The sequence below is a fragment of the Cibotium barometz genome, chromosome 2 (assembly GCF_041138505.1).
Source record: "Cibotium barometz isolate CiBa-2024 chromosome 2, ASM4113850v1, whole genome shotgun sequence".
Lineage (NCBI taxonomy): Eukaryota > Viridiplantae > Streptophyta > Polypodiopsida > Cyatheales > Cibotiaceae > Cibotium > Cibotium barometz.
The window spans coordinates 32,103,499-32,170,236 of NC_141047.1; the positions used below are offsets into that span (position 1 = coordinate 32,103,499).

The 66,738-nt window shown below is 44.3% G+C and overlaps 1 long non-coding RNA gene across 1 annotated transcript; it reads right to left on the reverse strand.

Annotated features, from left to right (window-relative positions):
• Nucleotides 1-36,548: 36,548 nt before the first annotated feature.
• On the reverse strand, nucleotides 36,549-60,056 carry LOC147640946 (uncharacterized). The gene is made up of 3 exons (XR_015268629.1): nucleotides 59,919-60,056; nucleotides 56,361-56,646; nucleotides 36,549-36,677 (listed from the first exon to the last, which is right to left on the reverse strand). It is a non-coding gene; the product is annotated as an uncharacterized LOC147640946 (long non-coding RNA).
• Between the last annotated feature and the right edge of the window lie 6,682 nt (nucleotides 60,057-66,738).

Below are 66,738 nucleotides of genomic sequence, written 5' to 3' on the forward strand. Positions count from 1 at the left end.
CATCCTCAAAGCCTCCCTCATCCCCTAGCGGCATTCTTTGACTCCCTCTTGGCATCCATCCTCTCGATCTTAACCACTCAACCCTCCCTCACGGACGCCCTTCCCCCTCGGCCATCCATCACCCATGACAGTCCTCAACCCCTCGCTCCGCTCATCATCGTCCGCCGCAATATTGTGCTTAGCGACAAGGTGGCTATTTCTTTTGTATGTGGCAAGCCTCATGCATGTGTACATTGCCACGTCGCCAACATCCGCCCTCCATCGATTGTCCGCCCCACATCTCCCTAACGGTCATCCACTCAATCCCCCCTCTCGGCCACCTACTCACCCCACCCCCCTCGGCTATATGCTAGCACCCCCTTTTTGAATACCCTCGTCCCCCTTGCCTCTCTCACCATCACCCCTCCAGCGCACGGCAGCCCCCCCCTTCCTTCGCTAGCCCTCGCCCCCCCTTTTCGAATACCCTGTCCACCCCTTACATCTCTCGCCATCATCACCCCTACGCGGCAGTCCGCCCCGCTTGCCTCTTTCACCCTCCACCCCTCTTCCGCGGACCACCCCCCCTTTTTAGTGGTCCTCTCTCACCCCCCTCCCTCCCCCCTTTTTAGCGGTCTCTCTCACCCCGCCTCCTATGCTGCAGTCTCTCCCCCCCTATGCGGCAGTACACCCCGCCCCCGCCCCACCCTTTCCCTCTCTACCCTTGGCCCCCTCCTGCACACCTCTTCCGTTGTATATACCACCTTTTACAATGTTATTGTTGTCTGCACCCTTTTCATCATTGTACTGAGCATACTGTAAGCAGTGCTCTGCACTCTTTCATCATTGTAATACGCATAATCTAATCAGTGCATACCTGCATCTTTGCATCATGTAATAACCACCTCATGCATGCATTCCATATGTAACACTCAAGGCAACTTACTTTTATCTTCCTCACCGAGGACGGTGAGCACTCTAGTGGTGGGCGACCTGTAGCCACCAAGGGTGCCCACATAGTGGACTGTCCACCACAGCAACAGACCATCCACCCCAACATGACTGTGTGGCAGTGAGTCAACGCAGGCACCAAGCATTGGGATCATCAAGTGGAGACACACCACCACAACAGACACACAAGGAGGTGCATTGAAGGCTCCAACGGCACTAACGGCACCGACTAACACTCCACCCTATCTCCACCAACTGACGCTCCACCGCATCTCCAGAGATAGGAGATTCCACCAAAGGCTACGCTGCCACCCAAGGCATCCACCAAGGGTAGGAGATGCCACCGACTCGACCTCAGGCATATATGGCCCTCATCCCACCTTGGAGGACATCGTGATCCTACAGCCTCATCTCACTTGGAGGACATCCTTATCCTGCAGCCTTCATACCACTGTGTACCCCTTGTTCTATCATCAGCTTGTGTTGTGTCGTCCATGGATGTGGATGACACCACACACATGAGCTCTCCTTATCCTGCAGCCTTCATACCACTGTGTACCCCTTGTTCTATCATCAGCTTGTGTTGTGTCGTCCATGTACTGATATAGGGATGTATTTATATGAGTCGTTTTAGTTTCCTTTTGCCTTTTCCATGGCTCAATATCACGTGGAACTCTTGCACTACTTTTGGTCTCATAGACCCTTTCGGTCTTTTAAAGGCGATAATATAAACCCTAAAACTGTTGCAGGTAGTAGACCTTGAGGCCATGTACTTGGTCCATGAGGAGGATGACACATTTTGAGTAGAAACATGAGGTTCTTTGGCTGCCTACTATATTGTACACCCACAGCCTACGTAGTACGTTTGGCTTTGTATTCTCCCTTGGCAGCTACTTTTTTCATGTTGTCTTGACATCTCATGGTCTCAGACCCTTTGGGTCTTTTGTAGATGCTAATAATATCTTTTGTAGAAACAAATTGAGGAAGTCAACCCATGGATTGAAGTAGTAAAAAAACGGAAGGATACACCAGTCAATAAAGTAGAGGTGATGAATGCTACATTGGAAGAGGAAGCCAAGAGACCGGGCACGTGCCTTACATGTACGTGTAGTTGGGTGGGAAGATAAGGGAATCCCCAAGAGGATGCAAAAGCTCTTGCAACAAAAATTGGATCCACTGATGTACCCATTACCGGAGCATGGCGAGTAGGCAGAGATGAAACCAGGGCGAAGATATTGATCATCAGGTTCGGTGACTTGGAGAAGAAGAAGGCCTTCCTCTACAAAAGGATGGCCCTTAAGGGGGAAAAGATTTATTTGGATGAGGACCTTACACCGGCACAGATAGCACACCGGAAGGAACACATGTCGCGTGTGCTTGAGGCAAGGAAAGAGGGGAAATGGGCGGTATACAGAGATGGCCGAGTCATCATTACGGAGAGGAGGCCCGCTTGACGGTGCGCGGCCTATGAGACCTTGTGATTCACGGTGTGGAATTGTAACGGAGCCCTTAGAATAGATGCAGGATACTTTGAGGATACTTTCATACACAGTGATATTGCTATGTATACGGAGACCCATTAGTGCACAAACAAGAGGCTTCCTGACATTCAGGGTTATAGATGGGAATCAGTTTTCCACCCTCAGCCACGCACAGTGGGAGGTACCAGAGGATCTGGAGGAGTGGCAATACTTTACAGGGAGGAGCTTCGTGACAAAATACATGTGGTACATAGAGGTGTAGATGCAAGGTACATGTGGGTCCGAATATGCAGAGAGGGGCTCCGCGAGCTATATGTGGCGGTATGCTACTTTCCCCCAGCCCACTCCAGGTTTGCACCATCAGGAGAGTCGCCCTATATACCACTATATGATGATATCATGAGGTTTGCCAGCATGGGAGACATATTACTTTTGGGAGACTTTAATGCGCGTACAGGCACAGAGCAGATAGAGTTGTATGATACTCAAGAGGCTATGTACAGGGAGATCACGGCAGAGGATGTAGGGTCGCAGAGATCAGCACAGGATGAGGGGAAGATTACAGATTATGGCAGGCATTTTCTCACACTCGGGAGTGCACATGAGTTGGTCATATACAATGGCTTATCGAGATGGCAAGGATCAGATGCTCTCACACACTGGAACTCTAAAGGGGTAGCGAGCACAGTGGACTACTTGATGGGATCTCCTTCATTGATACCTGATGTGCGGGGTTTCACGATTTCTAGTAGGCCCATTGGCATAGCAGCCGATCATGCATACTTGAGTTTCACACTAGTAGGTAGATCCCCGAGAGATGGGCCAGCCACTCATCTGCCTAGGTACCCCACATATCAGTTTACACGTGAGACGATTGGGGTTTATCGAGATGCAATATCTGATGGCTTGTTCCATTTAGACCCGCATAGCTGTCTGGACGAGATCACGAGAGGATTGGCAGGTGTACTACATGCATCCGCCTCATATGCGTTTCCCTACACTATTATCCCTTCGACCCACTCCCGGAGCACTGCCCCACAGAACAGTTGGTATGATGATGAGTGTCGTGAGACACGAGCACAGCTACAGCGTGAGATTGCCATTGGGCCTCACACGCATAGATAGGCTAGGATGATCTTTTGGCGCCTTGTGCGGAGGAAGAAACGAGCTTATCTGGCTAAGCTAGAGGAGGAGATCTACAAACTCTTCTTGGGGAAGGACAGCAAGAGGGCATGGAAGATGTTATAGGAGAGACAGCCTGGTACTTCGATTACTGCACCTGAGGCATCGCATACTTATGCTAGAGAGCTATATGATGCACCAGGACAGCCCCCCACCCCCCCTCCACTGGGAGCTAGACCGGCTAGCAGCACCTTTTTTACTATGCGGATGGTGCTAGATGCGATAGACAGGTTACAGAATGGAAAGGCACAGGATCATGATGGGCTAGTTGGAGAGCACTTCTCATATGCACGAGACACTTTGGCTCCGCTCATCGTACATGTGTTTAATCGTGCCATTTATGAGGGTTTCCTGATTAGCTGGACAGAGCATATCATTGTACCACTCTTCAAGAGTGGGGACCCCATGGTACCAGGTAACTACAGGACCATCATGATTGGTTATTACTTGGCCAAATTATATGGCTCTATATTGGAGTCGGAGCTGAGCCGATGGGCACAGAGGCATGGTCATTGAGCACATGGACAGGCTGGCTTTAGGAGAGGATTTACTACCTTGGATCACATACTGACATTTCAAGCACTTATTGAAGAGGGCAAGGCACAGAAGAGAAGGATATACTGCGGCTTTGTGGACTTCCGCAAAGCCTTCGATACCGTACGTCGTGCCAGGCTTATGCACAGATTGCATGACATTGAGGTACCCGAGGATATGCAAAGGGGGATATATGCTTTGTATATGAGTCTGTGACAAGCAGAGTCCGAGCTCCAGGCGGACTATTTGATGGGGTGACTAGCACGATAGGGGTGAAGCAGGGATGCCCGCTATCGCCCACCCTCTTTGGAGTGTACATTGATGCAGTCTCTGATTATGTAGACAGACTGGGAGGTCCAGGGGCATGCCTAGCAGGGGTGTTGATACCCATCTTGTTATATGCTGATGATATTGTTCTAATCTCAGACTCTCCGGAGGGATTACAGAGACACCTGGATGCATTACAGGCTTTCTGTGCGGATAGAGATCTGATAGTGAACATTGGGAAAACCACGGTTATGGTGTTTAACACCACACAGGCATGGGTGACGAGATCAGAGCCTCAATTCACTTTCCGAGGGGAGCCGGTAGAGTACGTCAGGTCATATGTCTACTTGGGAGTTACTTTCACAGGACCGCGTTTCTCTCTGAAGGAGGCAGCAGCACATATACAGCCTTGGGGGCACTTGAGAGGCAGTGTGCACACATACAGTTTCAGGAGCCACACACCAAATTGTGGCTGTTTGATACGCTTGTCACACCGACCCTCCTGTACGGAGCTCCAATTTGGGGACCCATTATACATCACAGATCTCAGAGAGGGACAGATGAGGGATGGAGGCAAATGGAGAGACCACTGATTATGATGATTGCCCGCATGATTCGGAGTAAATCATCAGTACCACATGAGATTGTTCGGGCTGAGCTGGGTGCCCCACCAGTAGTAACCGAGGCCCTATTCTAGGCAGTTACCTTTTTACAGCAGCCATGGGAGCTCCCTCAGCAAAGGTACTACCGATTGGCATTGACCTCATCCATACAGTTGGCAAAGGATGGAGATACTCATTGTTGGTACGCTCAGATGAGATCATGGTTTGACCTACATGGTTTGCGAATAGAGGCACTACCACCCTTTCAGTACAGTCTGGATTGTCCATTTTTGGATCTCACCCACTTAGAGCAAAACCGCGTGATCAAGATGGATATCATCAGAGTGGACACAGAGAGGAGATGGACTAGCCCCCTTGAGCCCTTGGGCACAAAAATGGCTCATTACAAGAGCCATTTTCTACACCTCTCACTAGATGATTTTATCACCCGCCCGGCGTACATGGATGTACACCTATCACATGGAATACGTTGTGCCATTGGATAGATCCGGACCTCATCACACCAGCTGTGGATTGAGACAGGGCGATATGTGCATCAGATCTTGGATGACCGCATTTGTCAGCTATGCTACCAGGAGGTAGAGACAGAGGAACACTACATTTGCCGATGTACAGTCTATTATGAGATCCGAGGGAGATATCACTGCCTCTTCCGAGAGGGTTTTGGGCCGTTACCCAAGGTCATGGAGTTTGAGGATCAGAGATGCCTGGGATTGTTTCTACTTGAGCTTAGGAGACACAGAGAGACCCTCTTGGCAGACAGGAGGCCGAGCCATGATGTACCTAGACAGAGGACCCTGACAGATTTCTTCGGCACCAGCACCAGCAACCCAGCCCACACACCTCCTGATACCTCCTCCATTGGGCCATGAGGGCACCGACCACGCTCTCAGGGAGTCACCACTGATAGAGCAGTTATCGTATGTCGTGCTCGTCGGCCACGCCCACCAGGATCCCGACCACGGCATCCTCACCATTGCCAGATCAGAGCCATTATTGCTCGGCATCGGAGGCGCCTACCTCGCTTCTACGACCTCTCCATTCTAGACAGCCCCATGGCGGAGATACTTGATCTAAGGAGAGGGCAACACTTCAACTGATCAGCATACATGGATCTACCTGATATACATTTTTTAGTATTTTCCAGTATTTTCTACTCAGTATCATCACGGAGTCTTACAGTTCTGTTCTTATAACTGTAGGACAATCAGTTCATTGTACTTTTTAGTCTCATTTAGTTGTTCTTTTTGATGAGACACCAACTTCAGATGTACTCTCAGTTTTGGTCTCATAGGCCACTATGATGGCCTCTTAGAGACGTTAATATATCATCCCATTTTATTCAGAGAGCCACATTCCCTACGCCAGATCTTTGAGGCAGCAGACCAGCGCATACTGGGGAGATACATTCTAGACATACAGCGCCACAGAGAGACATTATTACAGGCTCAGACAGCTCCAGAGGGGGGGCGACAGACACAGATTACTACATTTTTTCAGAGATCCATACCCCTCCCAGCCCCTACACGGCAGGGAATTACTCTCCAGAGAGCAGAGACACTTAGAGCCCGCAGGAGACAGAGGACACCTGGCTTTCGGACACCACGCCTATACCAGAGAGAGATGACAGAGATCAGAGCTCAGTTTCACAGAGAGGGTGCGGAGCGACTGGCTCGCTTCAGAGCACACCCAGGCATGTTCTTCAGGGAGCTGTGGACACCCCCTTCACTGATGTATACCATTTTATACCCCCAGTATGGTACAGGATGGAGCTAGCTAGGTTGCATATCATGATTGTATACTCCATGCATATAGCTTTGCATTCTCCTAGTAATAGAGCTCCATCCCCTGCACACCCAGATTCAGCTTTTTTATTCAGTACTTTTTCATTTTGTTGGGATGACAGAGGATACCCCATACATGTACTCCGATTTGTCTCATAGGCCGAGTTCGGTCTTTTGGAAGACGTTAATAAAATCTTTCTTTCTTTCTTTCTTTCTCTCTCTCTCTCTCTCTCTCTCATGCACTCAAAGATTAGCTTTATGCAGTCTTCTGGAAAGTTATAATTTGCTTCAAATGTGAACGATAAATCTTTCCATAATTGCTAAGAAACTGGCATCACAAAAAGGCCAGACAAATAGTAGTGATGCAAATGTTTGTAGGAAGCAAACCTACCCATTAGCTTTTTCCAAATTTGATTGGTCGTCCACATCGTAAACAGTATCAGCCAATCCCCCTGTCTTCCTTACAATGGGGATCTGCATGTGAGATGTAGCAACATTGAAGGCAGCCAAGGCTAAATGTAGAAACTTTCTATGTACTTTACTGTATAGAGCTGTCAACTTCTACTTAAAATTGTTGAATTACTCATTGTAATACCGCTCCATAACGCATGCCAATCATTTGTGTAAGCCCACATGGCTCAAACATGGAAGGCACCAACACAAAATCTGCTGCTGCATAAAGCATGTGGGCCAGCTCTTCACTGCTTCAAGCACCGTGGACTAAGAGTTACAAATGTGATTTCACAGTAATGGTGTATAAACCATTCATAAAGAGCAATCATGAAAAGGAAAGAGATTATGCCTGTATGTAAGTAGAAGCCGAATTTTCTTGCTCTCCTTGTACTGAAATAATAAACAACAATTTTGAATATAGGCCTATCATCCTACTTGAAAAGCAACATACACACCAAAAGGCATGTCGCCCAGCAGTGAGGGCTTGGAACTTGCCCGCGGGGGGAAAGGGAAGGGGGGGGGGGGAGGGGTTTCTCAACGAGTTCAAACCCTTGCAGGCCCCTGTTGGTGTTGTGGCCGCAAAGTGGACACAAGTTGTAACACCTTCAGGCGGGAAGACCACACCGCCTCCAGGTGGGCACCAAAAGACCTTGCAACTACAAAAGGATATACTCATGGAAAACACACACACACACACACACAAAAAACATGCATATTATGAAAGGTTTGATAATGGAACAAAAGACTGCCAAGTAAACTGATCTTTCATCTGCTCCACAAACAAAACATCCCCATCTCAAATGAATGTGTTCTTCACCTGATGTACAAGATTTTCAAACTCCCCTTGAACCCGCCAATCGGGAGATGCACCTAGCAAAACAAACTGCCCACCCTGGAGATAAATATTCTATACGTCAGATCAATAATCATTGCACAAGTTATAATGTCAACATGATGGACATATTGCTATTATACAAGACCAAGCTCACCAGCTCATCTATCCTGCTGATGGCATAGCGTATGAGATGAATGCCCTTTTGAGCAACCAATCTTGTAATGCATACAACCATAGGTGAAGATTTGCTTTTGGATGTTGCTTGCCGTGGAAGAATTTCCAAGCCAAGACCTTTCTGGGCATACTCTTTGCAAATTCGCTTTCCTTCAACCTTGAATGCTAGATAAGAAAGTCCCATCCATTCTCCATCAAATCATCACGCTTAGTTATTTAATTATTATAAGGAAGGATCCTATTGATCATGCATATTATCTTACCTCCGTACGTGGCTGGTAAGTATGGGTCTCTCAAAGGATCCCATAAAACAGTGTCTATACCATTCAATATTCCAGAAAACCTAAGAATGGGACATTTATCAGTATCCCTGATGCTCAAATCTCAAAGACACTTGCAATTACACAATCAGTCCTATGGAGACAAAAAATTACGAACTTACTTATCTTTGTGTATCAACAATGTGCTTGCCAGCCAGCCTGAACATAGGGTCTCGTTTGCATAGGTTGGTGAGACCGTCCTGTGCATGGTACCAAAGCGCACAGAGTTTCATAGACCCAACTACAATTGAAGCATTAGTGTAAGATCCTAGGACGACAAGTAATTCCAATCTCTATGTCACCTAAAGAATGAAGCTTGTGTCACCATTGGTTGTATATGACCTACATCTCTACCCTTAAGGAGGCACTTTGAAACTACTCATAGTATTGTTCCAAGAAAAGGGTTAATAAAATTTTTAAAACAAAGTATCATTCAGAAACAAAGTCTTTCTTTTGGGGGATTTAAAACAAAGTATCATTCAGAAATTCCAAAAAACTTGTTTGAAATATTCCAATTTGAAAGTTATGTTAGTAAAGCTCAAAAGCCATAATTCTTTTAAGTCTGCACATCGGCAACATAGAAATATTATTACAAGCATTAGTATGAGCACACCCTCCATCAAGCCATCGTGAAAATTGTAAGAAAATACAACTATGTGGTGTGAGACCAGCTGCATTCAGATATAATCAGAGTACAAGATCACTCCACGAATAAATTACGCATAAGTTCACACAACTGAAGAGATGGAGAATAAACCAATGGTTACAATTGAATATCCCAACTCATACAACAAATGGCTTGCAAGTTCCACGCTGTGTGCTTCATGATGGAAGCTTAAATGGCTACTTAACAGCTCTGAAAGAGGTTATACTGAAGAATAAAGGGGTTTTTAGATGTGCCACAATGCATGATGGAGGTAAGAGATGATCTGTGAAATAGGGAGGTGGAGGTGTGCTTTATCGGTCATTGAAGAACACTAATTGTCTGGCTTAATGTCAATCCTTATTATCACAAGCGATGGCCTCAAAACAGCATACTTTAGACCTTTTTTGTTGGCACATACCGTATGCAACATCTCCGAATTCATTAAGCATTTAACTAGCTGCCCTTCGCTGCAGACAAGCTCTCGTAATGCTTCCAAAACTGTACTTACTCCATGGCTTCTCCAACCCATGATCAAATACACCCACAATCGCGCCAGTTGAACAAAGCCTTTGCCACAAGTTGATAAAAGAATTCATTAGGTGTCCAAATCAAGATGTTGCCCAATGGTCACGCTGCTCAAAACATGGCTTGTCCTCATAAATGAGGCCTTACAAACATGAGCTGACCAATCTCAAGCCCAGCATGGTTTATTGCAGAATGTTCCTCACTCTGATTATACACCCCCTAGACAGAGGATTGACACCAGTTGGGAGATTATTGCCAGTATTACAACATGGCAGATCTGGAGAGCTAGATGCACGGAGGCTATTGAGGGTGTCCAGATTTTTGGGTCTCAGTGCATTAGTACTATATGGGGTGATATCATCCACACTCTTATGGCTACTTGGGCTCGCATTCAGGGGCCCTCTCGTTCTGCGCAAGCGAAGCGTGTGATATCTATGAGGGAATGGGACCATGGCATCTTCTTTTCCTCTAGTACCACAGGTCTTACATGACATCATGATGTTCCTCAGTGGTTGAAATCACCTTACATATTGGGGTGATTCTATTCTCTTCCGGCTTATAGCTGTGATTGTTGTATGTTTTTCTCATACTTAATAGAAGTCTCTTTTTGAAAAAAAAAAAAAAGACTTTATAACTATCAACTCCATTATACATAGTATGGACTAAATACTACAACATCCCCACCAACGTCATCACTGCCCAATAGTGGATGTAGAACTTTGTATCAAGATATGCTTTCACACACGCACTCCACACACACACACACACACACACACATAAGAGCATATATTCACACAAAGCCCTTCGTACTGAGTTTTTGTCAAACCTCCACCAAAGATGCAATTTGAGGAGAGAGGGTTTATATCATCTAGGCCCATAATACCAAAAATCTTATTTTATTATGGCTTCTTTATTACAATGTATGATATATATTTGTGGTCTCTATGTGGGACCCAACATTTGGTATGACAATGATGCTCTCCGCCAAGAAGGGGCTTGTACTTGAAGACAATGATTTATGAATACTTTCTCATGAGGTGGATGGCAACTTGGGAAGCTTGTAAGAGACGTTGGCGGCTTAGCGGGGGCTTGCAGCTCATCTGCAACGGATTTATGATTATTTGGCTCCAAATATCTTGTTTCATATGAAGGATTCCAAGGTTTTCTATGTAATATTATGTATTGGGAATGAGTGGAGTGTTACATTGTAATACCATATGTCTAGATGATAAATACACTCATATAGGAAATAGTGCTAATGCTTAATGGAATTAGTGATGAGTCATAAAATAGGGTTGGGCCTTATGTCTACATACCTTGGTAATTAAAATAAGATGGCAAACACATGCCAAGCTTGTGGAGAGCATGTGGAGGAGTGTGTCAAGAAGTCCTATGTGGACTAAGGAGACATTCGACATGTGTACAAGAAGGGCCTTTGTGTGGGCTCAATGTGGGGTTAGATCTTATCTCCCAAGTCAAGGACTTCCTGATTAAATAAATCAAAGAGACACATGTCAAAAATAGCAAAGAAGGACAAGTGATGATGATATCCAGGCTTATGCAGTCTTAGGTTGAATGCTTCTACTATTGTCCATTGTAACCTATGACAGCATGGTGAGAAAGCTTCTATAAAAGGAGCCCTCTTGCTCTCTCTTGTACACCATTCACCATTCATGATGAACATTTAATCATAGCTTTGCTTAGATAGAGCATAGCTTAAATAGCTTAGTGTTCTCATACTACCTAGCATATCTTTTCTCATGCTTATTGATTTGAACTGATTGTTAGTAATGGAATCCTAGTCCAATCATGGTATTGATAGTGATATATTTCTTCAGAAATCTTCATTAGATCTCTTGTTATGACTAATACTTGTGATGTGATAGTACTCTCTTAGTGTCTCTCTACGACCACTTCTAGTTTGTGTCTAGTTGCACATTTACCCTCTTCTCTCTTGCACTTCAATACTTGTGTATCTAACAAGGTCACAAATGAGGAGCCCAAACATATAGATTTGTGAGATCGTGCATCTTTTGGTTCCATTGCTAAGACCTCATCAAATTCAAGAGAAAAGGAGAGGAGCTTTACCTCAAAGTCATCGATTTTGGGTTCTTTGCCGCCACCGATTGAGGCAGACTTCTTTCAAATTGGTGTGGGGGATTTAAAGGCACTACAAAGGCTAAATCATAGCAACCAAGATCGTTCTTAATGGGGGTATGATGTGAGTAATCTTCTTCACATGTGGAGGAGAAAAGGTGCTATTTAACTTGTTTTTCTTTGTACTCAATTTCATGGTTTGATCATATGCCACACATTGAAGTGGACTCCTTTCAAATTGGTGAGGGGGATTTAAAGACACTACAAAGACTAAATCATAGCAACCAAGATCGTTCTTAATGGGGGTGTGATGTGATCTTCTTCACATGTGGAAGAGAAAATTCGCTATTTAACTTGTTTTTCACTTAGAAGCAAGGATTTAGGCTCACCTCCCAGCCATAGAGTCCGTCCAAACTCACCCCCAAGCTAGAGGTAATAGCTACACCCTAGGCAGACCTTCCCCATGGTAAGACTTGGCGTCCCATACCACCAAGGCGCACCTTGCACGTGTAGAGCGGCAAACCAGAGAAGAAGAGCATCTTCCTTTTTTTTGTTTCTTGATTCTCGCTCCCCTTTGTGAAGCCGAGTTTGTACATAGCCATTATGGCTATTTTGCTTGGTAACTATTAGAAGGATCTCTTTCCAAGGGGGGAGTGAAAGAACGGTAGGCATGGCCACCTTCAAAGGGGGGTGGCGGGATAGAGAAGTCGGGGAGAAGGTGTGCCAAGTCCAGAGACTCATCAAGTAGTCCAGGGTGCTGGTACAACCCGAGTAAGGGAAGAAAGTGAGGCCATTGGAGGAGGGCCATCGAGACATCCCATATTAGATAACAAGACCATGTGCAACTCCTAGCTCTAAGAAATGTCTCCCATACATCGTGACCTCCTCACACTCCTATGATGATCTCTATAACCCCGTGTCCGTGATGTCCAGCTCTTGTAGTCTGATAGGGTTGTCCAAATTGAGTACTGGGACATGCTGACTCCCCATCCTCGCGTTAAAGTTCATGGGCAGGAGGACTTTCCCCAACTGTGAGAACTCAATAATATCCCCATATAATGGTAAGTACGGTGACTGGCCATGCTGTGCGGCGTAAGTGGAATGGCTTGGTGCAAAATAACACACAACAATGTGGATGAATCTGTCATTGCTAAGCTGTAGCCGCAGCCAAATATACCATGCATCATTGTCCTTCTGGACGATGTTGAGAATCTGTCGGAGATGGGGTCTAAAAAGGAAAGGTACAGCTCTTGAGCCACGTACTCCTCTTGATGTGGGAGTCTCGCCTTAGAAAACTAACTCCCACTCATACCCGGCTATGTAAGGTAAACCCCTCTCGGGAATCTAATGAGTCTCTATATAGAAAATGACATCCTTGACTATGAGAATCTTGCTCAAACCTCTTGGATTCAACCACAAGGTGCCATTGCAGTTCCATACTAATAACCTCAGGTGTTTGGTCTCATAGATCCCGTGTCCCTATTTGGGATGGCGCTAAGTGATAATGAACTTGTCATCTCTGTAGACAGCCCACTTGCCTGCTCTACGGGCCTCATGAATTGTCACCATCGCCTCACGCCGGTGTGCTAGCTGTGCTGCAGCTTCGAAGCCAACAAATGATAAGTTGTAGGAAGAACTGTAGACCACTAAGAAAGATTGGGTGGAGGTGGTGTTGAAGCACAAACCCCCACAATGCATCATACATGAGACTCCGAAGAGGAGAAATGCAGGAAGGATAGGGCCCTCCATGTACGAGTTTAGGGGCTACAAGTAGGGGCTTCCCCCAAGGGAAGTGTCACGACACTTTGCCATATGATAGAAGTGGATGGGACCGCCGCCCCTTGTGTAGATACATGGAGGGAAGGGAAGGATATTACACGAGAGTGTCCCCTCATCATCGTATTCTTGATGCCACCAGCAAACAGGCTTTCTAGAGACAAACGGGCTGCCCACAAGGGCACATAGAGAAAAGCATGAAGCCTTTACTTTGCATGCCATTACCCATGAGAAGAACGAGGGGAAGTCGGGGGCATGGAAGTGGACTTGCAAGTATTGTGGCAAGGCCTACACTAGTAGTGCCACTAGGCTTCTTCCACATCTCTCCAAGATGGGGGGTTGTGCCCTTACCCCTCATATGGCATTGCCCCTACCCCCTCATATTCACAAGTTTTGGGAGAGACCATGGGCAAATTGCACCTTGCAAGATGATCCCTCAAGACATTTCCGATGGCATTGTGAAGAAGTATTCCTTGCTTGGCAAAGCAAGTGATAGTGGAAGAGTATCCCCCACCGTTGCCGCCGCTCAAGACGAAGTCATCCCGTCGGCAAGGGATACATCCTCTTCATCCTTCTCCGAAGCTTGAAAGTTTAGTCTCTCTTTTGGTGGGAGTCATTTGCTTACCAACAACCTCACCTACAAAGAGTGGCTTTGAGGATTCTAGCACAGGTAACCACTTGGCACCAAGTTACTAAATTATGTGTAGATACTAGAATCCTGAACATTGTTTATTTTTATTGTGGATTAGGATTGCTCTTCGGATGCATGTGAGAGGAACTGGAGTTCCTACTCACTAATACACACGACGTTACGCAATCGATTGAGCACGAGATAGAGCGGCTAGTCTATTGCCGCAATAACTTGCGCATGGTGCGTGCAATGTACAATATGAGTCAAGCTAAACAAGTATATTGTTAAGTAACATGACTTACATAACTTTCAATGTTTTATTATTTAGCCCCTAATCAATTATAAAACTTGTATTTTAGATAAACGTCAACGAGTTCAAGTTGACGGTGGACACTCTTAAAAGTGTCCACAAGGAGTGTAATGCAAAGGGGGAGGCCATATATGCACAGCTCTACAAAGAGCTAGAGGAGATTGATAGACAAGTCTCTCGCACTCGTCGTGGCCACACCGAGCTAGAGGTGGAGTACAGGTTCAGCCTATTCTTACTTTTGGCTCCCGAGGCTCTAATTGCCCAGTTGCTACTTAAGTCAGACGTGGCTCCACAAGTCGGAGCTCTACCCCTACAGTGGTTAGAGTTGAGGATGCTTCCATTGTGGAGTCTTCCTCGACAGTTCATGGTGATATTAGGGACCCCGAATATGATGATGAGGGCAATATTCTTAGCGATGGGGATTTTGGTGGGAGCTCTGAGGTGTCCTTCTCTAGTGAGGATATTGAAGAGCCTAGCGATAGCTCTGAGTCCTGACATAGATGGTGACATAGGCTTTTAGCCTCTATAGTCCTCTATGGACTTTTTGTATTTTTGTACTTGCCCATGCAGCATGCTAACTTTTACAGCTTTACATATATTCATGACTCTTTGACATGTCACATGTACATTTGTCTACTTTCATTTTCTATGCAACTTGCAAGTTGCAACATTCTAAATTTTTATATTTTGGGTAAGTTCTAAGTTGTAACTTGTAACTTCTCTAAGTTTTGCATCTATATTTATATTTTTAAGTATTTCTTAATGGACCGTACCTCCACCGTATTTTTATTTTCAAAATTTAGCGGTGCGTTCCGAGACCATATTTGAACGTACCATATCGAATCGAACTTTTCATACCTGACAACTATGATTCATGCTCTGTCCCTGAACACTGTCTTTGGTCTTTCTTCTTGAGAAATGGGTCTGGCACTCTCACTCCACCCCTTGGAGGATCAACCTCCCCTAAAACCGTTGCCTGAAAGCCTTTCCTGGTGTGCCCCAAGTGGCACCCGACTCACACGATTGCCATCTTCTTGGGCTTTGTGGAACACCACCAACCAAACTCCTCGGAGTTCTTCCCTGTCTTGTGTTCCTTGCCTTGGGAATCGTACCTGTGCACTTTCATGTACCTTGAACCTACGCACCTTCATCTGGGACTGAATCAGTGTTTAGCCTTGCTGAGCCTGATGCTCTGATACCAATGTTTCATGCGGAAGCTCTGAGAGTCTTCTTTCAATCTTAAACACATCCTAGAACAAGCTGATGCAAAAACACAAATAGAAGAGAGAGGAGAGAAAGAGATAGCTAAGTATTCAGTATATCATATAGTACAAAAGGATACAACTGTTCTTGCAGCCCTTGGCTGCCTTCCATGAAAAGGTATAAAACCCTAAATCTAAGCCTAAGTCTAGACCCAGCCCATTGCTGGTCTGAATGGTCACAATCGTTGAGCAATTATGCCTTTTATAGGCTGGAAAAGTCCGCATGGACTGGCTGATTGCTTGTCGGCCAGGTCCAGGACAATATCCCTTCATGTGCTTCAGCCGACAAGTTTCTATGCATTCATATGCTGGCTGACAGCAACACCACATTATCCATGAGACAAATCCCTGCCAAAACAGCAACTCATGCTCCTAATCTCTGGTTCTAATCTATCTGTGTCTGGTTGCTCTCCTCACGATTAGCTCCGCGTTCAGCCAGTGCATGTCTTGCACATGACATCCCCCTCTGCTAAACTTGATGACGGGATTCCAACCTGTTTCTTGGATGACTGTCATTATCCCATTCTATTCCTGGAGTCCCTCTGTCATCCTTCCTACTCTAGCAACCTTTTCACTGAACACCCAGCTCGGTCTCCAAATCCACTCTAACTCTGATGACGATCTATGCATCTATTCTATCCAATCCCCATTCCGTTCCTGCCCTGTCCTTGAACACTGTCTCTAGTCTTCTTTCTCGAGAAATGAGTTTGGCACTCTCACTCCACCCCTTGGAGGATCAATCTCCCCTAGAACCGTTGCCTAAAAGCCTTTCCTCGTGTGCCCCAAGTGACACCCGACTCATAGGACTACCATCCCCTTGGGCTTTGTGGAATGTCATGTCTGGCACATGACATCCCCCTCTGCTAAACTTGATGACGGGATTCCAACCTGTTTCTTGGATGACTGTCATTATCCCATTCTATTCCTAGAGTCCCTCTGTCATCCTTCCTACTCTGGCAACCTTTTCACTGAACACCCAGCCCGGTCTCCAAATCCACTCTAACTCTGATGACGATCTATGCATCTATTCTATCCGATCCCCATTCCGTTCCTACCTTGTCCTTAAACACTGTCTCTGGTCTTCTTTCCCGAGACATGAGTCTGGTACTCTCACTCCACCCCTTGGAGGATCAACCTCCCCTAGAACCGTTGCCTAAAAGCCTTTCCTCGTGTGCCCCAAGTGACACCCGACTCATAGGACTGTAGAGAAGAATCCTTCTAGAAGTCCTATGTGGACTAAGGAGACTTTCGACAGGTGTGCATAAGGGGCCTTTGTGTGGACTCAATGTGGGGTTAGATCTTACCTCCTAAGTCAAGGACTTCTTGATTAAGTATATCAAAGAGACTCATGTCAAAAGTAGCTGAGGAGGAGGCTTATGCACTCTTAGGTGGAATGCTTCTACTATTGTCCATCGTAACTTGTGAGAGCATGGTGAGCAAGCTTCTATAAAAGGACCCCTCTTTCTCTCTCTTGTACACCATTCATCACCATTCATGATGAACATTTGATCATAGCGTTTGCTTAGATAGAGCTTATATAGTTCGTGTAGCTTAGTGTTCTCATACCTAGTTTAGCTTTTCTCATGCTTATTGGTTTGAATTGATTGTTGTCCAATCATGGTATTGATAGTGATAGATTTCTTTGGTTATCTTAATTAAATATTTTGTTATGACTAATACTCGTGATGTGATAGAGCACTCTCTTAGTGTCTCTATATGACCACTTCTAGTTTGTGTCTACTTGCACATTTACCCTCTCCTCTCTTGCACCCGAGCATATAGATTTGTGAGAACGTGCAGGCCTCTACAGTTTGGTTAGCCCAATCTGGTCCACAGTTGATAGCTCTTTTGATAGAAGTCTAGAAATATTTCAATAAAACAGTAGTGCAGACAACTACTTAGAATGTTAGATAAGCAGTTTTGCCCAATGAGTGTGAAGGCACTCACGTAACAGCATTACTGTATATGATCCCGCCTTTCAGTAAACTCAACCTCTCTGGATTATGGCCAATGGTACGATCATCAATGGCCTGCAAGGACACCAAGAGGAAAGCCACCACAATCTTAGAATGTCAGTTGAAAAGTTGGCAACATTGTGAAGCGCAAATATATTACAGAGAGTAACTTTTGGTTTGATGCTTTACAACACAGAATCTCACCTGATACCACTCTCATCTGCAAAGACGTAACTCTATGGAAAATCTAGAAGTTTTCAGGAATTACACTTATCCATACAAGCTTATTCACGCTAGGTCTTCAATGAGCTGTTTACAAAACATTCAAGGTAGGGATTCAATCTTACGGTCGAATGCATTATAACCTATATCATATGCAGATAGTTCTGGTTCTAGAGACACCCTTCCAACCTCATCACTCAGATACAGAAACTTGTTGGGAGATCTTGGACAACTTGGCTGCATGGCAGGTTTGGAAAGCTCATTGTGCAGAGGCCATTAAGGGAGCTTACGTAGTCTCTTTCAGTTATCTGGTCGATACTACCCATACATTATCCACCGTTTTATAAAAGAAAACAGAAGACTCCTTCAGGTCTGGAGACTTTCGACCGGAAGCTTTCATGGGTAGTTGGGGAATAGCCCTATCCTATGTTCTCAATTTTATGAAGTAGTTGTAGATGTGGCAGATGTAAGGTATGGCACACTGCACAAGAAGGTCCTAATTATGTTAATCAGTTATGTCATTCTGAAAGTAAAAAGAAGAAAAACATCTGCACAAGGACAGAGTACAACTCTCTATGGAGGTAAAACGTACAATGATGAGTGGGGAGAAAGGAGTGTTTCCTCTATAAGTTGTTGCCTCAGGTGAGAAACAGTCCTGGGATCCAAGTGTGGAGAAAGGCTACACGACACTCCTGCATAACCTCTAAACCACCGTGTAGGCAATCCACCAGCCCCGGAGGGTGTGGGGGTGTGATGTCTGTCTCCCTGCACCACACCTGCTAAATATGCAAACCCACTCTGCTGCTGACAAGCCCCAATCCTGGTCTGTGGGTGTCAATGCAGTCTACAAAACTGCTAGGACCTCAACGGCGGGGATGACTGTGAGACACGGAAGTGAGGCAGTCTCAATGGCCAGCCTGTGCCTTTCTCCTTAAAAAGAATCGCCGGGTCCGGCCCAGGCTATGGTGCCCCAAGTAACAACCACAATGTCCATTGTAAAGGGTAATGAATCGGCCACCAGACCTACTGATCCATTGGGCAATCCCTGAGGTGCTTGCACTGAGGCTCCTCAGGGACATCACATCTACATGTCACACTATTACAACCCACATGCCCACCACAAGGCTCCCACAGGCAACAAGAGGAAAGAGGAGGGGTACCTTCGGTGATTGAAAGCTTCTCCACAACCTTTTCCAAAAGTCAGAAAGGAAGGGGAAGTTCTACCATGGGCCATCCACTACCAGGCAACGGTGCATCCCCCACCTCATGAAGCTGTATCCTCCACCACAAGTGAGATGAGTGAAAAAAAAAGGGTGTCTAGGTGCTAAGGGAGGGGCGTAGGTGTGGAGTCACACTCTTTGGGGTCAGACCAGCTGGTGTTCTCCCACACCCAAAACTACGAAGAGGAATCATTGGTGGCTTTGAGTGGGGAGAGATCAATGTATCATGCCCGACTGTGGAAGACGACTTGGATTTGCTAGAGGAGTGACGCCAAACAGTTGGAGTAGAGTGGCAATAACTGTTGTTGTGCCATTGGGAGTGCATTGCTCGCGTGGGTTACACAGAGATTACAGTCACCTGATTGTGCTGTAGGAAGCAAAGAGAAAGTACAAAGTACAATATATGAGACCTAAGCCTAAAAGGCCAACACATTGGAGTGTGTTCCCACAGGAAAACCCCTGTCCAATCACGGTAAAAAGTGCCCATGGTGGATAGATCCTATTCACACCAGAGACTTCCCGAGAGTGTAGCTAACAAACCCCCCTGACGTGAACGATGTGAACGTGAACAGGGTGTAGTAGACTACCCCGGTAGAGGCTGTAGGTTTAAAGCTTTGTGAAAAGCTTCAAACTTCTCTCTAGAAAGAGGCTTTGCAGAATTCCCTTCACGAGATAGCCTGCGAGGTTGCCGTGTGAAGACCCACTTGCCCTCATCATCGGAAACAACATCGCAATGGATTTTCAAATAAGCAACAGCCAACTCTCAAGGTTTGCCAATTCCCATCTGTTGGACAATTGCATCAAAGGTGACCACATCAGCCTTAACCTAAGACTTTGATTCAATAACCCTCTATACGTCCCTTTGCAAAGCACGGAGCTCTTCAAGCTCATTTATCAAAGCATCAAGATCCTGCTGATCCTCAGTCCTAAAAGACAACAGTGGATCGTTATCTGCCAAAGCCCCAACATGGTCCCTGTCTCTATCCTCTTCCCACATGCGGCGAATACGCCTCCACAGAATGATCTGACTGGCTGGCCATGATGTATTTACCAAATTTTCAGAAAGAAAAGAATTTCCGTGCCCCGGAATCGCTCTCTACCAGCTTTCCAAGTATGATACTAAATAGACTGTAAGGGTGCAACAGTGCCCCTACACAGACAAAAGGGCCACAAAGTCTTTCCACGTGCTCACTGCTGCTTAAACCAAAAGTAACCTCTTTTGAGGTGCGACAGTAAGATGAGGGCTACCTCAGAATCCCAACCTTCTCTCACGGATAATGACTCTTTATAGCCATATCCAGCATCATATATGTCACAAGCTTTGTAGAAAGAGAAGCTCTAATACCAATGTAGCGGAAGGGCAGTTGTAACACAGAATTCCTATCTATCATGAAAACTGAATAAACACATAAGCATGCCAGAAAGGAAGAAGATAACAGTTTTGCACAGTACACCACACTAGGGGCCAGAAGATGGGCTGAACCGCCCCCCCCCCCCCCCCCCCCCCCCCCCCCCCCCCCCCCCCCCCCTTATGGTTAGATTATCAAAAAGGCATCTGCTTCAAATACAACTTTGCAGGTGCCTAGGGATTCCACTGGCTAGCACTTGTTTCTTCAGTACAATATAAAAACAAAACAAAGCATATGCTGAATTTGATTCAATCCTCAACACAAGAGAGCATTCCCAGCATAAAGCACATGTAGGACAACCATGGACAGTCCATAGCATTCCCACATCAGCCCGGGACAGCCCTGCATCTTCATCTTCCTAGTCAAATGTTTACAGCCCTAAAAGTTGCTAGCCAGGGCAGGGGAGGCAGGGAAGTGCTGGCTGATTTGTGGGAGAGACATCCTCTATTGATCGAAGACCATTTGGTTTGGAAACTGCTGCTGGTTGATTTCTTCTATGGCTTTTGAGAGCTGGTCGACTGCTGTAAACAGCCCTTCAAGGCTGGTCGACTTGCTCTATGAGCCAGATAGGAGCATCAAAAACAGCCACCAGATGAAGTCGACCAGCCTTGGCCACACACCTAGTTGAATTCCATCGCGGTAGGTAGTGGTAGATGGCTGTAGGAAGCTGTAGAACCAGTCGACCAGCTCCTCCCATGCACCAGAAAGCATGCGCCTATGCAAAACTGGAGTTCTCCCCCTGTAATAGAGTTCCACCGCTGAAAATAGCCCGGTCGTGTGCTTTTCACGTCTAGAAGGGGGTGCCTACAAGAGATTGGCCCAAATCTTGTCCACTGCCCATCTATTGGCCACCAACCTTGGCCACACACCTGGTTGAATTCCATCGCGGTAGGTAGTGGTAGATGGCTGTAGGAAGCTGTAGAACCAATCAACCAGCTCTTGCCCAGCGTGAATAACTTTAAGTTGTCCGGTCACTTATAAGTGAGTGTGGTTTTTTTGCTTCTGGTAGTTGATCTACCGCGGCTATTCTTCCATTTTTCGTGGATTAACCCTTACCATGTGTGCCACCCCATCTACAATATTCCCCTTCGTCCACCCCTGCACCCATAATTATTAGTATGTGAAATCATAAAGCTGTAAATTGGGTTTTGAGGGACACTTACCACCTGCAAAACACATGTAAGCCACCTGTCAGTCCCAAATAGGTGTGCACATACATGTCCACCGGGTGCCCAAGCGTCCCCGGCCTATGGACAACACAGGCAGTAATCTCAAGCATTGTCCAGGAAAACAAAACAAGTCATCCAAATATAAAATCAAAGTCATGCACACACGAGTGCAACTAGACTGGAAGAGACACCCATCTGCTGAGTTGTATCAAGTAAAATGTCCAGAGCTCATGATCCTTCCGGAACCTTCCCAGAACATAAATACAGAAGATCACCAGGATAGCAAGTCCCAGGGAATCACATCATGTCAAGCTCCATGAGCCATACATGTACACCATGTCAGGCCCCACATGCCACACATACTATCATGTCACGCTCCATGAGCCATACATGTACTGTCATGTTAGGCTCCATATGCCATACAGACACACCATGTCAGGCTCCACAAGCCATACATGTATATCATGCCAGGCTTCATATGCCACACATGAATAGAAGAAAACAAAAGCTGTGAGGAATTTTGTGACAAATTTCCTCTCTCTCTCTCTCTCTCATGTAAGACAACATGCGCAAATAGTTTCCAAGCACGCACACATGTATACAATGCACCATTGGCATGGACAAACTTCATTCATGAAGTTATCAAATCTGAAGGCATTTCCAAGCAAGGACAAAGGTCCCACTAGAAAGCCGTATTGTCCAAGATCAAGGCAAGGATCCACTGACCCCAAATGGGCACCAGTCCAAAGCACAAGGCTCAAAGCAAGGTTGGACCATTTGGATGGCCAAATGGTGACACATGTGCCATTTATGGTTTGAAGGGCCTTCAATTCCTAGAAGATTCCATTCCTACTGAGATGTGCGCCTGCTCAGATGACCTGCTGACCTACGCGCTGCTGACCATTGGCTCTCTGCGCACCCATGATGATCTGCACACTGCCGAGATGACCTGCTGAGATGACCTGCGCGCCTATGCCCGCCTCTTTGCTGTGATCCGCGCTTTTGCCACTAGCTCACTCTCCGACTCTGGCTCGCTCTGACAGGTTCGCTCTCCGACTCTGGCTCGCTCTTCGACGGGCTCGCTCTCTTCCAACTGACAACACGAAGCGCTCGACTCTCTCTCGCTCACCGACGGGCTGAAGTGCTGGACTCCCTTTTCTCTCACCGACGGACTGAAGCATTTGATGCTCTCTCTCTTCTGCATACTGTCGGGTAGAACTGCAGACGGCTGGAGGACTATTGGCAGTCTGCGCAGGTGCAAACGGTAAGGTGCAGGAGGTATAGTCGGGCAGAAGGTACAATAAGGTGCATTGCCAGTTCTCAGTCGTGCACCCTTTTCCCACTCACCCTTGCTCAGGCCCCCAAGGCAGCAACTAGTAGGGGAAAACATATCTCAACCCCTAGAGGGGGAACAGGATGGTGAGACAACCTTTCACACCCCCACGAAGGCACCAATTGCCTACCGCAGAAGACTGAGGGAAGGAATCATGTCCCCTGGCTCACGAAGGATTACGAAGATGGCCCAACGAGATGAGGCCCTTTATGAGGAGCTACAGCTTCACATAAGGACATAGATGAACACCATGCGACAGGAGCTTGAAAAGGAATGGACCGAGCAGATGCATGCCCAAAGGAAAGTGATATACGAAACGCTGAAGGAAGAGATATATGTCCAATTGAAGGGAGAAATGCAAGCCCAAGCACAGGTTGAGATGGAATTAGCCCAAGCCTTGATGCACACGAAAATGAAAAAAGAGATGCAGAAATGGAAGGATGACATGCTCCGAGAGATTGGCACAACATCTGCATCGTACGAAGGCACTTTGAAGACATGTATGGCTGACCGTGAAAAAGACATCACAGAAATGCAAAACACTTTGGAATCATGTAAGGCAAAAGTGGCTGCAGGTGAGAAGGAAATGCATTCATGGGCTGAAATTGCCAGTGCCACAAAGAAACAAATTGAGGAAGTCAACCCATGGATTGAAGTAGTAAAAAAACAAAAGGATACACCGGGAGGTGATGAATGCTACATTGGAAGAGGAAGCCAAGAGACAGGCACGTGCCTTACATGTACGTGTAGTTGGGTGGGAAGATAAGGGAAATCCCCAAGAGGATGTAAAAGCTCTTGCAAAAAATTGGAGCCACTGATGTACCCATTACCGGAGCATGGCGAGTAGGCAGTGATGAAACCAAGGCGAAGATATTGATCATCAGGTTTAGTGACTTAGAGAAGAAGAAGGCCTTCCTCTCCAAAAGGATGGCCCATAAGGGGGAAAAGATTTATTTGGATGAGGACCTTACACCGGCATAGATAGCACACCGGAAGGAACACATGCCGCGTGTGCTTGAGGCAAGGAAAGAGGGGATACGGGCGGTATACAAAAATGGCTGAGTCATCATTACGGAGAGGAGGCCCGCTTGACGGTGCGCGGCCTATGAGACCTTGCGATTCACGGTGTGGAATTGCAACGAAGCCCTTAGAACAGATGCAGGATACTTTGAGGATACTTTCAGACACAGTGATATTGCTATGTATACGGACACCCATCAGTGCACAAACAAGAGGCTTCCTGACGTCCGGGGTTATAGATGGGAATCAATTTTCCACCCTCAGCCACGCATAGTGGGAGGTACCAGAGGATCTGGAGGAGCGGCAATACTTTACAGGGAGGAGCTTCGTGACAAAATACATGTGGTACATAGAGATGGGAATCAGTTTTCCGCCCTCAGCCACGCATAGTGGGAGGTACCAGAGGATCTGGAGGAGTGGCAATACTTTACAGGGAGGAGCTTCGTGACATAATACATGTGGTACATAGAGATGAAGATGCGAGGTACATGTGGGTCCGAATATGCAGAGGGGGGCTCCGCGAGCTATATGTGGCGGTATGCTACTTTCCCCCAGCCCACTCCAGGTTTGCACCATCAGGAGAGTCGCCCTATATACCACTATATGATGATATCATGAGGTTTGCCAGCGTGGGAGACATTACTTTTGGGAGACTTTAATGCACGTACAAGCACAGAGCAGACAGAGTTGTATGATACTCAAGAGGCTATGTACCGGGAGATCACGGCAGAGGATGTAGGGTTGCAGAGATTAGCACAGGATGAGGGGGAGATTACAGATTATGGCAGGCATTTTCTCACACTCGGGAGTGCACATGGGTTGGTAAATACAATGGCTTATCGAGATGGCAAGGATCAGATGCTCTCACACACTGGAACTCTAAAGGGGGAGCGAGCACAATGGACTACTTGATGGGATCTCCTTCATTGATACCTGATGTGCGCGGTTTCACGATTTCCAGTAGGCCCATTGGCATAGCAGCCGATCATGCATACCTGAGTTTCACACTAGTAGGTAGATCCCAGGATGCAGTATCTGATGGCTTGTTCGCTTTAGACCCGCATAGCCCTCTGGACGAGATCACGAGAGGATTGGCAGGTGTTCTACATGCATCCGCCTCATATGCGTTTCCCTGCACTATGATCCCTTCCACCCACCCCTGCAGCACTGCCCCACAGAACAGTTGGTATGATGATGAGTGTCGTGAGACACGAGCACAGCTACAGCGTGAGATTGCCATTACAGCTACAGCGTGAGATTGCCATTGGGTCTCACACGCATAGACAGGCCAGGATGATCTTTCGGCGCCTTGTGCGGAGGAAGAAACGAGCCTATCTGGCTAAGCTAGAGGAGGAGATCTACCAACTCTTCCTGGGGAAGGACAGCAGGAGGGCATGGAAGATGTTTCAGGAGAGACAGCTTGTTACTCCGATTACTGCACCTGAGGCATCGCATACTTATGCTAGAGAGCTATATGATGCACCAAGACAGCCCCCCGCCCCCCCTCCACTAGGAGCTAGACCGGCTAGCAGCACCTTTTTTACTATGCCGATGGTGCTAGATGCGATAGACAGGTTACAGAATGGAAAGGCACAGGATCATGATGGGCTAGTTGGAGAGCACTTCTCATATGCACGAGACACTTTGGCTCCGCTCATCGTACATGTGTTTGATCGTGCCATTTCTGAGGGTTTCCCAACAAGCTGGACAGAGCATATCATTGTACCACTCTTTAAGAGTGGGGACCCCATGGTACCAGGCAACTACAGGACGATCATGATTGGTCATTACTTGGCCAAATTATATGGCTCTATATTGGAGTCGGAGCTGAGCCGATGGGCAGAGAGGCATGGTCATCGAGCACATGGACAGGCTGGCTTCAGGAGAGGATTTACTACCTTGGATCACATACTGACACTTCGGGCACTTATTGAAGAGGGCAAGGCACATAAGAGAAGGATATACTGCTGCTTTGTGGACTTCCGCAAAGCCTTCGATACCGTACCACGTACCAGGCTTATGCACAGATTGCATGACATTGAGGTACCCGAGGATATGCAATGGGGGATATATGCTTTGTATGAGTCTGTGATGACAGGCAGAGTCCGAGCTCCAGGCGGACTATCTGATAGGGTGACCAGCACGATAGGGGTGAAGCAGGGATGCCCGCTATCGCCCACCCTCTTTGGATTGTACATTGATGCAGTCTCTGATTATGTAGACAGACTGGGAGGCCCACGGGCATGCCTCGCAGGGGTGTTGATACCATCTTGTTATATGTTGATGATATTGTTCTAATCTCAGACTCTCCAGAGGGACTACAGAGACACCTGGATGCATTACAAGCTTTCTGTGCGGATAGAGATCTGACAGTGAACCTTGGGAAAACCAAGGTTATGGTGTTTAACACCATACAGGCATGGGTGACGAGATCAGAGCCTCAGTTCACTTTTTGAGGGGAGCCGGTAGAGTACGTCACGTCATATGTCTACTTGGGAGTTATTTTCACAGGACCGCGTAAGGAGGCAGCAGCAGCTAGATTAGCTCGAGGGCATGCAGCCTTGGGGGCACTTGAGAGGCAGTGTGCACACATACAGTTTCAGGAGCCACGCACCAAATTGTGGCTATTTGATACGCTTGTCACACCGACCACACCGACCCTCCTGTACGGAGCTCCAATTTGGGGGCCCAGTATACATCACAGATCTCAGAGAAGGACAGATGAGGGATGGAGGCAAATGGAGAGACCACTGATTATGATGATTGCCCGCATGATTCGGAGCAAATCATCAGTACCACATGAGATTGTTCAGGCTGAGCTGGGTGCCCCACCAGTAGTAACCCAAGCCCTATTCCAGGCAGTTACCTTTTTACAGCGGCTATGGGAGCTCCCTCAGCAGAGGTACTCCCGATTGGCATTGACCTCATCCATACAGTTGGCAGAGGATGGAGATACTCATTGTTGGTACGCTCAGATGAGATCATGGTTTGACCTACATGGTTTGCGGGATAGAGGCACTACCACCCTTTCAGTACAGTCTCGATTGTCCATTTTTGGATCTCACCCGCTCAGAGCAAAACCGCGTGATCAGGATGAATATCATCAGAGTGGACACAGAGAGAACATGGACTAGCCCCCTTGAGCCCTTGGGCACAAAAATGGCTCATTACAAGAGCCATTTTCTACACCTCTCACCGGATGATTTTATCACCCGCCCGGCGTACATGGATGTACACCTATCACATGGGATACGTTGTGCCATTGGACAGATCCAGACCTCATCACACCAGCTGCGGATTGAGACAGGGCAATATGTGCATCAGATCGTGGATGACTGCATTTGTCAGCTATGCTACCAGGAGGTAGAGACAGAGGAACACTACATTTGCCGATGTAGAGTCTATTATGAGATCCCAGGGAGATATCACTGCCTCATCCGAGAGGGTTTTGGGCCGTTACGCAGGGTCATGGAGTTTGAGGATCAGAGATGCTTGGGATTGTTTCTACTTGAGCTCAGGAGACACAGAGAGACCCTCTTGGCAGACAGGAGGCCGAGCCATGATGTACCTAGACAGAGGACCCTGACAGATTTCTTCGGCACCAGCACCAGCAACCCAGCCCACACACCTCCTGATACCTCCTAATTGGGCCATCAGGGCACCAACCATGCTCCCAAGGAGTCACCACTGATAGAGCACTTATCTTATGTCGTGCTCGTCGGCCACGCCCACGAGAATCCCGACCACGGCATCCTCACCATCGCCACATCAGAGCCATTATTGCTCGGCATCGGAGGCACCTACCTCGCTTCTACGACCTCTCCATTCTAGACAGTCCCATGGCGGAGATACTTGATCTAAGGAGAGGGCAACACTTCAACCGATCAGCATACATGGATCTACCTTATATACATTTTTCAGTATTTTCCAGTATTTTCTACTCAGTATCATCTCGGAGTCTTACAGTTCTGTTCTTATAACTGTAGGACAATCAGTTTATTGTACTTTTTAGTCTCATTTAGTTGTTCTCTTTGATGAGACACCAACTTCAAATGTACTCTCAGTTTTGGTCTCATAGGCCACTATGGCCTCTTAGAGACGTTAATATATCATTTCATTTCTAGGGCCTGGCCTCCATGTGGCTGTACCCCTTTGTGGGTCTTGATGAGCATGACCTTGGCTTTGTTTGTGTTAACTTGCAGCTTGCTGTTTTGACAGAAAAGATCTAATAGATGCATTAGCTTCTTGGTGTCCTCTTGGGTTTTGGATACTAGCGCAATTGTCATCAGCATATAATAGTAGAAGAAGAACTTGTGCACCAATTTCAGGTTCGGATAAACCTTCTTGGGCTGTGTATGCATGTACAATCTCCTCCAATTCGTCAATGTAAAGCCTAAACAGTGTGAAGGAGAGGCGGGCAGGGGGGCAATCGGGATCTTTTGACACTGCTGCTTGGTTCTTTTTTTTTTTTTTGGAGGGAATAAGGGGGGGGATTGTGGGTTGTTGCAGTAGAGACTGTGCTGTCATTTAGTTCTCCTCACTTACCGAATACAACCATCACACTAGACCATCTGACTGCCATGACTCTCTCTCTCTCCACCTATGACTTGATGTTCATCAAAATGCTGAGAATCCAGGGCACTTCCTAAAAACTGTTATGTATGCCTCTGCGTTTGGATTCAAGGCCTCTCCCTAATGGTTATCCTCATTATACTTGCAAGTTTTAGGCCACCTCTTTCAGTGGAGTACCCACTAGTATCCTTATTAGGCTCATATATTGGTGTCAACTTGCCTCCTTGCTAAAAGGTAGCAAGGGGTAAGGGAACAACCTGTATAAGCCTCTACAAAAAACCCCATGGACCTATGAAAAAAAACATGGTTTGCAAGCAGCGCATCCACTCCCCTGGGACACACACATTCAAAAGGCAAAAACTAAAGAATGTACATTTTTCATGTTAGACCCTCCCAAAACATGATGAGCTTGCCTTGTCAATTGTGCAATATGAAAGTCCATCTAAACCACACATGCTCAGCTGCTCCACCCTGCAAGTACAGTTTCAAGCATCCCATTAATCCAATTTTTTTCTTAGCTGGTTAATGACACCACAAAGGATTTAGAAGCTAACAACATTGCCTGCATTCCCCGTAGTGCTCCATATTATGGATGGTCAGGACAATTCTGGGTTTCTGCACCAACAGATGTCCCGAATAAAGATGGTATGACCCATAGAGAATTGATTAAGGGAACAAATCGCCACTGTGCAAACCATTTGTATGAAAACAGTTGTAACCAATACAAAGCTCAAAGCATAAGTGATGACTGAGAGGTACACAAAATGTTATTCTAAAACTAACCTTTAAGGAAAGATGATGGTACATATCCCAGTAGAGCAAAGGCAACCCACTGGTTTGCCACTCATGTACATGTAGAATGTCTGGTTGGCTGTTGGTAACCTTTTTTCCATCAATAAAGCAAGAGTTAAATTTGTACGTCACTTTGCAACTCTGAACAGAAGGTACCAGCTTTGCAATTAGTTCATTGTAAACATTTTCTCTTGCATGAGACTTCCTAAAAGATGTGCAATGCACCAAGCCAGAACATCAGGAATCGGCACCTTTCACATGTCACTGGGACCTGAATTATGAGAAATACGACATGGTAATTGGAGATCGAACCTGCATCCATTCTAGGCATGCACGAGTGAAGAAGAGGTATGCCTCTAGTTCATCATAGCTTCCCCCGTATATCCGTGATCCCTTGAAGAAGTGGTTCTTAGGCTGAATGAATAGCACTGGTATTTCACAGACTTTGCCTCGATACAACTGGACAGGTGACCACTCTCCCCTATGAAAGGAAGAGAACTCCTCAGCCGCTGTTAGCTCTGTGATCTGGTGTTGTGGGATGCACTCGTAAAAAGGGAGCATAACTTCTACCTTGTGACCCATATCCAAACACGCTCTAGCCAGGCCAGTAACAACATCGGCCAAGCCACCGACTTTTGCTAGAGGTGCCATCTCGGCAGTGACATGGACCACATGCAAAGCATCTGAGTCTTGATCGACAGGGTTTTGGGAGTTTGCTGCCGATGCATTGTAAAATTTTAATCTTGGGGTAAAGTCTTGCTTCCAAAATGGGACCTCGTCATTTGGAGACGGCCAAACAAGACCTCTCAGATCGGATTCCTTTGTTGGAGCTTCGGAAGTAGAAATCTGGTTTTAGAATCCCACAAGAAAATCAGTCAGCATACGAATTTAGACTCTAAAGTAGATTACTATATCTTCTAGTAATTTTAAGTCACAAAAAAACTGAAGCAGTAGGAAATCCCGAGATCTAAATGAAGCTTTAAGCAGCTGATGAGAGAAAGTACAATAATCAGAAATCAGCAGACTACCCCTCAAAATTCAGAGTGAACTCCTTTACAAATGAAAAGAAGCTCCAAACAAGTAAAGTGGTTCGACATGTTTATTATTATGATTCCTAGCTATCCAAATGGCCGTGAACCTTTGCAAGACCAAGGTGATGATTTTTTAACACCTTGCACTCAATGACATCCATGAATCACTTCACCTACATAGGAGATCTGGTGTATACAGTCACATCCTACGTAAAACTTGACATACCTTCTCCGGCGTGATTTTTACCATGAGTCGAACAGCCTAAGCCAAATTCACAAGGGGCAATGCAGCTTTAGCCCTCGTTGAGAGACAGTGCTTCTAGACACACTTCCAGGAACCCAATACTAAGGGATGGCTTTTTGACACCTTAGTAACTCCATCTGCGATGTATGGGGACCCTTTCTAGAGACAGATGTGGGGAAGGAGGATTGAGAGGCTTCACGTTGTGATGTTCTCCCGCATGATGAAGAGAAAACCATCACTACCACACCCCATCATTCTTGCAGAGTTCCAAGTGGCACTGCTGATGGTAGATGCCCTTTTTCAGATGGTGATAGACATACTTTTTTTTAATGAAACCACAGCTTCATTAGTAAAAGTAATGTAGATTCATAGCTGGCCCAAAGTGGGACAGCTACGAGTAACACTTCAGCTACGGATGCTCTCACCCAAGTGAGACAGTGCCCCATCTTCTGTGGTATTGCTCCCACTGTCGAGCCCTCTTGAACAGATTGTCAAGGCACCTACGGGAACAATTTCCAGGCAAACTTTTTGGGAGGCAATTTCGGCTTTTTGGTCAACTCTCTCCACGATCGCCAGCTTATGCACTCTTTCTGGATCGGACGAGATTCTAGGCACTTTGGACTATCTACCATGTCCGGAATCGCTGCTTTTTTTTGTTGTTCATGTCAACCCTTTTTCCTTCTTCTGTAGATCACTTTACCAGTCTCCAAAGATTCTTTTGATCTTGATGGTGATGGACATACACTGCCTCTCAGAGATTCTTTTGATCTTGATGGTGATAGACATACACCGCCTCCACACTTTGGACAAACATAGACTACCAGGGCTTGCTACATAATCAACCGCCTCCACACTTTGGACAAACATAGACTACCACGGCTTGCTATGTAGTCATCTAGACAATTGGCAGAGCTGGGGCATAACAGGGTATGGTATGCCAGGGCCAACTGCTGGTTTCTCACAGAAGGGCCATTTGGACTGCCACCTACCACCTTTCCACTATAGTCTAGATGCACCCTCCCTCCATGTCATTCACTAGGATGTTATCCGGTTATCCCCTTTGACCTTCTTAGCCTACATACTCACTTTTTTTTTTGTAAAAAGCTATGTTCTATTTCTTCACTGTACAAAGAAATAAGTCCTCAAAAATGAGGCATACTTCCTGAAGAACAGTCACACAAGTTAAAAACATTGAAAAAACAAAGCCAACTGTGTGCAACCCTTACGAAATTAGCCTACATACTCACCTTTTTTTTTGGTGAAACCACTCTCTCATTAGAAGAATCAATGTACATTCATAGTTGTCCCAGAGTGGGGCAGCTACTACTTAGTTCAAAAACAGTGGGAGAACACCTCTAGTTTGCTAAAAGGAAAGGTCTCCGAGTTCATGAGAATCTTGGAGGGATTGTAAAAGGGCTCTCCAGAAGTAAGCAAAAAGCTAAAACAAATCTCTAGAGAAAAGCAGCTGATTTCGAGCATGGCAGATAGTCCACAATGCCCAGAATCGAGTCCAGTCAAGGAAGTCTATATAAGCTGGTAGTGGAGAAGAAAGACAACCAAAAAGCCAAAACATTCGCCCGAAATGCCTCCTAGGAAAACGATCTTGGAGGGGTCCGGACAAGTCATCAAGAAAACCCCAAGGGTGCAAGCAATACCAAAGAAGGTGAGGCACTGTCTCTCTAGGATGGGAGCACCGCCTACAAGAAGTAGTCACTTTAGCCTTGGTTAGCGTCTCTGGAGCTACACCCGAAGATGTAGTTCTAGCGCAATAACTTCTTGTGGACCACAACGGAAGGATTCATCCACACGCCGCAATATCTGAAAAGACACATGTCACTTGCATGTAGATCACAATTAGGCAGATTTAAGCCCAAATGTCACACATACTGCAACCCACATCCTCTTTCCTCTTTAATGCCACCAACGTCACACTCGGGCTCTCAAAAAGTTTCATAATGGGAGAGCAAAAGATCATGAAGATCTACACATGGAAAACTTTGCCCACGAGCACCATGTGCTTTCTCCCATCCTTGCAAAGAGCTCTTTGTGAAGGCTTCCACCCCTCCTGGACCACAAACACCATTGTCCCCACCCACAAGTAGGAGACTCCATGGATCTGAAAAATTACAGGACTATCATGTTTGGCCACACAATGGCAAAGAACTATGGTTCAATGCTAGAGGCAGAAATCAACTTTATGGCTAAGAGGTTGGGGTATAGAGCATCAAGTCAGGCAGGCTTCAAAAGGAATTTATCCACCCTCGATCGTATCTTTTTTTTTTGTAAAAGGCTATGTTCTATTGCTTCACTGTACAAAGAAAGAAGGAAAACTTCTTAAAGAGCACTCATAGAAGCTAAAAACACTGAAAAAACAAAGCCAATTGGCCATAATCAATCTGATCCAGATGGATGGAACATTGGAATCAAACAAAGATTGACGCAAGTAGGGATATCGTGCAATCTTGATGGAATGAAAAACCAATTGATTTCTTGCATGCCATATTGTCCATAAAGCCCAATATCTAGTCCAAATTAGAAAGGGTTGTGCATGATCCAATGCACAAGGCCACCTGCGCGAAAGAGCCAAAAAAATCTGGAGAAGGAATACCCTAGAAATCTGAGTTGAAGAAAATGCAAAATTTGGCAAAGGAAACTTTTGGTCTGTGGACAAGACCAAGGAAGATGCATCACTATTTCCTTTATGCAAGGGCCAGAAGGGCATTTTGGTGCAGCTATGTGTCTTTTTTCAAGATCTCCAACTGGGAGCACTCCCAGGGTTGTTTCTCGTATTGGTACGAACCTATTCGTACCATACGGTTCATACGATATCATACAGTACGAGTCCCCCCCCCCCTCCCACCTTGAGAAAAAAAAACTCCAAATGCTCAAAAAAAATAGAAATCCTACTCAACAAAGATCCCAAATGCCCGCAATACTTTGAAACTTTCGTGTCCACTCAATATTCCATATGGGGTTGCTGAGAGACCCTAAAAATCTGGTAAGGTAGACTGGTAGTGTACACTTGATTGGTAGGATGAGAGAATCTTGCTACATCACTTGGAGATCCCTGGTATAGGTAGGCTAGACAGTCAGATCCTCAAGTTATGTACGAGAGAGAAGATTTGGACACGGCCATTTTGATCTACACGGGAGTCTCTAAACCTATCACCCTAGATGCACTGCCTGTATCTTTGCAAGGACGGTCCCTTAGTCATAAACACTACACTCGGAGACCTTTGGTATCGCATTACCCATGTAGGCTCTTTTTTGGAGACAATTGGGAGATCCAACTGGGAGAGACACATCTCCATGTTGTGGTTCCTCAAGCACTGTGGACTCCTCCCTCCTCAACCTTCCCTGACATTCAAGCTTGAAGCTCCATAGTTTGTAAGTGTAAAAAAAACCCGTATTTTATCGTACGGTATCCCAAAATTTCATATCGTACCAAAAATTCCCGTACGGTATCATACCGTACAGTATCATATTTTCATACCTTGACAAATATGAGAACTCCCAACAAGCATCGTCATAAAGATTCGAGTGGCAATTTACTATGCCAAATTTTCTTTAGATTTTGTTTCCACCAACGTGTTGTCTTAGTGAGGAGCCAAATCTTAATAACTCGATTGACAAACAAAGGTGCAAGAATAATCAACCTATAGATCAAAGCAGTGGAAACCTAAGGAAAAGAGAATCTAGGATAAGATCCAAGATCTACCCTATGGAAAATCCAATCCTCCGTTCTTTCACCATCCCGAACAACCATAAGAGGAGTAAAAGGCTGCAATTATTCCTGCAACATACACCATAAAGGTTTGTAGTGCATACCCAATTGCTAAAAGCTTTGAGCTCAAGGAAAGGACAAAACATTTCCTTCAACATCAACAACACTTTGGCAAACCCAAATGCCTCTTGTAAAAAGAAAGTAAGCTCGTCGGAGGGGGGGGGAGAAGGAGAGCCAAAGTGCACAGCTCCAAGAAACCCATGTAATCTGCCAACCTCAATGAGCTTATCCATATATGTCAAGAAGGGATGAGTAGCAATAGCATAGAGCAAGGCACTGAGAGGGAAGCCTTGTCGAACAAATCTACCCAAAACCCATCGAGAGGATAAGCCTTTTCCCAAAATGCATCTGGCAGTGCTATCTCTTTATAGCCAGTAAATTATGTTCTGCATTTTTGGACCGAAGCCCAACTTTGCATAACTTCTGCAATGGACTGTATCAAAAGCCTTAGCAATATCAACATGCAATAAAATACATCCTGCTTGGCATATTTTGCATTATGCCAACATATACATTAGCAATGCTATCTATTATTTGTCTGTGAGGCGCAAAACGATATTGTGTTGGATGGATACCCCTATTCAAAATCTTTTTGAGTCGGTTAGTCATAATCTTAGTGATCAATGTATAGATCATTGGCATCGAGGTAATAAGGCGCAAGTTAGAAAGTTTTTGACACAAATCCTTTTTTGGCACCAATCTTATCAGTCCCTCCTACCAAGCAAAAGGCATGATGCTCGAATTCCAAGCCTCATTGATCATAAGCAAAAGTGATTCTTCGAGCATAGTCCAAAACTGCAAAAAGAACTCCACAATTAATCCATCCCATCCTAAAGACTTCCATTTACCAAGCGCCTTTAGTGCCATGTTTAGTTCCTTAGTTAAAAACATGGACTCCAAATCAGCCACTTCATCCATATCCACAATGTTAGGAACACGAGACAGAAGCTCCTGCCTAGCCCTACGAATATCAGGAGTCATTTGGGGCGGTGTTGCAAAAACATGTTGAAAATGCATAACACATTCATGCTCTAGCTGGTACATGCCATGTGTCCAATTGCCAGCCTCTTTCATCACTCTAGATATACATTGTTTTTGTTTAGAAACATGCAAGCTTTTGAAGAGAGCTTTGGATGAACAACCTTTATCCAAAAGGGGTTTTTGGCGTGATCTAACTTGTCATTTTTGCAATTTCCGATGATCATTGCGAGCCAACGCATGCTTTGCATAGACAATATAATCCTCCTCTTGCCGAGATAGCATGAGAGTATGACTGGCCTCCTCCAGAAACTGCAACATATTCTTCAGTTGATATATACAGTGTCTTTCATCCCCCAAATACCATTCGCCATATACATTGATAACTGTTTGGATACGGTTAGCAAAATGATACCATGCAATGTCTATGTTCTCATACATTTCATCCTGTAAGGCGTCAATAACATCAATAGTCATATCCTGAAACAATGCATGTGAGAGAGAGGAATTGTTCACCAATAGAAGCCATTTAGTGGGTAAGGAAATCTCATCAAGAGGCATATCAAAGTACAAACCTAGCCAAACTGGCGCATGATCTGAAAGGTTCAAAGAGTAATCAATCCACATACGACATGGAAAAGTGTCAACATAATCTCCATGGAAGAGGTACCAGCGATCCAATCTTGCACGATAATCCAAGTGCGCGTTATGGTGAAAAGTAAAACCTCTCTTATCAGGAGAAGTGGCTATCCATTAATCTCTCAATCCAAGATCAACCACGACATTTCTCCATGCCACTTTCTCAAAAGCAAGCATATGTGAATGACCCCGAGTGTTGTCTTGGGGAGAAGGGGAGTTATTAAAATCCCCATATATAAGTGCATTGGACAACCAAGGGTACCGACTCATAAAATGCCACAAATGAGTTCGACGGGCTGAAATTGTAGGGGCATATACAGAGCCAAATTTATAGAGCTCCCCATTGAGCATGCACTACAAAATAAGTCTGCCATCTGGATCATTATAAGCCACTGCAGGCTGTAAAATTTGCTTAAACAGCACACAAACACCAAAGAAAGAGCTCAAGCCAACAGAGTGTATACAGTAACCACCAAAGAAACCTGTCTTGCCACCAAATTCATGCTAGTTATGTTCTTGAAAAAACATGATATCAGGATGCATCTTATATACATATTCCCAAACAAGTCTCCATTTGTCAGAGGAACACAAAGCCTGTAAATTGTATGATACACATATTATAGGTGCATTCATTATCATGAACAGGAGAAAAGAGAACCATCATATCTATATCACCCTACAAAGCCCGAATGCCACCTTTCACAACATTAGACCAGAGCATACCACCTGGATCATATCTTCACTCTATGGGCCATCATAGAGAAGGCGAGGTCACGGAAACATGTATACTATTGCTTTGAGGATTTTCACAAAGCTTTTGATCCCGACCCTGTCTCTGTTTCAACTTTGCACGAGCACCAACTCCCACCTGACATGATTTGGGGTGTGATGGCCTATATGAGGTAGTGAGTGGCCAAGTTTGTGCACCAAGTCGACTCTCTCTGGACATATGCAATATATTGGGGTCAAACAGGGTTTCCCACTCTGCTACACTCTTTGATATGTACATTGATGAGATAGCAACCTTCATGAACAGCTTTGGGGCAAAAACTCACCGTTGGCTTAGATAGTTGTGCCCAAATTGTTGTATGCATATGGCATTGTCTTGATCTTATATTCAGCCAAGGGTTTACAGAAACACTTGGATGCATTGGCGAGGTTTTGCACGAGAGAGACCTTACCATAAACCACGGCAAGAACAAGGTCATGGTCGTCAACACATCCTATGAGGTTACATCACGGCTATCCTTCTTATATGCAAATGCCCCAATGGAGATTGTGAAGAAGTATGTATACCTCAAAGTCACCTTTACGGGTCCCCGCTTTTGCATGACCATGGCTGCCAGTGACCAATAGTGAGAGGCCACACCTCCCTAGCCCGTCTAGAGACAGAGTGTTTGTAGGCCCTCTTCCAAGAGCCTCATACCAAGTGTTGGATTCTTTACAGTTTGGTACGCCCAGCAACTATGAATGGTGTAGGGTTTTGGAGACCAAGGCTAGGTATGCCTACCTGGAAGAGCATAAAGAGGCTACAGGTGATGATGTCATGCATGATCAGAAGTAAGTCATCAATGCCACATAAGGTTGTACTATCAGAGTTTGGGATGGCCCCACTAGTCATAGAGACCCTCTTCCAAACCATAACCTATATCTAGCATGTATATACACTTGATAGGGATCACCTCAAGAGGTTGGCCTTCTATGCAATTACATCACAAGAGGGAGAAAGAAAGAAAGATTTTATTAACGTCTTCTAAAGGCCAAAAAATGGCCTATGAGACCAAACCTGTGTACATCATCATCATGTCTCAATGGACATCAAATGGATTACAAAAGAAAAAAAAAGTACAAAGTACTCTATAATGTGGAGATAAATCACATACAGGGCTTTGGTTAACTACTATGGGGTAAGTGGGAGGGAGGGGGGGTAAATACATCCAATAAAGCATCTAGCTCCAACCGGTGCCAATGACTGGGTGTAGGATGTCATACATCGGATTAGGAGCAAGATATCTCCCAATCTGTGCTAGATCAATCTGGGGTCTATCCTCTCTGCTATGTCTCCTCAAGATCTCATCAATCTGTGTCTGGTGGAGACCTGAGGGGTGAGGGCCAGGTGGGCAAGGGCGTCTCCTGGATCATAGCTCTCTCGCTCGGGCTGATGCCACTCCTCTACTAGTAGATGTAGAGATATTGCGTCTCCCAGTGACCCGGGTTTGGACCGAAGGAGCCATGGAGGATGTCCCACCACTGAGTGGCTGGAAGAAAGTAATGATCCGTGTCTAAGATGTAGTATCCCTCTGTTGTGGGAGCTGTTGTAATAGCCGCTCTCTATGACGTCGTAACTCCATCAAAAATCCCCCCAAGCATCTCTGATCATGAAACTGCATAACTCTACTGAGTGGACCAAATCCCTCCCTGAAGAGACAGTGGTATCTCCCCCGAATCTCATAGTATACTGGGCAATGGCAAACATAATGCTCCTCTGTCTCCACCTCTATGTGGCACAATCTGCAGATACGTGTCTCCCTCGGGGCTCCTGTAGCTCTCCTTGCCTCTGTCTCTAGAGTGTGTGAAGGTACCCGAAGTTGCCCAATAGTAGTGCGCATGGCATGAGACATATATACATCCATGTACCCTCGTCTCTGCACATGGCATGAGACATACATACATCCATGTACCCTCGTCTCTGCACAAACCCATCCTCTGTGAGCTGTAAGAAATGATCATGGTAGTGCTGCCTCTTCCCAGGAAGAGGCTGTGGAGGATCAATCCATGTATGACGTGTGTATAGTTGTATCAAATCCTCAATCGGTTCCTCTCCACACGGGAGTCTCATGGTCGGATGGTCCTCATCATACTGAAACGAAGGGAGCCTGTCCATACTCATCCCATGTAGTGAAAACCATTGTAAAACCTCTACATACCATGACTGCCACCCTGATGCTACTACTCGCTCTGATGACTCTACGGCCTGTCTCGGTAATCTATCTGGGGGCATGTGCCTAACCTGCTGAATAAATGTCACTGTCTAAAAGAGTGCCTCCACTAGCATGGGCGAAGACGCAAACTCTGCCAAAACTATCTCATGTGGCGTTGAGGTTTTACTATGAATCATCTGTGAGAACATAAGTATCTCTGGGCGCTCTAACCCTCGCCATCCGCTCGCTGATAGTCCTGGAGCCCAGATGGGAGATGCATACATCAAGGTTGGTGCGACCATGGTATCAAAAAGCCATCCCTTTGTACGGGGCTCCTGAAAATGCACTTGGTGACATTGCCTCTCAAGTAAAGCTAAAGCTGCATACCCTCTAGCTACCTTGTCCTAAACTGCCTGTCTCATGGAGAACCTCCCCGCCAAGCTAGTAAAGGTGACACCCAAATATACATATGAAGTCACTACATCCACACGTCTGTCCTGGTATATGATGTGGGTGGTCTCCCGCCCTTGCTTCGTGGTATTGAAAATCATAACCTTGGTTTTACCAAGATTGACCGTCAGGCCCCTCTGATTACAAAACTCTCCCAAGGCATCCATGTGCCGCTGTAACCCTGTTGTGTATCCGAGACAAGTACTACATCATCTGTGTAAAGCATCAAAGCTACATATAGATCTGCCAATATGATCCACTGCCCCCCCCCCCCCTCTGCCCACAAAATCTGCTAGCTCATCAATGTATAATCCAAACAGGGTGTGAGATAATGGCCATCCTTGCTTAACACCAATAGCGCTAGCAAGCTCCTCTGATAATCCGCCCGGGCATCGCACACGACCCACAACCCCCCAAGTGTCTACAATCTCTGCGTAAGTCTGTTGCGAGGCACAATGTCAAATGCCTTGCGGAAATCCACAAAGCAACAATATAATCTACGTCTATGTGCCTTCGCCTCCTCTATAAGGCTCCTGAGCGTGAAGATATGATCAAGAGTGGAGTGGTTTCAGCAGAAACCAGCCTGCCCAGTAGCTCTAAATCCAGAGATCTCTGCCAATTTACTGAGCTCATGCTCAATGACCGACCCATAAAGTTTGGCCAATGTGTCCTACCATCACAGTCCTATAGTTACCCGGATCCATGGGGTCACCAGCCTTATGGATGGGGGCAATAGTGTGTAAAGTCCATGCAGGCGGGAACCCCTCTACAATAGCCCTATTAAAGAGATGTGCTATAAATGGCGCCACCATGTCGGCTGCATAGGAAAAATGCTCACCTCTAAGGCCTGTGTGGTCCTCTGCGCGTCTGTGCTGGAGTCGACATATAGCACTCTCCACCATATCTGCTGTAAAGAAAGTAGAGTGAGTGGACCGAGGCTCTGAAGGGTGATCTAGCACATCATATAGTGACTGAGCATACGTATGCCAAATCTCGGTGTCAGACATAGGGATATGTGAACAGTGTTCCCGTAGCCTCCGCCAAGCCTCAGCTGAATCGTTGCTCAAAAATAAGTGGTATATGTCCTAGTGTTTGGTTTCCACGAACATGCATTTCTTCCGGCGGCAAGTTAAAGATTGGTTAAGTCTCTGTGCCTTGCGGCCCGAGATTTCACACCTCTACCTCCCGTTTGAGATGTGAACGAGTAGCTTGACACTCGTCATCATACCAACTATTTTGGGGCATCTTTCCAGTGTTACTCTTGGCAGTACTCCTTCAGGAATGTGGGAAGCTCAATAGGGTGGATGTATGTAGTAAACCTGTAAGCTATGTAGTAAGAGTGTCAAGAGGTGAGTGTGGGTCTAGATGAAGAAGGCCTCGGTAGATAGAAGAACTATATAGATGATCACAATCATGTGTGAAATATATAGTAGGGCAAAGTGATGTACTAGTAGTAGGTAAAGTGGTAGAACTAGAAGGATGTGCTCGTAAAGATAGTAACAGGTATGTATGGTCCGCCCCAATAGGACAAGTAGGGATGGAAAAAGAGTCCACGAGACTTATGGTCTGTATAGGACCAAGAATGTAGTCAACACTGCTCCACCCTCCTCCATATGGAAAACAAGTGTAGGCTCCTAAGCCTGGCCACCTCTCGAGCCCATTATAAATAATGAGCCGATGATGCGCACCAAACACCAATAGCTCTCCCATGTTTTTTGATCTCCCCTTGATCCTCCGAAGATCTCTGTATCCCAAGGTCCTCCTCATCCAGCCCCCTCAAATGTGGATCCTCCATGTCATACACCTCGCACTATCTACTCTGGGTCCTTGCATTAAAGTCTCCCACTAGCAAAATATCCCCCCTCGTCCTATACTCCGTTATCCCCTCCGACAATGCTGTGAATATCTCCCCCTCCTCTGCTACAGCATCCTCATGCTCCTCTGCATCCTCCATCTGATCTCTATGACGCTTCCCCTGAGCAAAAAGTGAGCCATCTGGTGAGAAATAGCATACAGCAATATATACCGCCCTTGTATCCGTGAGCTGCACTCTTACCCACATGAACCTCATCTCGGCTCATCACTGTAACACGTGGCCAGAGCTCCTCCCTAAAAAGTACAGCCACTCCCCCGATCCTTGAACACCTCCTGCCCATCTAGTCTATCCTCTAAAGGCAGACTCCCATGTATAGCTTGTCACCCTTGGCAAACTTCTCTCTTGACTCTGGTGTGTCTGTGAGAAAAATAATGTCCCGATCTCCCAACACCTCCTCAAAACACCCTGGATCTGACCACAGTGACCCACTGCAGTTCCACACTACCATCTGTAAATAGGCCGCGAGTCCCTATTCGACGATCTTGCCATCAATGATGACATGACCGTTACGATAGAAGGCTTTTTTTCCCACCATTCGTGCCGCCTTCACTTTGGGCATCTCTTATTTGCAATGTGCCACTTATGCCTTGGTAAGGTCATCATCCAAGTAAAAATTGTCCCCCGGTAAACCTCTAGCTACTACCCTTTTTTATAAGAATGTAACCCTGCCTGTGTCATCCTCAAACTGTAATATGAGAGGGAGCGGGAGCGGGTTAGGCTAGCTGGACTACCAACCTCCTCATCAGCACCATCACCATCATTATCCTTGCCAGCATGGTACTCTGAAGTAGTTGAGTGGTTTGATGCATATGGCCTCCAGATGGATTGTCTCCCCCCTTTTCTGTATAGTCTAGGCTCTCCATTCTTGGATTCAATGAGATCCCGAGATACATATAGATGCATGTGTTGCATGCCATGCATATTGTGATTGGCCAATTTCTTTTTCCATGGCTCAATATACCCATGGTATCATTGTATTACTCATGGTCTCATAGACCCTTGGGGTGCTACAAGAGTTAAGTGCCGACCCTTTGGTCATAGACCTCTTTCAAACTATTACTTTTACTCATCATGTATACACACTTGATAGTGAGCGCCTCTTGAGAGTCTCAAAGACGTCTAATACAATCACCGTAACTTACCATTATATGGGGATATTATGGAGTTCTCACAGCTGGGGGAAGTCCTCCTGCTTGGTGACTTCAATGCCAAGACAAGCCCCACCACTTGATCTGGACAATCCTATCACAAAATCCTATCAGACTACAGGAGCTGGACATCACTGATCGGGGTTATAGAGATCATCATAGGACCCTAAGAAGGTCACAGTGTATAGGATATATTTCCTAGAGCTGGAAGCTGCACACGGTCTTGTTATCTATAACAAGATGTCCCAATGGCCCTCCTCCGATGCCCTCAATCCTTCCCTTACTCCAAGGGTACCAGCACCATGGACTACTTGATGGGATCTCCATCTTTGTCACACCTTCTCCCTGACTTCTCCATCCTGCCAGCCCCCTTTGAAGCCGACCATGCCTACCTCTCTTTCACTCTTACCTGCACACCACCCGTCCTCCCCCTGCCATCGTCCCCCCATCTCACATTACAACCAAGTTTTTTTTTATCACAAGCTTGACCCTCTTTACTCTGACCACATCTACTACCACCTCCAAGATGTGGATCCTTATGTCCCCTACCCGCCCTCACATCACAACTCACCAGCATTCTCTACACATCTGCCACCACTTCTTTCATCTGCATGCAACGATCTACTGCCAAGCCACCTTGCAGTTTTATGTCCCAGAATTGTTGGTATGGTGACGAATGTCAAGCCACATGCTCCCATCTTACGCATGAGGTACGCATTGGAAAATCATGAGCACCAAGCGCAATGGATTTCTTAGCACCTCACCCAACACAAGAAAAGAGAGTTCTCTACGCTTGGAAAAGAGGATGATTATACCAACTCTTCTTAGGGCCGAACTACAAAGAAGCTCGAAGGAAACTCCGAGAACATCGCCCCACCACACCTATCACATGTTCGGACACATGGCACTCCTATGGACGCTCCCTCTATCAGATCCCCCATCAACCACGTCTGCCCCAACCTCCAGATCCCTGCCCCACCACCTCCACCTTCTTCACAAAGGGTATGGTCCACAAGGCCATCCGCTGTCTACATAATTGGGGCGCCGCGCCGGGGGGGGGGGGGGGGGGGGGGGGGGGGGAGGAGAAAACGAGGTACTTGCTACGGAGTACATCTCACATGCCGATGATATCCTAGAGCCCCTACTAGCCTACACGTTCAATAGACCCTCTGTGAAGGAATTCTACCCTCTTGGTCCATTAACACCATCACCCCCATCCTCAAAGCTGGAGATCCACTTGATCCTAATAACTACAGGACGATCATGATTGGCCACACATTGGCCAAACTCTATGGATCGTTCCTACAGGCGGAGCTTAGTTCATTTGCATAGAGAGAGGGATGTAGAGCCTCAAGACAGGCAAGCTTTCGGAGGAGCTACTCTACTCTTGACCACATTTTCATCCTCCGTGCCATTGTCGAGGAGGGCAAAGCACAACATCAAAGGATTTACTGCTGCTTTGTAGATTTCCACAAAGCTTTTGATATTGTACACCACCTCCTACACCGTCCCACAGGAGATAGGAGTCCCATCTGACATGGTTTGGAGCATCATCGCCCTCTATGAGTCCATCATCAGATGAGTGAGATCCCCAAGAGGTATGTCATAGGAGATTTCCAGCACTATTGGGGTGAAATAGGGTTGCCCTCTATCACCCACTCTTTTTGGTCTCTACATTGATGAGATCTCGAGCTTCATTGACAGATTAGGTAGGGCTGGGTCCACACTGGTAGGCATATTGATCCCCCTACTACTCTATGCATATGACGTCCTCCTCCTTTCAAATTCAGCCAAGGGACTTTAGAGACATTTGGATGCCTTACAGGATTTTTGCACTCAGCAGGACCTCATTGTTACCCAGAAAGATGTTTATGTTGCATTGAAAAAGTGGAGACACTATTTATATGGATCTCCTTATGTAGTTTATGTGGACAACTTCTTTTTTGTGGTTCTGTAAAAGGCTCATTGGTCAAAGATTATGCAAGAGTTTGACTCTGAGATACGTTATCAAAAAGGATCTATCAATAAAGTCGCAGATGCCTTAAAGCAGAATTGGACATGTGAATCAACTTTCGTTATTACCGACATTCAATCCACCTTTATAACTCTCTCAAGGACTTGTACATGAGAGAGAGATTCTTTAGTAGAATCTAGAATATAGTCCAAACTGAAACAACTCCTATTAGTGTTGGTTTGAAAGAGTATTCTATTCGGAATGGATTTTTCTTCCAAAAGAGAGAGCCTGTGGTACTTGATGTGGATGATGCAAGGAGTCGCATCTTGTCATGACATGCCCTCTCCTAGGCATCCTAGGGTGCTGAGGAATCAACATTTGGTTAGAAGAGATTTCTTTTTGTCAAATTTGAAAGCTAATGTCGAACACTATATTAGAAACTGTCAGTAGTGCCAAGTCAATGAAACTCAGCACTTGAGACATGGGGGCTTGCTACATCATTTGGAAAAGAAATGCAAAAGTATTCCTATGGATTTTGTGGTTGGATTACCACGGACATTGAGAGCAAATAGTGTCATTTGGGTGATCGTTGCTCGACTCACCAAGCTGGGGAGATTTATTCCACCCACAGAGAGAATCTCAGCTCTGCTTCATTGCGCACACGTGGGCTCCCTCCCATAGGGTTGCACCTGTCACATGCACTCTGCACTCAGTGCATGGTGACAAACTGGCTCATCATCAGCAGTGCAACAGTTGTTCAGTATTAGCTCCCAGTAGGATGATATTTGTCGTACGCCGTGACTCCATTGTACATCCTCAGTCCAGGATAAGTCAGGCACGAGCTACGTAGGTCATTCCTCAGCTTAGGGAGTCAGTCACTCACTCAAGTCCCTTAACCCACTTGGAGAGAATCATTCATGCATGTAGAGTTAGTAGAAGCCTTAGGGTTTGCATCAGAAAGCACTCTGCATCCTACATAATATGCATTCATATGCCTGTACATCATTTAGAACATCCCAAAAGCCTTAGGGAATTTACTAGGATTTATCTAGTATTTTTTCCATATTTTTTGGTATTTATTTAGCATTTATTGTCATTTATAAATATAGACTTTATTAAATAAATGACCAGCCAACTTGACCAGCCTCTAGTTAGTAAAAATAGGCTTGCATAGGGCTTAGTTTCTCATTCAGTCTTCAGTGTGCTAAGAGCTTTCCTCCTCAGCCCTAGGAGTTCCCTTGCCTTCAGCACTAGACTAGTCTCATCCAGCCCTTGGAGTGCTTGAGTTTGCTTCAGCCAGCCCTGGTTCTCCAACGCATGCAGTTCAGCAGTCCCTTCAACCATAAGCGCAGCCATACAGTACATCTATAGGCCTGAATCAGCAAACACACCTGCGTTTTCTGCATATAAACCAGCCGCCTGCAGTTCAGCCCCTATAGTCTGCGTTTCTGTCCAACAGCAGCCCCTACAGTCTGCGTTTCAGTCCAGCATCAGTCCTACACCAGTAATCAGGTCTACAGCCCTGCGTTTGCAGTTTTCCAGCAGTTTCAGCCTAGATTCATCAGTATACATCAATATCCAGCATTCAGTGCATCATCCAGGCATACACCAGTCAACTGGTAAAGGTATTTAATCATTCATAAGCATTTACAGCATTCTAACATAGCTTAGAACAGTCCACCGCCTTCTTTTCTCACCCTCAGGTGTGCAGCCCTTCCTCATGCCCTTGGGAAGAGTGCATAGGCTCGAGATCAGTTCATCGAGGTGTTTCTACAGCCGTGTAAAGTTCAGCTAGGCTTCCGATCCTCCGAGACCTTGCGTTTGGCTTATCTACAGTCCACAATCATTCTCTCTAAAGAAATAAAGTAAATATTATCTCGTTATCGGGAAAGGGGACTCTTCAGTGGGTAATTCGGGACCCAATCTGGTGTACAGTTCTCATATATCTCTCTCTCATCTCTTTAAAGTTTGAAGTATTAAAGTGGATTGCTAAACTCACGAAACTCAGGATACAGAAGACGGTGTGAGCATTTGTGTGACAGGATCTTCCAATACAAAGACTTCCGCTGCATATCACATTGGTATCAGATTCAGATTGTCCACACACACCGTATCCTAGCGTGGGGGCATCCTTGGATGGTTAGATTGCGTTCGGGCACGACCACCGACTTCAGTATCATGTCTACAGCAGAGAGTACTCATCAGCCGGAAGACGTCTGCCCCGAAGGAGACCATGTTCGTCCGCCTACAACAGACACCATAGCTCTTCTTAGAGCTCAGAACCAGTTGCTCATGGAGCGTCTCCAACTCTTGGAGGCAGCAGTAGCACGTCCTTCTCCACCTCCAGCAGCACCCGACTACAACTCCCTCTTCTTTCAGATGGAACAACAAAGGAGAGAGGATGAGGCCTGAAGGAAAAGAGAAAAAGCAGAAAGACAGAACTATGAGGAAGCCCAACACAAGATCGACGAAGACCGACGTCAGGCTGAACTCGCCGCTCGAGAACACCAACGTGAGCTTAATCGAGAACGTATGTTACTTGAGCATCAACGGGAAAAGGAGGCCATACACTTGAGATATCAGCAGCTCTCCTCAGTCTCCCCAATCATAGGTGTCACCAACTAGCAGTCCGTAGCAACATCAACCACCGTCATTCGCAGTCAACCAAACTTCAGTAAGTATGATGGTAAGTGTGATCATTCATCAATTAATCAATTTATTCATCAGTTTAAAGCTCATTTTCCATTAGCTAGGATCACGGAACTACAAGATAAAGTCCGCTTAGTGGCTTCCCATCTCACTGGTGAGGCAGTCACTTGGCAGCATTGGTCTAGTATTCATAGACCAGGCCATAGGTGTCACAGCCTTTGACTGGGACATCTTTTTCCATGACCTGAAGACCAGATTTCTCCCGCCCCAGTACATGACCGGCCTGAAAGACAAGTTCTATAGACGAGTTCTATAGACTCAAACAGAACGGATCCCCAGTGCTTCAGTTTTCCGGTAAGGTTATTACTTTAGCTGTAAGATTTCTCCCCAGCCCTCTAGATGTCAAGTACCTTCCCCTGTAATCAATCCCCTCTTCAGAATAATATAAGATCTTGTTTCTACCTATTTTGGCTTAGAGAGAGAAAATATTTTAGAGAGGTTATTCAGTTTTTAGATATTTTTGGATAGAAAAATCTCTCTTCTTATTAAAATAAATTCCCCCGAAACAGAAGTTCAAAAAGAATTTCAGAAGGTGCATTAGAAATAAATTATAATCTGTTCAAAAGGCCTTATCCTAAGAGTCTAGATTTTCTGAAAATTTTAGATTAAGGTTCCTATGGACCAATAAGATTAATCCAAATGTAGAGAGAAGATAAATTGAAAAATTTAAAAAAAAAACCCCAAAAATGAGTTAATGTTCACATAAGATGAAGAGTGGACTAAGGACCAAAGGAAATACTAAAAAAATGAATTTTTGACACCTCAGAGTGGGGATTCCCCCTCATGAAGGAGGCACCTATTTCACATGTGGTGGAGTTTTAAACTCTCAAATAATGAGATATTTCATCTCTCCTCTCTCCTAATTCAAAATTAGATTCAAAAAGTGAACTAAACTGACCAAAAAATGGTCAAAAATTGACCAAACTGATCTGAAAAATTCTAGAATCAGTTAGAGGCTTATTTTTTCCTATAAATATAAGCCTCTCCCTTTGTAGAAGCTTAATAGTGTTTTATGCACTGTTACTCTACTCCTCCCCAAAGCCAAAAACATTGAATTTTTTATAATTCACTTGTTTTTGACTAATTCCTCTACAAAGAATTGGTGGCCACTCTTGATTCAAGCAAGAGTAGAACCCTCAATCCCTCAAGCTAAAGAAAAGCTCACAAAACTCCATGTAAGTTAGAAATTCTACTTTTTTTAAATTCTATTCTATGTTTTTCTGATTTCTTGTTTTTTTTAATGTGAAATTGGATGTTATGCCTTGATAGAAAGGCTTCCCCTTTCTCTTCATTAAGAATTTCAGCCTTTCTTTATCCTAAAATGAGAAACAAACAAAATAAGTTAAACTTTTCCTATTGATTGCTCTTTAGAAGTGAAAATTGATTAGATCAGAGTGTTTTAATTCATCTTGGGATAAATTCTAAGTAGATTTAGAATGTAAAAATGGAGAAATGCTTAGCCATACAAAGGAGGTTATGACAAAATTTTCTTAAATTTTGTGGAAATAAGTTTTATCTTTATGTTATTCAAAAAGAGTAATCCCCTCCGTTTGTGTATTCTAAAAGTGTTATTTTTATTCTATGTATAGAAAGATGCATATTGAAAATATTTTTATTATAAAAGCATTATTTTTATTAGAATTAATTTCTATGCATAAAAAGATACATATTGAAAATATTTTTCTTATAAAAGTGTTATTTTCATCAATATTTATTTTTATGCATAAAGTGATGCATAAAAGAATTTTTATTATTATAAAAGTGTTACTTTCATCAAAATCGCATAAAAGAATTTTTTTTTAATAAAAGTGTTACTTTCATCAATATTGATTTTTTTGCATAAAGTGATGCATAAAAGAATTTTTTTAATTATAAAAGTGTTACTTTCATCAAAATTGATTTTTATACATAAAATGATACATAAAAGAATTTTTTTTATTATAAAAGTGTTACTTTCATCAATATTGATTTTTATCCATTAAGTGATACATAACAGAATTTTTTTTATTATAAAAGTGTTACTTTCATCAAAATTGATTTTTATGCATAAAATGATGCATAAAAGAATTTTTATTATTATAAAAGTGTTACTTTCATCAATATTGATTTTTATACATAAAGTGATGCATAAAAGATTTTTTTTTATTATAAAAGTGTTACTTTCATCAAAATTTATTTTTATGCATAAAATGATACATAAAAGAATTTTTTTATTATAAAAGTATTACTTTCACCAATAGTGATTTTTATACATAAAGTGATGCATAAACGAATTTATTTATTATAAAAGTGTTACTTTCATCAAAATTCATTTTTATGCATAAAATGATACATAAAAGAGTTTTTTTTATTATAAAAGTGTTACTTTCATCAAAATTGAATTTATGCATAAATGATTTTTATATCAAAATTAGAGTTTTCTTTAATTCTATGTTTAATTTCCATGAATAATTGATAAGTGAATAGGTAAATACTCTGTGAGAGAAAAATTCTATCGTTTCATATTCACTCGGATGGTAATGAGAAAACTCAAAGAAAAAAAAAACTATCGAAGTCGGAAGTTCAGATAAATGATTAATTTTTTCTTCATAGGAATTTGTGAATAGTTTAGAAATCAGTTAAGCAAATATTCAATGAATGAAATTCAGAAAAATAGTAATTGAAATATCACCCCTTTTGAGAAAGATAGTTCAGGAAGAACCTTACCAGACTCAAATCCTGAATCAAACTATGATCAAGACTTAACTCCTTCGTCAGTTTCAAGAAAAGACGATGTGACCAGTTCAAGAAAAATACACTCAAATCACCCACCGAATCTGAAACTAAGTTGAGATCCTTTGATTTTGATATGAGGATAAGGTTACAGAATTCGAGGAATTCTGTTTGGAATTCAGACCTTCAATCTAGAAGTCTTGGATACGGATCTAAGATATACTCATTGTATTCAAAAGAAAATCAAAATTGAAAACTTGCATAGAAACCCTATTTTCTTAAAGGACTGTCTTACACCAGAATACTGGGGGGAGCATTTGATATATGTGTTTTTCTAAGGGAAGTTCGGTTGCAACAGCTGGCGGGGAGTGTTCAAAGGATGGCTCACGCGCGGCAAAAACCTGTCCAAGTCTTGACCAGCCTCGGTATGGTGAAAAATGGTGTGCTTCCGGTACGATGGGCGAGGGCCGACGAAGCGGTCCCTGAGTGAAGTGCCAGGACATCTAAGAAGGATCCTAGAGGGTTCTGACCAGGCGATGCACAGGCTCGCGGTGCTTAGAACACCCATGCGTATGTCGTGGAAGATATATATGTATGATGACGAAAAAAAAATATTGTAATTTGTTACTGGATCTCGTTGCTGACCAGCTGGTCTCGAGACGGAGAGTCCAAAGTGATACCTGTTTTTGAGAAACAAGGAACTGGATGGAAATTTTGTTATGATATCTGTAATCAATAACTGTTTGTTCAATGGATCATTTTATAAGTTCAAGTTTTAAAGAGGAGTGTGTGCGTATCTGCTTTCTAAAGCTAAAGTTAAGAAAGGCATTCAATTATGGGTGGATGAGTAATTGTTTGGTTCTACCGATTCCAGTGGTAGGATGGTGGCTAACCCATGGGCCGGATGGGGTTAGGCTGGAATCAGTAGAGTTTCAATAATGAAATTGAACAATAGGAATACGCTTAGAACTCGAATAGTTAAATAATAACCCTGAAGACTTCTCAAATGAATAGATCAACAGTTGTGCCTGATTCAATTAGGAAAAAAGTGTTGATTTCTTCAAGTTAAGTCTGTAATAGTTTTCCTTCTATCTGGTTTAATCAGATGAAGGTTAGTTTAGTCTCTTGACCCCGTTAGAAAATTCGTTAAGAAATTCAAAAAGGTGGAATCGTCTCCGTTTTCCGGGCAAGGGAAATTTTCTCGGTTTCGGTTTCAGAATGATCACCAGATTAGTCTCGTGCCTGAACATTCGAGGGCGAGGCCCCGAGTGGGAAACCCTACCTCGCGCAAAAGGAAGCTACTTCCGCTGCTACCAACCGGGAATCCGGTGCGCAGAGGGGGCAGTGGGATCCCACATTAGCACATTAGTTAGGGTTATCTGAGCAGGCTAAGATGGAGCAATTCATTTGTGGATTGGACTCTAACATTCGGTTCACATTTCGTAACTTTGAACCAAGTACATATGACCGGGCTTTGACTCTTGCTCAGAATGAAGAAATGAAGATGAACAGAGGCAAGCCCAAGCAGTCATCTCAGTCCAGTACCAAACCCCAACAGGGGAAGGGTAATTCGTCTTCTAAAGACACTAAGACAGACGACAGTCCTAGCTCTAGTTCAAGGGGTAAGGAATCCAAGCCTAAGAAGACCCCTGAGGAAAAGGCTCAAGTAGGCATCACTGGAGACTATCTTCCTCCAGAGGAGCAAAGACAGTATCAGTCAGAAAATCGATGTTTTTTCTGTCATACCATTGGGCATGGTAAGAAGGATTGTCCAAAAAGGCAAGTGGAGCAAGCCTCCAAAGAGCCTTCTGCCACAGTTGCTGCAGTATCCCCCGCTCCTCCAGACCCGCTTGCTACCACCAATGCGGTTCAGATCTTACCTTCTATGCATTCCATGCCATCCGTGGTACTTGATGCTAAGCAGGAGGGTGAGGCAACAACCACACAAAAAAGCCTGATCCGAGCTTATGGCTCTGCCAAGGGCCGACAGTTCATAATCCTTTTTGACATGGGCAGTTCTGAGGATGCCATCTCTCCCCAGTTGGCTACCAACATGAGCTGTACCTTAGTGCCCTATCATTTGGAGGTAGACGGGTTTACACCTGGTCTCCGCACCCACATCTCTCAGAAGGCACACACAGCAGTTTTCTTTTCAAGTTCAAAAGGCCTCATTCGAGCGAGATTTCATTCTCTCCTCTTTTGGGATGTGACATGATCTTAGGAATCCAATGGTTTCGTCAATATGAACCTATTCCCAATTGGGGACAGGACACCTTTATCGTCTCTAAAGGTTTTCCTGAGCATATCATGATTCGGGGCAATAGGAGCATTCTTGGCATCCCTATGATTTCTCATCTCCAGGCCAATCAAGCTATCCGCAAGGGAGCAGAAGGAGCATTAATTTATGCTCAGACAGCTTCTATCTCATTGATAACCGATGTTTCATCATCTTCAGTCCTCAGTTGGCAGATCTCCTTTCTCATTCAGACATTTTTAAGGATGATCTCCCACCAGTATCCCACAGTTAGTAGAACCTCTTAGCAAGTTTCCCTCTTGTCTTTCCAAGACTTTCATGGGCAAACTAGAATAGCAGTCAGTTCACAAACATTTGAAACCTGTTCCTTATGGACGCATTTTCACAGTCATCACAGACCACCAAGCACTTAAGTGGCTCCCGACGATGCCAAGTGCCCAGTGGAGTGCTCAGCACACTAGACAGGGTCAGCTCTTCCAATAGGTTGGAGGAATGATCAAGTACATCCCTGGTCAGCATAACCCAGTAAACAGATGTTCTTAGTAGAAAGACCAGCATCCCGACCAGCAGGAATCTACCATTCTCAACATCTTTGGAAAAGACTTAGAAGATCAGTATGTCGATTCTGCAGAGTTTGGTACTCAACCCAGTTTGGCCCTCAATTTTGAGCCTAGCCATTATTCAATTCACAAACATGCATGTAAGTTTAGACGATATATCCACTTCCAGGAAGGGGATTGGGTCTCTTAGTGCATCATGAAACAAAGATTGAAACAAGTGGGTAAACGTTGTCCCAAGCTTTCATTCCGTAGTTTTGGCCCTTTTCCAATAATCAAAAAGTTCAGTGATGTCTCCATGAAGTTAAAGTTGCCTACCAGTTGGACGATGCATCATGTTTTCCATGTTTCTTGGCTAAAACCATATGTTGGTCCAAAAGTGATGTTTCAAATGAACAGCAGCCAGACGTGGTAGACGAAGCAGAAGTTATTGAGCCCGAGCAGATCCTTCTTCATCGATGGAAGCATGGTTCCGGTCGACGGATACGTCAGTTCTATACGAAATTCCGCGATCGAGGCACCCATGAAGCCGTATGGCTAGACGAGGAGTTCTTCCAGGAGTGCCCCCAGTCGTTGGCGGACTACTTGGAAGCCATGAACCTGCCGCCAAGCTAAGCAGGAGGGAATGTCACATGCACTCTGCACTCAGTGCATGGTGACAAACTGGCTCATCATCAACAGTGCAACAGTTGTACATTATTAGAACCCAGTAGGATGATATTTGTCATACGCCGTGACTCCATTGTACATACTCAATCCAGGATAAGTCAGGCACAAGCTACGTAGGTCATTCCTCAGCCTTAGCGAGTCAGTCACTCACTCAAGTCCCTTAACCCACTTGGAGAGAATCATTCATGCATGTAGAGTCAGTAGAAGGCATGTAGAGTCAGTAGAAGCCTTAGGGTTTGCATCAGAAAGCACTGCATCCTGCATAATATGCATTCATATGCCTGTACATCATTTAGAACATCCTAGAAGCCTTAGGGAATTTACTAGGATTTATCTAGTACTTTTTCCATATTTTTTGGTATTTATTTAGCATTTATTGTCATTTATAAATATAGACTTTATTAAATAAATGACCAGCCAACTTGACCAGCCTCTAGTTAGTATAAATAGGCTTGCATAGGGCTTAGTTTCTCATTCAGTCTTCAGTGTGCTAAGAGCTTTCCTCCTCAGCCCTAGGAGTTCCCTTGCCTTCAGCACTAGACTAGTCTCATCCAGCCCTTGGAGTGCTTGAGTTTGCTTCAGCCAGCCCTGGTTCTCCAACGCATGCAGTTCAGCAGTCCCTTCAACCATAAGCGCAGCCATACAGTACATCTACAGGCCTGAATCAGCAAACACACCTGCGTTTTCTGCATATAAACCAGCCGCCTGCAGTTCAGCCCCTAAAGTCTGCGTTTCTGTCCAGCTACAGCCCCTACAGTTTGCATTTCAGTCCAGCATTAGTCCTACACCAGTAATCAGGTCTACAGCCCTGCGTTTGCAGTTTTCCAGCAGTTTCAGCCTAGATTCATCAGTATACATCAGTATCCAGCATTCAGTGCATCATCCAGGCATACACCAGTCATCTGGTAAAGGTATTTAATCATTCATAAGCATTTACAGCATTCTAACATAGCTTAGAACAGTCCACCGCCTTCTTTTCTCACCCTCAGGTGTGCAGCCCTTCCTCATGCCCTTGGGAAGAGTGCATAGGCTCGAGATCAATTCATCGAGGTGTTTCTACAGCCGTGTAAAGTTCAGCCAGGCTTCCGATCCTCCGAGATCTTGCGTGTTTGGCTTATCTACAGCCCACAGTCATTCTCTCTAAAGAAATAAAGCAAATACTATCTCGCTATCAGGATAGGGGGCCCTTCAGTGGGTAATTCGGGACCCAATCTGGTGTACAGTTCTCATATATCTCTCTCTCATCTCTTTAAAGTTTTAAGTATTAAAGTGGATTGCTAAACTCACGAAACTCAGGATACAGAAGACGGTGTGAGCATTTGTGTGACAAGATCTTCGAATACAAAGACTTCCGCTGCATATCACAGCACCTGAGCCCCTTCTCGCTGATTGCGCCTGCACCTGAGGTCCCTGCCATGGCCTGAGCCTTTGCTTGCCAGTTGCTCGCACTGCTGCATACAGGCACACAAGTGGGCTTCCCCACCATCTCCCTCGATGATCCCCCCCGCCCTCTTTGTGCCCACTTCTGGCCATCATCGAACTGGCTGTTGGCTGCCACCAATCTGGTTTGACCACCACCGCTCTGGTCGGACACTGGCCAACTAGCCTTGAAAGCGATTATTTATTAATAAGTGTGCTTCAATGCTTTATGTATAGCCCATTATAACTGGGGTTATTGGCTCATAAGTGCACATCCCATACACACAGAGATATCAAGAGATCAATACACGCGCTAGGCCTTGGACATAGCTTGAGTCACATTTTTGGACAATCGGCTCCGGTGATATGGGACACTTGGGTTTGGGTGAAGCATGTGGTCATGGTGTTGGCAGGCAAAGTATTATTTAAGGGTCAATCTTAGCACTTGTAAAAGATTGTAATTATTTATGAGTAAAAGCATGTCCCTGAACAGCCCAACCAGCCTCGTGCCCAGGGCAGGGCCAGGGGCTGGCCATGTGAAAAGTCTCATATGGGGGTGGAGGGGGGGAGTGGAGGTTTTGGACACTTAGCTGCTGGCCAACATGCTGACCAGCAGCTATGGGGGGAAATTCTGTACAGATGAGCCCTGAAATCCCCTCTTCAGCATGCAGCCCACCAGAAACAGCATCTACAGCCCTCATAAAAAGAGTGCATATTCAAGCCGAAACCTGCAACAAGTAATCATTATCATAATACTGAAGCAACTACTCCCTAATAGGGCAGGAAAGAGGAAGTGGAGCCGGGGAGGGGGGCGGCGGGGGGCGGCGGGGTGGGGGGGCGGTAGCATTGTTTGGGGTGGGACACAATGCTGTGCGGCAGAATTTTGTCTGTGTAAAACGGTTCTGTATGAACAGATAATCAGTTCAGCCAAGCTACCTGACATGGAATCATTCAACTTATGCTTCTGAAGCATAAGAATGTCAATTCATGGCAAGAGCAGTTAAATAGGCCTTTAGGGACTACTCCATTGAGCTGCTGGTCCATGCAGTTCACAAGAGTATTTGCAACTTACAGAATCAGACAGGAAGGCCAAAAATACATTCTGTCAAAATTATATAAGGTGGTAGACTGTATGCCTTTGTCGGTAGACCCCTGCAACGGTTGATTTGTTACCTTGTCTACTACCCACTCGAGCTGCTACTCAACGTGATGAATCTTAATTTGCTGGCAGCTCAACTCTCGTTCACTGTCAGCTTAACCCCTTCCCAAGACCAGAGTTAGACTCTAGTCCCATGACCCAGGCCAGGCTAGGGATATATTTGTTACAACACCTGATTTCTCCTTTTATCAAAAGCATGGCGCTAGTCATGTATGTAAGCATAGGTGGTATTATTGTTGGGAAGGATACTCAAAAGATGGAAACACTTCATTAGTAAGCTACCTTGCATACTCACACCAACACGAGTTCTACAGAGAAGAAGTGAACAAGTGCATACCTGATTTTTTATAGAGGCTTCACTTTGGCATGACCGTATGATTGGAAAGGGGAGCCGTCTACTATAAAGCATTGCAAAGCTATGTTTGATTGTATAGCTCTTTTTTTTAATAGTCGACGGTCTAAAAAACACTTCGTTTGGCAACTTGTGTTTTCCTTGTAGAAAAGAGCTGCATCTGAGAACATGATCACACTGTCCTGCCATTTGATATTCCACAGCTTTACTTTGAGATGTGTACTTGAGACCAACAATTCGAGTCTATCGTTTACCAGAAATTCTATGGGACCTACAAGTATGGTGCTGAGGTTGCAGCATCTCTCTCTCTCTCTCTCTCTCTCTCTCAGATAACATAGGGACAGAGTATTGAGAGGACATGCTGAGAGACAAGGCCAGCCCATAAAAGGCATTGCCCAGATATTCATCACTGATTTCTTTACGGCACAAGCATCCACATCAGCCACCCACGCCAACACTGCTGCATCGACATCAGCTCATACCAGCCATACACGAGAGCCATATTCAAGTCCCAAAGGAGTCTTGAATGAGCAGGCCTGCTCCATCTTACGTGCCAGGTGCCCCCAACCCAGAGCACTGAGGATCTCCACCACACACACACAGATCCACGAGATACTCCGACAAATGACATGCCCTCACCATAACCACATCTGTCATCAGGAAACTAATAGAGTCATTAGAGTCAGGTTTCAGTTTTCAGCTTTCATGTTTTTCCATGGCACTGTATACCCATGGTATCATTGTACTATTCATGGTCACATATGCCCTTCGGGTCTTTTGTAGACATTAATATATCTTTTTTTCTTTCTCAAGCCAAAACCCCCCAAAAAAAACCAATACTCTGTGAATTTTTAGTGGAGGTGATTGTAACTTGACATTGCAGATTTACTAGTAGCTCAGTAGGATGTTTTCATGTATGTTTTTCTTTTCTCAACCATAGATTTAGCTCAAGACCAACATGATCTTTCAATTATGTATGTCTCATAGGTCATTTTGGCATTATTTAGACGTTAATATCAATTTTTTTCTTTTCTTTCTTTCTTTCTCTCTGAAACATACAGCAAAAATAGAAAATTTCAGCAATTCTCAGTCACATTTGCCAAATGGGGGGAGACACTGATGACTCCTGAAACCCTGTAGAAAAACAGCATACAAACATTTCACCAAAAATCGCCCGCTTGGGAAAGCGGAATGGCCTCCAAGGGAAACTAAAAGAGGTCATTAACAACAAGGATACCCACAACAGTACAGAGAAGCCCACCACTTCCATGGTTGGTTACACCCACAATGGATTCAATGCAGTAAAGGAGATACTCGAGCTCCTTGAGCCATGATAAGGAGCTTGTAGAGATGAAGAAGCACCACTACAAGGAACTCACATGACTGAGGGAGAAACACATGGTACAAATAGCGAAGCTAAAATCCTTGCGGGACGATGAGGCAGTAAATTAAGGCCTCTCTCCAATCGGAACAAGAACTCACCAAGGTAGGTTAACAAGGATCTTAAGGACCCTCAAGGCCAATATGATCCTCCAAAAGGATTTGAAGAAGGCTCGGGCTGAAATCAAGGAAGAAAGTGCACATTTGTGTAAGGACTTACAGGAAGCGAAAAGAATATTGATGCAAGTTCTCAAGGGTGGAAGTGGTGAAGAAACAGAAACCCAACCATACTCAAAATGAAATTATGAAAGCCACACTTAGGGAGGACAAGTGCAGGCAATTGCGCACCCTTCATGTAAGAGTTACAAGGCTCCCCACAGAGGACTCACCCAAGGAGGATGGGGTGAAATTACGCAGGCAGATGGGGGAGGACCCCTCTTTCATTGATGCATGGAGAGCCAGGAAAGACCCAACTAAAGAGAGGCCTCTCCTTCTCAAATTCAGGGATTTTCAGTCATGACATGCCTTCTTGAGGAAAAGGGGTGCCCTATGGGGCACCAAGATCTACATAGGGGATGACCTCACCCCTTTGCAAGTGGAGCAAAGAAATCTATGGAACCATCACAAGATGAAAGATGGCAACTTGGAATTGCAATGGCACATTATGGCCATATCACTGGGAGAAACATTATCTTTTATACAGAGAAACATTAGAGCCGTGAGGAAGGGTTACCAGAAAGGGGAGACTAGAACATCCGAAGGGGTGCAGGGATGTGGAGGAGTCATTGCCACACCCACATATAATCCTTACAATGGTGAGGAAGGATGAGGAGGTCAGATATATGTAGCTGCAACTACATCTCCCAAGGGCAGGCTTGTACACATTGCTCCATCTGAGATGTCTGCATGTGCCTAGCCCAGTAGGCAATCGCCATTCATGCCTCTGTATAGGACATCATAGAGTACTCCAGATTGGGTGATATTCTTCTGCTAGGGGATTTTAATGCACAGTTGAAGAGCCATAAAGTTCAGTTACTGGATTTAGGAGACCCCGTTTTGGTAGAGGAGCTAAACCCATGGTACAAAGGCATGCAGATGACATCACAGGACCTAGGACACACCACAGCTTTTGGCAGATACTTCATTGATGTGGGAGCTGCCCATGGACTCATTATATATAACGGGATGGATGGATGGTCCTCTGGCGGTCTCACTTGCTTCCTCTAGCATAGTGGACTACTTGATGGGGTCCCCGGCTTTGGCTATTCACATTCAGGACTTCACCACCCCACTCCCATACCATTTCTCCTTCACCATATCTGGCATCCTCCCACCACACCATCTGCCACACTACACACGAATCCACTGCCACCATGACCTCAATGATGTGTATCATGACAACATCTACCACCAACTCTGTGAACTTGATCCCTCTGCCTGCTCCCCGAACTCACACCCCAACTCACCACCATCTTGCACAACTTTGCCACAATCTCCTTCCCTTGCACACACCGCTCGACCGCCAAACCCTCTCCTGGATACATGCCTCAAAACAGTTGGTATAACGAGTGTCAGGCCACCCGCTTTCGCCTCTTGCAAGAGCAAGCGAGCAGGCAAATCACCCTATGTAGGAGGAATTATGGAGTCTACTTGGTAGACCCAAGGAGATCGGTGAAAAAAAAATGTATCATATCACTTAGCTTCTGATGCATTTGACTTAAGTGGGGCTTATGACTCCAGAGCATGATGTGTATAATGATTAGAAAGTGCAAATTAGAACTTTTAAATACGCTACGCCTGCAGGTGACAGGAGGATTTTCTTAGAGTGAGAACTTCAGGTTGAAAGAGTCGAGTCTCATTGTATGAGAAGGTGGGGCATAACCCATGGTATGTGGGATTATGAGATGACAAGAAGGTGTAGAGAAGGCTGGCCAATTGACCACATCTGAACATTGTGCAAAGCCCTGCGACTTGTGAGGAGAGGGTCCAGAAAAACTAGTCAGAAGACCTTTCTCTGTGCATGGAAGATGGTGCCCTACAGAATTTCTTATACACCCTTGGTCTAATGTATCTCTTTAGAAGGATCTTCTCAACCCAGCAGTACCCCAAAAAGCCTGCTGCAAGCAGTCATCATAATTACAGTGGCCATGCATTGAAGCGTACCTTATTGTAATTAAGTTCAAATGTAGCCCAGAAGTTCCTAAACAGGATTGTGAAAGGAGTGCAACACCCAGGCAGGTGCATTTTCAATGTTACAATACTGCAATTTGAGCAGAAATCCAGGCGTGAGGAACTAACCTTATATTGACGAGACCTTCCAGTGAGGAACTAACCTTATATTGACGAGACCTTCAGGCTTCCAGTGAGAGGAGTGAGTTGCTCGCTCTCGCACGTCTGGGTCTTCGGACAAAGATTACTACTCCATGTGTCCAATTCCAATTCCAAGAGCCCGCCTGTGGGCCCATTTTGGGATTCACACCCAACACGTGTCCTCATAACGCGTGTAAAGCGTGTGACGTCCGGGTGCTTCGTGTGAACTGACCGCCGCCCAATTTGGGCCTGTTCACTGCCAATTGCTCTGATGGAGGCATCGTTGCTTTCTGACGCCCATGATCAAGGTCCAACTTTTCATGAGGTAATTCAGATTGCTAAGAGTAGAAGTCAATATTCAAGCCCACTCCCCATCTCTCTATACCCTCTCTCTCTCTCTCTCTCTCTCTCTCACACACACACACACCTCATCTCCCACCATGCCTCCCTACCTCTCTCTCTCACACATACCTCATCTCCCACCCACCCTCCCTACCCCTCTCTCTCTCTCTCTCTCTCTCTCTCACTTCATCTTACTCTCTCTCCCCCACTTTGTCAATCGTGTCTCTCTCGTCCTCCCTCTCCTTGCATCTCTCTCTCTCTCTCTCTCTCTCTCTCTCTCTCTCTCTCATCATCTCTAGCATCTCTCTCCCTCTCTTACTATGTTTGTCAAGGGTGTATCTCCCTTCCTCCCTCTCCTTGCATATCTCTCTCTCTCTCTCTCTCTCTCTCTCTCTCTCCCCCCCCCTTGTCTCTTATATCTCTCTCTCCCTCTTACTATGTTTCCTTTTATTCTTCATTTACATGTGTTGGCATGTCATTATCTCTCTCTCCTACCCTCGCTCGCTCTAACCTCAACTCTAACCCTACCTCCCTTCCTTTCTGCCTCTGTCTCTCTCTCACCTCGTCTTACTCTCTCTCTCTCTCTCTCTCTCATACCTCATCTTCGTATGCAATTTCTTCCCCCCTCTCTGTCTCTGCATACGAAGATGAGGTATGAGAGACAGAGAGGGATACGAAGATGAGGTACGAGAGATAGAGAGAGAGAGAGAGAGAGAGAGAAAGTATTGCAATAACATACAATTGCATAGCATTGCATGTTATTGCATGCCTCTACATGTCAGTACTCTTTGCATGCATTTTTTTTGCATGCACATGACATTGCTTGCCCTTTATTATCCTTTGCATGTCAATGCATATGTATGCCATTACATTGCATTGCATGTTATTATATGTGCATGTCATTGCATTACATTGCATGGTACTGCTTGCCCTTTATTATCCCTTAGATGAACTTTCATGTCCTTGCATGACCGTTTCTACCCTTTATTTATCTTTACATGTGCGCTTGCAAAGCCTTGCATGGTACTGCTTGCCCTTTATTATCCCTTAGATGAACTTTCATGTCCTTGCATGACCGTTTCTACCCTTTATTTATCTTTACATGTGCGCTTGCATAGCCTTGCATGTCATTTAATACTGCATGTCCTTTGATACTCTTTTCATGTTCCACATATATAGATCTCTTGAGTTGATGGGCTTATCCACTAGAAGCTTATACCAAAGATTACAGGCCTTTATTGTAACTTTGAGATGCTCTTTCATATCTCTACTCGATTTCTTACACAAATCCTTGCACATAGCTTCAAGGTCATCCTTAAGAGTAGAGTTTGGGGTGTTTGATGAAGACATGATGAGTGAGGGTAAGGATAACGAGAGTACGAGAAAAATAGAGAATGAAGTAGAGGGTGAGAATGAGAATGAGAGTGGGTGAGGTAGAGAATGACGATGACAGAGAGGGAAGGAAAGAGAAATAGAGAGAGGGAGAGAATTATGGGGTGAGATGAGGAAGAGAAAGAATGAGGGAGGAAGAGAATTATGGTGACAAAGAGAATGGTAGTGAGAGAGAAGGAGACAATGAGAGATGGGAGTGAGAGCTAGGGGGTAGAGGTAGAGGGTGAGAATGAGAATGAGGGTGGATGAGATAGAGAATGCGATGATATAGAGGGAAGGAAAGAGAAAGAACGAGGGAGGGAGAGAGAGAATTATGGTGAGATGAGAGAGAAAGAATGAGGTAGAGGGTGAGAATGAGAATGAGGGTGGGTGAGGTAGAGAATGACGGTGACAGAGAGGGAAGGAAAGAGAAAGAGAAAGCATGAGGGAGGGAGAGAATTATGATGAGGAAGAGAATGACAGTGAGAGAGAGGGAGACAATGAGAGATGAGAGTGAGGGTGAGATCTAGGGGGTCATATATAGATAAAACATACTAAAAGTAGAAAGTGATTTGCATGGATAATTACTAAAATTAGCAAAAGTAATTGCATGGATAAATGCTATATTTAGGAAAAGTAATTGCATGGGTAAATTTCAAACTTAAATAAATGTGCTAAGATATTCCAAACATTGAGAATATATAAAATATTGATGTTGACATCAACATTAAAAAAAGTTAATATATAAAATGAAGATATTCCAACCATTGACATTAATACTAAAAAAATGTATTTGTCATTACCATTTGAAGCATTGCAATACAACCATGTAGATTGTCCTAGAAAGATATTAAAAAGTGAAAAGCATATAAACCTTCCTAGAGGAAGTTGATAGTGATATGACATCAATTATATATAAAATAATGATATTGGCATCAATAGAAAAAGAAATGTATTTGGCTATTCCCATTTAAAGCATTGCATTACAACCATGTCGATTTTCCTAGAAAGATATAAAAAGGCAAAAAGTATATAAGCCTTCATACCACAATCAAAGATACCTATTTGAATCTTCCTTGGACCATTATATATTAGTAATATCATATTATAATATATATGTGTGTGTGTGTGTGTTTGTTCAACACTATGTACACATTCTCATGTAAATTTGCCAAAGGAAACATTCTAAAAAACAGTCTTCTTATTAATATTTTCCTTCAACTTAGATGCCAACTAAAAGAGCTCCTTGGTACCTATTTGAATCTTCCTTGGACCATTATATGTAATATCATATTATAATATATATATATGTGTGTGTGTTTGTTCAACACTATGTACACATTCTCATGTAAATTTGCCAAAGGGAACATTCTAAAAAATAGTCTTCTTATTAATATTTTCGTTCAACTTAGATGCCAACTAAAAGAGCTCCTTTTCAGATTGTTTCCCTAGTGTTGAACATTATGATTAGGTATTACTTTTTTAGGGTAGGTTGATGTATAAACATATTTTTAACTGAGATTTAACCTAAATACGCAAATATACAAAATATAGGTGCTTGCATGTACATTATGAATGACCTAGCTCCATGCACATTATGTTCTACCTGCCCCAACCCTAATTTAAAAATCCAAACATGTGCATTATGAATTCTTTGCCCTGAGTCACCTAGTATTTTTCACTATGTAGTTATGATTCCTCGGTCTCAATTACAAACACTTCTATCTGGAAATCGAATGCTTAAAGATAGTAGCTATATTCGAAATTGTTGAATCTATCCTCTTAACTACCATATCCGATATGCCACTTCTATATGTTGTTGACCGATGGGCTGCATCATTTACTTCTTGGTGTAACCCCTTTTGCAACACAAATCCTCTAGCTTTCGATGCTCGGATCTCATCCAAAGGAAGGTTTATACCCCTTGCAACTCGCCATATAACTGGGAGTCTTGTAGTGATTGATGGATAATATTATATACTCTCCAAGTGTGATCCACTCTAGTGTTGCAAAACCACATGAACTGACACCTCTGCCCTCCTGACCACTCTCTCATATAATAGAAAGAAGGAGCTGGAACACCTCGCCCACAGTTTTTTATGTTATTCTTACACTTGCAATCTTGGCCACCTAACCATCCTTGGGAGGTGACCTTGCTGTTTAGAGGTGTTTGCCGTATAGCCCACATTAAGACGTGAATATCATTCTCAATAATTTCTTGCACCTCATCTTCAATTGCAAATCCTTCGTCATTGTGCTTACCACCTTATGTAGCTGTAGGAATAGAGGGTGGGAAGTTTAACCTCCTACCCTTTTTCTTACGTGGCTGGTTCTTTGTGACATACTTGGGATGAAGTGATAAATTGTCATTGTGAAGGTTTATAAATGTTGGTTTTCCATGCTGAGTAAATGTAATGTTATTACCAATATAGTTTGATTGCATATGCATTGGCATTCTACTCAGTGCTTCTCCCACCAATTTGCTAGTGGTTGATGGGGGCTTGGAGCTTTTGATGATCTAACCTTCTCCATTAACTTTGATATTGTAGGGCTTGAACCATGATGTTTGCCTTGTATGAAGGCATGCTTCTTTATGGATTACAAGAGGAAATTAGCGAGATCTAAAACAACAACGTATATAAACTGATGGTTCTCTTGAAACCCTGTCTTACCAACTAGCTTGCATGTTTTGTTTCAGCTAGATTAGTGCTTAGCATGTGTGACAAATTGGCATCATCCACCACCTACAACAAAAGATTAACATATGAGGATCTAAAGTGTAAGCTCTATGTTTTAAAAACAGAAAGAGTAATACTTATCCTTACAAGGTGCTTTCTCTAGTGGGGGTATCTTGCTTTCTCCAGTGGGGGTATCTTATATGCCACCAACTATACTAGCAATGGTTAGTAAGTTTCTATCAGTAACTTTTTCATTTATCCATCATGATCTAATGTGCATGTACTTCAAAAGTTCCTTTTCTTCACTCAATGCACAACGCCACTAAGATGGCAAAGTCGCTTGTGGTCCTCTTAAGAATTCTTGACTACATATTGAACTGTATGGATATTTAAGCTTTGTTTTCAATAAAAAAGACATGATTGCTCATGACCATCCAATTTATTTTCTAGTCCATTATTGTAGATTATCCTTATTGTCCTCTAATTAGCTCATGTCTCATCGGCCATAAAGCGATAATAATCTGGTTTGGGAAAGTCTTTGTGCACCACAACATCATTGAGTATCTCCCAAAATAAAACTTGTGCATGTGTGGCTTCTTCTTTTATTTTGCAAGAAGAGATTGTCAAAAGCTCTTGCAAGCTACATGCCATCATATAAAAGTTGTAAGAGTTGTAAGGAAGTTAACAAATTTTAGGAGTTCTACAAGACCATAGTGTACCTTGAATCATATACATGCGCAACCATAGTTATTTATCCTTGTACATGCTCGATGTAATCAAAGCAAACCCAAGACTTTTTTAAATCACCTTCTCTTGTTTGACACACATGATTCACTAAGTCTAACCTAAGGCATGCCCTATGGGATTGACACTCATCCAAACCTTGACCTGGAAAACGACTACCATGGAAAAACTCAAAAGTGTATTGTCTCTTACTAGACTCTGGACCTTTCACTGTGGACCGTTGTTTTCTAGAAGCACGTACTATACTTCTAAATCTACAAGAGAAATGGACTACTTAAAATTTTCATGTTAAAATGTATATGGAGGTAAACTTACCTTTGGCATTGAACCAGGGGATACATGTGTACCAATAATTGTGAAAACTCCATGTTACTAATATTTGATTCATCCCTTATATATTTGATTCATCCCTTATATACTCTCTAACAACTACATCCCATACTAGTTATTTTGTGGTACCATTTTGAATCTTCCTTGGACCACTTATAGCACTTGTAACAACCTCCGACACTAACTCTTGCACAAGTATTCTTATCTTTTGTAGTGCTTGTCTTGATGTGCAAAGATAATATTGACTCTTTGTATAAGTATTCTTATCTTTTGTAGTGCTTACCTTGATATGCTTCTTTGCGCCTCATGCAAATGTTCCCTTGATGTATCATTAGTTTGCTCATATGCAAGCCATCGGGGGTATACAATAGTACACTGTAGCATCGTGCACATGCTTCTGTATATAGGTTTGGTCTTATGGTAGAAGCAAGCTAGAGAGCCATATCCATCCGATGTTAAGCCAAGCGAGGGAAGCTTTTGTGTGAGATTTCCTCTTATTTAAAAAAATATAAAGTCCTAATAAATAGTCTTATCAATCAATGTCTAAGGTATAAAACTTACTAACCCATGATGTTTTATTGGGTGTGCCGTTCATAGTCTTGCTTCCACTCAAGGCATAAGTGCACTCAATCAAACCTTCATAATAACAACAACTCTTTCAAACTATTCCAGGAAACTTTACATGGCTCTGCATAGGTTTCACCCAACAATGCCCATTATGTACTTCCTTTATTCCTTGCATTGGCAAGGATGAAGGATCAAGTACCTTAGGTAACTCAAAAGCTACATTGCTATTCTAAATTTGTGAAATCTCATTCACTTTTTCAATAAGTGTGCATACTAATATCATTTTACAAAGAACACCTGCATGAGATTCTATAAATAGTAAGTATTTCACCACACACTTCTAATAGGGTGTATCTATGTATGCTTTATAGAATGTAGGAGATTCTTCTATTATGAGATAAATAATTGGTTTCTTTGGCATGCACATTGTATTATTACGTAACTCCCCTAGTAATGGAATCATAAGGTATTCTGTTGTTATATCTTTATCAAAGATATAATATGGTTCTTCTCCAATAGGTCTCATTGATTGGATTGGATTGGTCTCGCTGATTGGATTGGTATAAGATGATCTACACCCATCCTTCTTTGGTTTGATTGCAAATACATTTAAACCAGATTGAGTAGATAAAATTCCAATG